The following is a 66,478-nucleotide window of genomic DNA, read 5'->3' on the forward strand; positions in this document are numbered from 1 at the left end:
GATATGAGAGCAAGCGAGTGAGCCAGATATGCGAGAGAGCGAGCCATATAAGAGAGCGAGCCAGACAAGAGAGCAAGCGAGCGAGCCAGATATGAGAGCGAGTGAGCCAGACATGAGAGCAAGCGAGCGAACCAGATATGAGAGCGAGCGAGCCAGACATGAGAGCGAGCGAGCTAGACATGAGAGCAAGCGAGCCAGATATGACAGCGAGGGAGCCAGACATGAGCGCAAGCGAGCGAGCCAGATATGAGAGCAAGCGAGTGAGCCAGATATGCGAGCGAGCCAGCCTAGAGCGCAAGCGAGCGAGCCAGATATGAGAACAAATGAGCAAGCTAGATATGAGAGCGAGCCAGATAAGAGAGTGAACCAGACAAGAGAGCAAGCGAGCGAGCCAGACATGAGAGCAAGCGAGCGAGCCAGATATGAGAGCGAGCGAGTCAGACATGAGAGCAAGCGAGCAAGCCAGATATGAGAGCGAGCCAGATAAGAGAGCGAACCAGACAAGAAAGCAAGCAAGCGAGCGAGATATGAAAGCGAGCGAGCCAGACATGAAAGGAAGCGAGCGAGCCAGATATGAGAGCAAGCGAGCGAGCCACATATGAGAGCAAGCGAGCAATCCAGATATGAGAGCGAGCGAGCCAGACATGAGAGCGAGCGAGCCAGCCAGATATGAGAGCAAGCGAGCGATCCAGATATGAGATCGAGCGAGCCTGACATGAGAGCAAGCGAGCGAGCCAGATATGAGAGCGAGCGATACATGAGAGCAAGCGAGCGAGCCAGATATGAGAGCGAGCTAGCCAGATATGCGAGCGAGCCAGATAAGAGAGCGAGCAAGACAAGAGAGAAAGCGAGCTAGCCAGATATGAGAGCAAGCGAGTGAGCCAGATTTGAGAGCGAGCGAGCAAGATATGCGAGTGAACCAGATAAGCGAGCGAGCCAGTTATGAGAGCAAGCGAGCGAGCCAGACATGAGAGCAAGCGAGCGAATCAGATATTAGAGCGAGTGAGCCAGACATGAGAGCAAGCAAGCGAGCCAGATATTAGAGCAAGCGAGCCAGACATGAGAGCAAGCGAGCGAGCCAGATATGAGAGCGAGCCAGACAAGAGAGTTAGCAAGCGAGCCAGATATTAGAGCAAGCGAGCGAGCCAGATATGAGAGCAAGCGAGCGAGCCAGATGTGAGAGCGAGCGAGCCAGATATGCGAGCGAGCCAGATAAGAGAGAGAGCCAGACAAGAGAGCAAGCGAGCGAGCCAGATATGATAGCAATCGAGCGAGCCAGATATGATAGCAAGCGAGCAAGCCAGATATGAGAGCGAGCCAGATAAGAGAGCGAGCCAGACTAGGGAGCAAGCGAGCGAGCTAGATATGCGAGCGAGCGAGCCAGATAGGAGAGCGAGCCAGACAAGAGAGCAAGCGAGCGAGCCAGATATGCGAGTGAGCCAGATAAGAGAGCGAGCCAGACAAGAGAGCTAGCGAGGGAGCCAGATATGAGAGCAAGAGAGTGAGCCAGATATGAGAGCAAGCGAGCAATCCAGATATGAGAGCGAGCCAGATAAGAGAGCGAACCAGACAAGAGAGCAAGCGAGCGAGACAGATATGAGAGCGAGCCAGACATGAGAGCAAGCGAGCGAGCCAGATATGAGAGCAAGCGAGCCAGACATGAGAGCAAGCGAGCGAGCCAGATATGAGAGCGAGCGAGCCAGACATGAGAGCAAGCGAGCGAGCAAGATATGAGAGCGACCGAGCCAGACATTAGAGCAAGCGAGCGAGCCAGATATGAGAGCGAGCCAGACAAGAGAGCAAGCAAGCGAGCCAGATATGCGAGCGAGCGAGCCAGATAAGAGAACGAGCCAGATAAGAGAGCGAGCCAGACAAGAGAGCAAGCGAGCGAGCCAGATAGAAGAGCAAGCGAGCCAGATGTGAGAGCGAGCCAGATAAGAGAGCGAGCCATACAAGAGAGCAAGCGAGCGAGCCATATATGAGAGCAAGCAAGCGAGCCAGATTTGAGAGCGAGCGAGCCAGACATGAGAGCAAGCGAGCGAGCCAGATATGAGAGCGAGCTAGCCAAATATGCGAGCGAGCCAGACAAGAGCGCAAGCGAGCGAGATAGATATGAGAGCAAGCGAGTGAGACAGATATGCGAGCGAGCCATATAAGAGAGCGAGCCAGACAAGAGAGCAATCGAGCGAGCCAGATATGAGAGCGAGTGAGCCAGACATGAGAGCAAGCGAGCGGACCAGATATGAGAGCGAGCGAGCCAGACATGAGAGCCAGCTAGCGAGCCAGATATGCGAGCGAGCGAGCCAGACATGAGAGCAAGCGAGCGAGCCAGATATGAGATCGAGAGAGCCAGACATGAGAGCAAGCGAGCCAGATATGACAGCGAGCGAGCCAGACATGAGCGCAAGTGAGAGAGCCAGATATGAGAGCAAGCGAGTGAGCCAGATATGCGAGCGAGCCAGATATGAGAGTAAGCGAGTGAGCCAGATATGCAAGCGAGCGAGGCATATAAAAGAGCGAGCCAGACATGAGCGCAAGCGAGCGAGCCAGATATGAAAGCGAGCGAGCCAGACATGAGAGCAAGCTAGCGTGCCAGATATGAGAGCGAGCAAGCCAGACATGAGAGCAAGCGAGCGAGCCAGATATGAGAGCAAGCGAGCCAGAAATGAGAGCAAGCGAGCGAGCCAGATATGAGAGCGAGACAGATAAGAGAGGGAACCAGACAAGAAAGCAAGCGAGCGAGCCAGATATGAGAGCGAGCCAGACATGAGAGCAAGCGAGCGAGCCAGATATGAGAGCGAGCGAGCCAGACATGAGAGCAAGCGAGCGAGCCAGATATGAGAGCGAGCGAGCCAGATATGAGAGCGAGCGAGCCAGACAAGAGAGCAAGCAAGCGAGCCAGATATGAGAGCAAGCGAGCAAGCCAGATATGAGAGCAAGCGAGCGATCCAGATATGAGAGCGAGCGATCCAGACATGAGAGCAAAAGAGCGAGCCAGATATGAGAGCGAGCGAGACATGAGAGCAAGCGAGCGAGCCAGATATGAGAGCGAGCTAGCCAGATATGCGAGCGAGCGAGCCAGATAAGAGAACGAGCAAGACAAGAGAGCAAGCGAGCTAGCCAGATATGAGAGCAAGCGAGCGAGCCAGATTTGAGAGCGAGCGAGCAAGATATGCGAGTGAACCAGATAAGAGAGCGAGCCAGACAAGAGAGCAAGCGAGCGAGCCAGATATGAGAGCAAGCGAGCCAGACATGAGAGCAAGCGAGCGAATCAGAAATTAGAGCGAGTGAGCCAGACATGAGAGCAAGCAAGCGAGCCAGATATTAGAGCGAGCGAGCCAGACATGAGAGCAAGCGAGAGAGCCAGATATGAGAGCGAGCCAGACAAGAGAGCTAGCGAGCGAGCCAGATATTAGAGCAAGCGAGCGAGCCAGATGTGAGAGCGAGCGAGCCAGATATTCGAGCGAGCCAGATAAGAGAGCGAGACAGAGAAGAGAGCAAGCGAGCCAGATATGAGAGCAAGCGAGCAAGCCAGATATGAGAGCAAGCGAGCAAGCCAGATATGAGAGCGAGCCAGATAAGAGAGAGAACCAGACAAGAGAGCAAGCGAGCGAGACAGATATGAGAGCGAGCAAGCCAGACATGAGAGCAAGCGAGCGAGCCAGATATGAGAGCGAGCGAGCCAGATATGAGAGCGAGCGAGCCAGACATGAGAGCAAGCAAGAGAGCCAGATATGAGAGCGAGCCAGACAAGAGCGCAAGCGAGCGAGATAGATATGAGAGCAAGCGAGTGAGCCAGATATGCGAGCGAGCGAGCCATATAAGAGAGCGAACCACACAAGAGAGCAAGGGAGCCAGATATGAGAGAGAGCGAGCCAGACATGAGAGCAAGCGAGCGAGCCAGATATGAGAGCGAGCGAGCCAGACATGAAAGCAAGCGAGCGAGCAAGATATAAAAGCGAGCGAGCCAGATATGCGAGTGAGCCAGATAAGAGAGCGAGCCAGACAAGAGAGCAAGCGAGCGAGCCAGATATGCGAGCGAGCGAGCCAGATAAGAGAGCGAGCCAGACAAGAGAGCAAGCGAGCGAGCCAGATATGCAAGCGAGCGAGCCAGATAAGAGAGCGAGCCAGACAAGAGAGCAAGAGAGCGAGCCAGAAATGAGAGCAAGCGAGCCAGATGTGAGAGCGAGCCAAATAAGAGAGCGAGCCAGATAATAGAGCGAGCCAGACAAGAGAGCAAGCAAGCTAGCCAGATATGAGAGCAAGCAAGCGAGCCAGATGTGAGAGCGAGCGAGCCAGATATGCGAGCAAGCCAGATAAGAGAGAGAGCCAGACAAGAGAGCAAGCGAGTGAGCCAGATATGAGAGCAAGCGAGCGAGCCAGATATGAGAGCAAGCGAGCGAGCCAGATATGAGAGCAAGCGAGCAAGCCAGATATGAGAGCAAGCCAGATAAGAGAGCGAACCAGACAAAAGAGCAAGCGAGCGAGACAGATATGAGAGCGAGCGAGCCAGACATGAGAGCAAGCGAGCGAGCCAGATATGAGTGCGAGCGAGGCAGATATGAGAGCGAGCGAGCCAGACATGAAAGCAAGTGAGTGAGCCAGATATGAGAGCGAGCTAGCCAGATATGTGAGCGAGCCAGATAAGAGAGCGAGCCAGACAAGAGAGCAAGCGAGCGAGCCAGATATGCGAGCGAGCCAGATATGCGAGCGAGCCAGATAAGAGAGCGAGCCAGACAAGAGAGCAAGAGAGTGAGCCAGATATGCGAGCGAGCATGCCATATAAGAGAGCGAACCACACAAGAGAGCAAGCAAGCCGGATATGAGAGAGAGCGAGCCAGACATGAGAGCAAGCGAGCGAGCCAGATATGAGAGCGAGCGAGCCAGACATGAAAGCAAGCGAGCGAGCAAGATATGAGAGTGGGCGAGCCAGATATGCGAGCGAGCCAGATTAGAGAGCGAGCCAGACAAGAGAGCAAGCGAGCGAGCCAGATATGCGAGCGAGCGAGCCAGATAAGAGAGCGAGCCAGACAAGAGAGCAAGCGAGCGAGCCAGATATGCAAGCGAGCGAGCCAGATAAGAAAGCGAGCCAGACAAGAGAGCAAGCGAGCGAGCCAGAAATGAGAGCAAGCGAGCGAGCCAGATGTGAAAGCGAGCCAGATAAGAGAGCGAGCCAGATAAGATAGCGAGCCAGACAAGAGAGCAAGCAAGCTAGCCAGATATGAGAGCAAGCGAGCGAGCCAGATATGAGAGCAAGCGAGCGAGCCAGATATGAGAGCAAGCGAGCAAGCCAGATATGAGAGCGAGCCAGATAAGAGAGCGAACGAGACAAGAGAGCAAGCGAGCGAGCCAGATATGAGAGCGAGCCAGACAAGAGAGCAAGCGAGCGAGACAGATATGAGAGCGAGCGAGCCAGACATGAGAGCAAGCGAGCGAGCCAGATATGAGTGCGAGCGAGGCAGATATGAGAGCGAGCGAGCCAGACATGAAAGCAAGTGAGCGAGCCAGATATGAGAGCGAGCTAGCCAGATATGCGTGCGAGCCAGATAAGAGAGCGAGCCAGACAAGAGTGCAAGCAAGCGAGCCAGATATGCGAGCTAGCGAGCCAGATAAGAGAGCGAGCCAGACAAGAGAGCAAGAGAGCGAGCCAGATATGCGAGCGAGCCAGATAAGAGAGCGAGCCAGACAAGAGAGCAAGCGAGCGAGCCAGATATGAAAGCAAGCAAGCGAGCCAGATGTGAGAGCGAGCGAGCCAGATATGCGAGCAAGCCAGATAAGAGAGAGAGCCAGACAAGAGAGCAAGCGAGCGAGCCAGATATGAGAGCAAGCGAGTGAGCCAGATATGAGAGCAAGCCAGATATGAGAGCGAACCAGATAAGAGAGCGAACCAGACAAGAGAGCAAGCGAGCGAGACAGATATGAGAGCGAGCGAGCCAGACATGAGAGCAAGTGAGCGAGCCAGATATGAGTGCGAGCGAGGCAGATATGAGAGCGAGCGAGCCAGACATGAAAGCAAGTGAGCGAGCCAGATATGAGAGCGAGCTAGCCAGATATGCGAGCGAGCCAGATAAGAGAGCGAGCCAGACAAGAGAGCAAGCAAGCGAGCCAGATATGCGAGCGAGCCAGATAAGAGAGCGAGCCAGACAAGAGAGCAAGCGAGCGAGCCAGATATGCGAGCGAGCCAGATAAGAGAGCGAGCCAGACAAGAGAGCAAGCGAGCGAGCCAGATATGAAAGCAAGCGAGCGAGCCAGATGTGAGAGCGAGCGAGTCAGATATGCGAGCGAGCCAGATTAGAAAGCGAGCCAGACAAGATAGCTAGGGAGCGAGCCAGATATTAGAGCAAGAGAGTGAGCCAGATATGAGAGCAAGCGAGCAAGCCAGATATGAGAGCGAGCCAGATAAGAGAGCGAACCAGACAAGAGAGCAAGCGAGCAAGCCAGATATGAGAGCAAGCGAGCCAGACATGAGATCAAGCGAGCGAGCCAGATATGAGAGCGAGCGAGCCAGACACGAGAGCAAGCGAGCGAGCCAGATATGAGAGCGAGCGAGCCCGACATGAGAGCAAGCGAGCGAGCCAGATATGAGAGCGAGCGAGCCAGACATGAAAGCAAGCGAGCGAGCCAGATATGAGAGCGAGCCAGACATGAGATTAAGCGAGCGAGCCAGATATGCGAGCGAGCCAGATAAGAGAGCGAGCCAGACAAGAGAGCAAGCGAGCGAGCCAGATATAAAAGCAAGCGAGCGAGCCAGATGTGAGAGCAAGCGAGCGAGCCAGATATGAGAGCAAGTAAGCGAGCCAGATATGAGAGCGAGCGAGCCATACATGAGAGCAAGCGAGTGAGCCAGATATGAGAGCAAGCTAGCCAGATATGCGAGCGAGCCAGACAAGAGCGCAAGCGAGCGAGATAGATATGAGAGCAAGCGAGTGAGCCAGATATGCGAGCGAGCTATATGAGAGCGAGCCAGACAAGAGAGCAAGCGAGCGAGCCAGATATGAGAGCGAGTGAGCCAGACATGAGAGCAAGCGAGCGAACCAGATATGAGAGCGAGCCAGATAAGAGAGCAAGCGAGCGAGCAAGACAAGAGATCAAGCGAGCGAGGCAGATATGAGAGCAAGGGAGCGAGCCAGCTAGCCAGCCCTGTGGGCCTTGCTGCTGCTGCAGCCGAAAATCAAAAGGTGCTGCTGCTGCTGCTGCTTGTGTCTGGCCGCTGTTGAAGCGTCCAGGCACAGGACTTTTGCTGCTGCTGAATAAATGGCCTCCTTAATTGGATCATCTGAGCAGCCAGCACACCTGTGCAGGTAGGGCATGACATGATAGGTAGCTGTCTTTTAGCGGGTGGGTGCTGAATGTTCCTAATTGACATAACATGGGGGGTCTCCTGGCTGTTCACACAGGTGTGTCAGTGCTGTAGATTGACCATGCATTGCTTCTGTGGTATTGCAAAGATAAAGACAAATGCTTCCAGCCATCCATTGCACTAATGGATTGGTCATCAGCTGGCTGTCTATGTCCCGCATCAATATAGACCAAAGTACAGAGGGTTAGGCTATGCTATTGTGCACCTACCTGATGTATGAAAAGGTGCAAGGAACTTGCTAAATTCTGTGCACAGACTTTGAGATCTATGCTTTAGACTGTATCTAAACCTGCTCCAACATGGACTGACATTCTGGCCTACTTTCAGCCGATGCGACTTGTCTGTCGCTGAACAGTCGCTTTTTATGTATTCAGCACCTATGTATAATGTTGTAAAAATGCTCTAGAAGCTAAAGTCGCAGAAATGTCACACATATTTGGCCTGCAACTTTCTGTGCGCCAAATTCAGACAGGAAAAATCAGTATAAATCCTTAGAAAATTATCCCCCAGTGTCTCCATCTGCTGGCGGTATTGAATAAGCATTGCTGCATTGATAGGGTATGCATTAGACGGAAAAAAAGAAGAAAAAGAAGAATAATACGCCGAGAAAAGAGGCGGAAAGGAGAAAAACGTGAAAAAACGTGAAAAAAAAGTGAGAGGAAGAGAAGGAAAAAAAAAGGTGGAAATGGGTTTAAAAGTGATTTCGGTGGAGAAATATATACACACACACACACACATATATAAACGTATTCTCCGTTGAGATATTGCAGCCGCTGCTGTGTCCAGGCCCAGGAGCCTTAGCACTGTGCTGTGATGTCACTCAATACCACTGACATCACTAGGTGTAAACAACATCTCACCTTTGCTGAGTATGTGACTATGGAGCTGGTTGGTGATGTCGTCTATTATGACCTTCATAGAAGCAACAGGAGATTGTTGCATCCATCTAGAACCCTTAGAACTACTGTGCTATGATGTCACTCACTTCCACAGGCCTTGCAAAGTGTAAACAACAACCCAGCTTTGTTGTGTATGTAACCATAGAGATTGTGATGTCGCCTAGAACCTTCACAGCAGGGACAGCTTTATGAGGAGCATCAGCACTGCTCTGCCTGAGCAGAACCATCACCGCCATAGGTTGTCAAATAACCCGGATTTAACCCACACAAGTAAGTCCAATAGGGTACAGGCATGTCCTCTATGCTTACAGCTTCCCGTGGGTGTTGGTTTGATACCGTTTGGGGACAGCCAAGGAGGCATCTGCAGGCAACAAAAGTAGGTGTGTGCTTGTGTGTGTGTTTCCTATGCAGATCCTAAGCCCAGTGTCACATGCAAGTAGGAGGAGTAAGAAGGGTTCCTGGCAAATCCGGGTTATGGATTGCATTTAAAAAGGCCCCATGGGAGTGCAATGCTTAGCAATAATGGTATGGGTTTAGGTTCTGCTGTGTGTACTGGTGTTTGACTGCCCCCCAGCCCAGAGTGTGCATGGGAAATTGTCTGGCAGCCTCCCTTCCAGCAAGCAGTGATAGTGCCCATGAAGGGGACCTTGTTGGGCCCGCCCCTTTCACGGTTATCGCTTCTCGGCCTTTTGGCTAAGATCAAGTGTAGTTTCGGCTCGCTTGGTCTGGCCAGAGGGTGTCTGGGGTACCCGGCTCCTTGGCCTTGGGGGATCGTCCTTCCTAACGGAGGGACTTCACCCCCTTGCTGCAATTGGGGAGCGATCCCCTTTCACTGCCCACATTCTGGCGTTCGCATCCTGCTGAAGGACTCTGCTAAGAGAGGAAGAGGACTTTCTTTTGTAGTGGAGGACATGCTGTTTGGACTTCTGCACGTATCCAAGGTACAGATTCTGTCTATGCTGGAATTCCCCAAGAGGGGGTGTTATGACATAATCTTTGTCTCTGATGAAGATTGTGATTCATTTTGTAAGAAAGTGGATGCCTCTAAGTCTCATGTAATCTGGGAAGGCGTGGAAGTTATTTCCCATTTTCCAGGGAAAGAAAAAATATTTACTGTAAGAATGTATAGTCCATATATCCCTGAGGAGGACATAGTTGTTTTTTTGGACCAGTTTTGTGAAGAGATTGTGCCTTTGGGTAAAGTCTTCAACCAGTATGGGGTTTGGACAACAAAATGGAAGTTTAAAGTAAAATTTAGAGAGGAGGCGGGAGGGGGAACAGTGTTTCCTCCTTCCCGTTTCAAGATAGGTTCCATAAATGGGGACCTGTTTTTTGCTGGAATGCAGAATTTCTGCTGTAAGTGCAGACAATATGGTCACCTGAAAGAGGAATGTACGTATCTATGGTGTTTTAAATGCCAGAAGGAAGGACATGCAACAGAGTCATGTACCCAGAGGGGTAAATGTAATTTGTGTAACCAAAGTGGACAGTTGTACGCAAATTGTCCAAAGAAGAAAAAGAAGAGAGAAGATGTGGGTTTGCTGCAAGATGAACGAGAAATTAATAAGAAGACTGGGCATTTCTTTAAAGACTGCCCGGAAAAATCTGTGGCTATGGAATTTGAAAGTGAAGTAAAGTTGAAGAGGAAGAAAAAAGAAGAAGAAAGTGGGAGTGAGGTTTCTGAAGGGGAGCCAACAGAGGAATTGAAGAAACGATTTCTTGGTGAATATTTTGTTGCTTTTTTGGGCGAGGTGCTGGACCAAGCCCCAAAGGAAGAAAGAGAAGTATTTGTGCAAGATTTACTAAAATTTAAAATAAAAGTGAACATCCGACTTGAAACTCGAGGGAAAAAGTATTACAGTCTTTGAAGCCTGATGTGGGGCGCTTCATGGCGACCTACCAAGTGTTGCCATGGTTGGCAGTTCCAGTTAAAAAAAGTTTTGAAGAGTGGAGCTCTTCAATTCGGATTAATTGATTATTTGGCAGTTTTCGCGTGGAGAAAGGGTTTGATTTTGGAATAAGGTTTATTTGAGTTTTTGTTGTTAGTTGTTTTGTTGTTTTAATTTTTTTATTCTGGAAATAAATAAAAAGTTACCTGATGATGAGCACAAAAATCTAGTTCACATAAGATCTTAGAACTATGATTTAGTTCTGAGGGAAACTTAAAAAAATCTGTTCTTATCAGTTTAATATCTAATACGTCCCCTATCTGGGGACCATATATTAAATGGATTTTTGAGAACGGGGCCGATTTCGAAGCTTGCTTCCGTCGCCCTATGCATTGACCCGATATGGCAGTATCTTCGGGTACAGTGCACCACCCCCTTACAGAATTAAAAAGAAAGATTCCTACTTTCATTCCTACCTGCTTGCTGGCTAGCCAGCTAGCCAGCCCTGTGGGCCTTGCTGCTGCTGCAGCCGAAAAACAAAAGGTGGTGGTGCTGCTGCTTGTGTCTGGCCGCTGTTGGAGCGTCCAGGCACAGGACTTCTGCTGCTGCTGAATAAATGGCCTCCTTAATTGGATCATCTGAGCAGCCAGCACACCTGTGCAGGTATGGCATGACATGATAGGTAGCTGTCTTTTAGCGGGTGGGTGCTGAATGTTCCCAATTGACATAACATGGGGGGTCTCCTGGCTGTTCACACAGGTGTGTCATTGCTGTAGATTGACCATGCATTGCTTCTGTGGTATTGCAAAGACAAATGCTTCCAGCCATCCATTGCACTAATGGATTGGTCATCAGCTGGCTGTCTATGTCTCGCATCAATATAGACCAAAGTACAGAGGGTTAGGCTATGCTATTGTGCACCTACCTGATGTATGAAAAGGTGCAAGGAACTTGCTAAATTCTGTGCACAGACTTTGAGATCTATGCTTTAGACTGTATCTAAACCTGCTCCAACATGGACTGACATTCTGGCCTACTTTCAGCCGATGCGAATTGTCTGTCGCTGAACAGTCGCTTTTTATGTATTCAGCACCTATGTATAAATGTTGTAAAAATGCTCTAGAAGCTAAAGTCGCAGAAATTTCACACATATTTGGCCTGCAACTTTCTGTGCGCCAAATTCAGACAGGAAAAATCAGTATAAATCCTTAGAAAATTATCCCCCAGTGTCTCCATCTGCTGGCGGTATTGAATAAGCAAGAAGAAAAAGAAGAATAATACGCCGAGAAAAGAGGCGGAAAGGAGAAAAACGTGAAAAAACGTGAAAAAAAAGTAAGAGGAAGAGAAGGGAAAAAAAGTGGAAATGGGTTTAAAAGTGATTTCGGAGGAGAAATATATACACACACACACATATATATAAACGTATTCTCCGTTGAGATATTGCAGCCGCTGCTGTGTCCAGGCCCAGGAGCCTTAGCACTGTGCTGTGATGTCACTCAATACCACTGACATCACTAGGTGTAAACAACATCTCACCTTTGCTGTGTATGTGACTATGGAGCTGGTTGGTGATGTCGTCTATTATGACCTTCATAGAAGCAACAGGAGATTGTTGCATCCATCTAGAACCCTTAGAACTACTGTGCTATCACTTCCACAGGCCTTGCAAAGTGTAAACAACAACCCAGCTTTGTTGTGTATGTAACCATAGGGATTGTGATGTCGCCTAGAACCTTCACAGCAGCGACAGCTTTATGAGGAGCATCAGCACTGCTCTGCCTGAGCAGAACCATCACCGCCATAGGTTGTCAAATAACCCGGATTTAACCCACACAAGTAAGTCCAATAGGGTGCAGGCATGTCCTCTATGCTTACAGCTTCCCGTGGGTGTTGGTTTGATACCGTTTGGGGACAGCCAAGGAGGCATCTGCAGGTAACAAAGGTAGGTGTGTGCTTGTGTGTGTGTTTCCTATGCAGATCCTAAGCCCAGTGTCACATGCAAGTAGGAGGAGTAAGAAGGGTTCCTGGCAAATCCGGGTTATGGATTGCATTTAAAAAGGCCCCATGGGAGTGCAATGGGCCCCTGTCTTGCTGCTTAGCAATAATGGTATGGGTTTAGGTTCTGCTGTGTGTACTGGTGGTTGACTGCCCCCCAGCCCAGAGTGTGCATGGGAAATTGTCTGGCAGCCTCCCTTCCAGCAAGCAGTGATAGTGCCCATGAAGGGGACCTTGTTGGGCCCGCCCCTTTCACGGTTATCGCTTCTCGGCCTTTTGGCTAAGATCAAGTGTCTTGCCCTAAGGTATTCTGGTACCCCTCTCCTCGGCCTTGTGGGATCGCCCAGGTTTATTGCCTGGGCTTCACCCACCTGCTGCTATTGGGGAGAGGGCTTAGTCCCAGGATAACGGGAAGGTGATCATTGGAGGACGGGTCTGCCGGAGAGGATGGCTAATGCGCCGAACGCTCCTAATACAGTACGGCTGTTTATCGAGGAGGAAAAGAGAAGTGCCTACGGGATTTTGCATGTCCAGCAGAAGGTCGTGGAGGGAGTGTTGAGGATGCCGCATGCTTCCATCTTCTGTGTCCAGGTCTTTCCCAGCCAAGGATTCTTTGATGTGACCTTCTACAACCTGGATGATTTCCGTACCTGTCTCTACCGGAGTAAGGAAGAATGCTTCTCACCCTGACCTACAAGGGATCTGATTCATTTCCTGCGAGGCTCGGCCTAAGAAAGTTCCAGTGGTAGTGCATATGTACAACCCTTTTGTGCGGGATGAGGATATCCAGACCTTTCTAAGAAGGTATTGTGTGTCTGTTTCTGGTGCGGAGAGGAAAAATAACATCCTGGGGACTTTCACAGGCATGAGACGTTTTTGGGTGGAGTTTAGGCCTGCCCCCGAGGGTGGTGCTGAAGGTTTTTGTCACCCCCCGCAGAACTTTGCGATAGGGAACAACAGGGGGTTTCTGCACTACCCGGGCATGCCAAGTTTTTGCCGGGACTGTTTTTGCTTTGGTCATACCAGAGAGAACTGTACAACCGGGCAAGTTTGCAGGAACTGCCACAAGCCTGATCACCGCACTGCAGACTGTCCCGAGAAATGCAAGTGTCATTTCTGTGGTTCTTCGGATCACCTGGCTAGGAGTTGCCCCACTTACCAGTCCGGGGCACCCCGATCATATGCAATGGCTCTTCGAGGTGGGACAGTTCCTGAGGACTCCAATGCTGCCAGGGCAGGCGGTGCAGAGGTTAGCGTGCTGACCAGTGAAGCAGAGTCTGCCCCTGTTTTTCCTTCCATTTCTAGGTCTGTTCCGGATGCTTTGGTGGCAGAGGGGGAGAAGGCGGAGTCTGTTTTGGGGGCCTCTGTTTCGGAGGCCTCTGATCCCCCAGAGGAGATTACTGTGGACAAAGAATCCTTGAAGAGAAAGATGCTGGTGGAAGAACCGGAGGATGACTGTCCGACTCCTCAGAGTCAAAGGATTGAGGACTTTCCTAGCCCGGGAAAGGAGGAGGCAGGTGGAGGGTCGTCATGTCAGATTGATTCTGACTCCTCTTTATCCTCCCTGGGCACAGATTATTTGGAGGACTGTTCAGTTAAAAAATTGACAAAGACTCTTCAGTTTAAGGAAGGGGAGGCAAAAAATAAGGGTAGAGGTCGGGGGAAGGCTAGGCCTCCTTTTGATAATGCTTGATTTTGTATTTCCTTTTTTTCCTTCAAATGTTTGAATGAGTTTAACAATTGGTTCCCTAAATGTCCGCAGTATTAGATCCTTAGAAGGAGATCCGCCATTTTTGATTTACTTTCTGGATATTCTTTTGATGTTTTAGGTCTCCAGGAGTGCTGCTTGGATGGGGAGCCAAATATCTCCTGGCCTTATGGGCAAATCGGTATGGTCTGGTTCAATGGAACGTAATTCGGGGGTGGGGATTTTGTTCAAAAGTAATGAGTTTGTTGTTAAAAAAGTTGTCCATATTGTTCCGGGTAGGGTATTATTAGTTCATTTTATTTTCAGGGGTTTCATGTATAAAGTTATTAATGTTTATGCTCCAACTGGGAGGAAGGAAAGAGGGGAGGTGTTTGAGAAATTATATTTCTTTTTGAGTGGGAGGGATGATGTGTTCCTTATAGGGGATTTCAATTGTATAATAACAGAGGGGGATAGGAGTAGTACTACGGTAGGTCTGGTTTAGACAGTACTAGTAAGCAGCTTAAAGAGATTGTAAATTTATTTGGGTTAAAGGATTCCTTTGTTGCCCATAATGATGGTACTATCGGTTATACATATTTTTCTAACAATACAAGTTCGCGTATTGATTTCATTTTTGTCTCAAAACTAATGTCTGTTTCTAATTTCAGACGGAGGAGGTTACCGTTCACGGATCATGCCTGGATTGAATGTGTGGTAAAAGGTTGTGGTCTGAGTGAGTATGGGAAGGGTGTTTGGAAGTTGAATATGTCTTTATTGGATAATGAATGTGTATTACAAGAATATAGGGAGCGTTTTGATGGATGGGTGTTGAGGAAGGATGCATTTTATAGTGTGGTTGAGTGGTGGGAGTGGGTGAATTTAGAGACTAAAAGGTTTTTTATAAAAAAATGGTGTGAGAAAGGGAGGAAAGATAGTGAAGAGTATGAGAGATGGCAAAGAAGGTTAGAGTATTTGTATGAATTGAGGCGTTTGGGGATGAGTGTTGAGAAGGAGATTGAGGAAGCTCGTGGAAGTGTGAATGAGTGTCTGGAGAGGAATGGAAGGAAGATTATTGCACAGGCTAGGGTTGAAGTGAAAGAGAAGGATGAGAAATGTACCAAATTTTTCTTTAAAAAGGCATTCAGTAAAAAAACTGAGATGATGAGTGTTTTTAAGAATGATGGGGTAGAGGTCTTTGGTAAGGATGAGGTGTTAGAGGAAGTGTGGAAGTTTTATTATGATTTATTAACGGAGAAGGAGCGGGACGTGACTCTAGAGGAGGAATGTTTGGAATATGTGGATAAGCGTTTGGATGAAATTGATGGGTTCTTTATGGAAGAGGATGTGAGGAAGAGTGAGGTGGAGGATGCTGTGAATGGGATGAAGAAAGGAAAGGTGGCAGGGAGTGATGGTTTGCCTGTGGAATTTTATCTTGTGTTTTGGGATATGTTAGGGGATTATGTATGGAAGGTGTGTAAGGAAGTACTTAGGAGAGGGAAGTTATCCAAAAGTATGAGTGAGAGTGTGACTGTGTTATTGTTTAAAAAAGGGGATAAGAGGGATCTTAACCTCTTAAGGACGCAGGGCGTATGGATACGCCCTGCATTCCGAGTCCTTAAGGACGCAGGGCGTATCCATACGCCCGTGGGAATTCCGGTCCCCACCGCTAGCCGGTTGGGGACCGGAGCCGGATGCCTGCTGAAATCGTTCAGCAGGCATCTCGGCATATTGCCCAGGGGGGTCATTATGCCCCCCCCATGTCGGCGATCGCCGCAGATCGCTGGACAATTCAGTCCAGCGATCTGCGGCGATTCCGGGTCAATCAGGTCTCCAGTGACCCGGTGACCCGGAATTACTGGCTGTTCGGGGCCGTCTCTGACGGCCCCGAACAGCCAGAGCCTGCAGGGGTGAGGTGGCACTGGTGCCACCTCACGATCGCCCTGATTCGTCGGCCGGATTACCGGCCGACCAATCAGGGCGCCTGCTGCGGGTTTCACTCCCGCACCCGCTCCGCCCCTCTTCCGGCGGGCGTGAGCGGGTGCGGGAAGACGACCCCGGGTGCTGGGGACCCCGATCCCCGGCGTCCATGTTGGGATCGGGGCCCCAGGAGCGACGGCGGCGGCGAGGGACAGTCCAGCGATGAAGCAACAGCAGGAGGTGAGTTACAGCCTCCTGCTGTTGCTTAGCAACAGCTCCCAGCATGCAAAAAGGGCATGCTGGGAGCTGTAGTTATGCAACAGCAGGAGGCAGACCACCACAACTCCCAGCATTCCCTTATGGGCATGCTGCGACTTATGGTTTTGCAACAGCTGGAGGCACATTTTTTCTATGGAAAAGTGTATCTTCAGCAGTTGTATAACTACAACTCCCAGCTTGCACAAACAGCTAAAGTGCATGCTGGGAGTTGTAGTGGTGCATCTGCTGGTTGCATAACTACAACTCCCAGCATGCCCGTTGGCTGTCGGTGACTGCTGAGAGTTGTAGTTTTGCAACAGCTGAAGGCACACTGGTTGTGAAACTTAGAGTTTTTTTTTTTTTACCTAACTCAGTGTTTCACGACCGGTGTGCCTCCAGCTGTTGCAAACTACAACTCCCAGCAGTCACCTTACACCATGCACCGTACATGCTGGGAGTTGTAGTTTTGCAACAGCTGGAGGCACACTGGTTTTGAAACACTGAGTAAGGTCACAAACTCCGTGATACATAACCAGTGTACCTACAGCTGTTGCAAAACTAAAACTCTCAGCATGTACAGTCTGTCAGCGCATGCTGGGAGTTGTAGTTTTGCAACAGCTGGATGTCCCCCCCAATGTGAATGTACAGGGTACACTCACATGGGCAGAGGCTTACAGTAAGTATCGGGCTGCAAGTTTGAGCTGCAGCAAATTTTCTGCAACAGCTCAAACTTCCAGCGAGAAACTACTGTGAACCCCCGCCCGTGCGACTGTACCCTAAAAACACTACACTACACCACCACAAAAAAAAAATAAAAAGTAAAAAACACTACATATAGACATACCCCTACACAGCCCCGCTCCCCTCCCCAATAAAAATGAAAAACGTCTGGTACGCCACGGTTTCCAAAACGGAGCCTCCAGCTGTTGCAAAACAACAACTCCCAGTATTGTCGGACAGCCGTTGACTGTCCAGGCATGCTGGGAGTTTTACAACAGCTGGAGGCACCCTGTTTGGGAATCACTGGCGTAGAATACCCCTATGTCCACCCCTATGCAATTCCTAATTTAGGCCTCAAATGCGCATGGCGCTCTCACTTTGGAGCCCTGTCGTATTTCAAGGCAACAGTTAAGCATCACATATGGGGTATCGCCGTACTCGGGAGAAATTGGGCTTCAAATTTTGGGGGGTATTTTCTGCTTTTACCCTTTTTAAAAATGTAAAGTTTTTGGGAAAAGAAGCATTTTAGGTAAAAATTTTTTTTTTTTTTTTTTTTTACATATGCAATAGTCGTGAAACGCCTGTGGGGTATTAAGGTTCACTTAACCCCTTGTTACATTCCCCGAGGGCTCTAGTTTCCAAAATGGTATGCCATGTGTTTTTTTTTTGCGGTCCTGGCACCATAGGGGCTTCCTAAATGCGGCATGCCCCCAGAGCAAAATTTGCTTTCAAAAAGCCAAATGTGACTCCTTCTCTTCTGAGACCTGTAGTGCGCCAACAGAGCACTTTTCACCCCCATATGGGGTGTTTTCTGAATCGGGAGAAATTGGGCTTCAAATTTTGGGGGGTATTTTCTGCTTTAACCCTTTGTATAAATGTAAATTTTTTGGGAAACCAAGCATTTTAGGTAAATTTTTTTTATTTTTTTATTTACATATGCAAAAGTCGTGAAACACCTGTAGAGTATTAAGGTTCACTTTACCCCTTGTTACGTTCCCCGAGGGGTCTAGTTTCCAAAATGGTAAGCCATGTGTTTTTTTTTTTGCTGTCCTGGCACCATAGGGGCTTCCTAAATGCGGCATGCCCCCAGAGCAAAATTTCCTTCAAAAAAGCCAAATGTGACTCCTTCCCTTCTGAGACCTGTAGTGCGCCAGCAGAGCAATTTTCACCCCCATTTGGGGTGTTTTCTGAATCGTGAGAAATTGGGTAAAAATTGTTTTTTTTTTTTTACATATGCAAAAATCGTGAATCACCTGTGGGGTATTAAGGTTCACATTACCCCTTGTTACGTTCCCCGAGGGGTCTAGTTTCCAAAATGGTATGCCATGTGTTTTTTTTTTGCTGTTCTGGCACCATAGGGGCTTCCTAAAGCTGACATGCCCCCCAAAAACCATTTGACGCTCCTTCCCTTCTGAGCCCTCTACTGCGCCCGCTGAACACTTTACATAGACATATGAGGTATGTGCTTACTCGAGAGAAATTGGGTTTCAAATACAAGTAAAAATTTTCTCCTTTTTACCCCTTGCAAAAATTCAAAATTGGGTCTACAAGAACATGCGAGTGTAAAAAATAAAGATTGTGAATTTTCTCCTTCACTTTGCTGCTATTCCTGTGAAACCCGTAAAGGGTTAAAACGCTTACTGAATGTCATTTTGAATACTTTCGGGGGTGCAGTTTTTATAATGGGGTCATTTATGGGGTATTTCTAATATGAAGACCCTTCAAATCCACTTCAAACCTGAACTGGTCCCTGAAAAAAAGCGAGTTTCAAAATTTTGTGAAAAATTGGAAAATTGCTGCAAAACTTTGAAGCCCTCTGGTGTCTTCCAAAAGTAAAAACTCATCAATTTTATGATGCAAATATAAAGTAGACATATTGTATATGTGAATAAAAATTTTTTATTTTGAATATCCATTTTCCTTACAAGCAGAGAGCTTCAAAGTTAGAAAAATGCAAAATTTTCTAATTTTTCATCAAATTTGGGGATTTTTCACCAAGAAAGGATGCAAGTTACCAAAAAATGTTACCACTAAGTTAAAGTACAATATGTCACGAAAAAACAATCTCGGAATCAGAATGATAACTAAAAGCATTCCAGAGTTATTAATGTTTAAAGTGACAGTGGTCAGATTTGCAAAAAATGGCCGAGTCCTTAAGGTGAAAAAGGGCTCAGTCCTTAAGGGGTTAAAAATTGGGGGCCTATAGCGCTCTTAAATTGTGATTACAAAATTATTGCTAAAGTTATTGCGAATAGGTTAAAGGATGTGATTGATTGTATGGTAGGTGAGGAGCAAATGTGTGCAGTGCCTGATCATAGGATTTCTGAATGTCTGTTAGGTCTGAGGGATGTATTGTGGGACTGTAAAACTAGGAAGCAAGGTGTGGCTGTTGTTACGGTGGATTTTGAAAAAGCGTATGATAGGGTGGTGCATGATTTATTGTTTAGGGTTTTGAGGAGGATGAATGTGCCGGACAGAATGGTGAAGTGGATTGAATGTTTGTATAGGGACATTTATAGTAAGATTTAGGTCAATGGTTTTCTGAGTAGGGAGGTGAGTATAAAATCGGGAGTGCGGCAGGGGTGTCCCCTGTCGCCAATTCTTTTTATTTGTATGATTGAGCCTTTGTTGGGGATGATTAGGAAAGATAAGGTGATGCGGGGTATAGAAATACCTGGTAGTCATGGGAAGGATATGCGAGTGATTGGTTACATGGATGATGTTACTGTTGTTTGTAAGTCAATGGCAGGGGTAAGGCGTGCTAAGTTATTAATTGAGTGTTTCTGTTTAACCCCTTAACGACGCAGGACGTATATTTACGTCCTGCGCCGGCTCCCGCGATATGAAGCGGGATCGCGCAGCGATCCCGCATCATATCGCGTCGGTCCCGGCACTAATCAACGGCCGGGACCCGCGGCTAATACCACACATCGCCGATCGCGGCGATGTGCGGTATTAACCCTTTAGAAGCGGCGGTCAAAGCTGACCGCCGCTTCTAAAGTGAAACTGAAAGTATCCTGGCTGCTCAGTCGGGCTGTTCGGGACCGCCGCGGTGAAATCGCGGCGTCCCGAACAGCTGATCGGACACCAGGAGGGCTCTTACCTGCCTCCTCGGTGTCCGATCGACGAATGACTGCTCCGTGCCTGAGATCCAGGCAGGAGCAGTCATGCGACGATAACACTGATCACAGGCGTGTTAATACACGCCTGTGATCAGCATGAGAGATCAGTGTGTGCAGTGTTATAGGTCCCTATGGGACCTATAACACTGCAAAAAAAAGTTAAAAAAAAGTGTTAATAAAGGTCATTTAACCCCTTCCCTAATAAAAGTTTGAATCACCCCCCTTTTCCCATAAAAAAAATAAAACAGTGTAAAAAAAAAAAAAATAAACATATGTGGTATCGCCGCGTGCGTAAATGTCCGAACTATAAAAATATATAATTAATTAAGCTGTACGGTCAATGGCGTACGCGCAAAAAAATTCCAAAGTCCAAAAAAGCGTATTTTGGTAGATTTTTATAACATTAAAAAATGAATAAAAAGTGATCAAAAAGTCCGATCAAAACTAAAATCATACCGATAAAAACTTTAGATCACAGCGCAAAAAATGAGTCCTCATACCGCCCCGTACGTGGAAAAATAAAAAAGTTATAGGGGTCAGAAGATGACATTTTTAAACGTATAAATTTTCCTGCATGTAGTTATGATTTTTTCCAGAAGTGCGACAAAATCAAACCTATATAAGTAGGGTATCATTTTAACCGTATGGACCTAAAGAATAATGATAAGGTGTAATTTTTACCGAAATATGCACTGCGTAGAAACGGAAGCCCCCAAAAGTAACAAAATGGCGTTTTTTTTTCGATTTTGTCGCACAATGATTTTTTTTACCGTTTCGCCGTGCATTTTTGGGTAAAATGACTAATGTCACTGCAAAGTAGAATTGGCGACGCAAAAAATATGCCATAATATGGATTTTTAGGTGGAAAATTGAAAGGGTTATGATTTTTAAAAGGTAAGGAGGAAAAAACGAAAGTGCAAAAACGGAAAAACCCTGAGTCCTTAAGGGGTTAATGAGTGGGTTTAAGCTTAATGTTGGGAAGAGTGGTTGTAAATTATTTGAGGGGTGGGGAGAGAGTGGGTTGTGCGAGTGGCCTGTGAGAGAGGGGTGTGTGGAAGTGCTTGGGGTGGTGTTTGATAATGATTTGTATGGGAAAGAAAGTTGGGAGAGGGTTTTGGGGAGGGTGGGGAATAAAATAAACTTCTGGTCTTTAAGGACTTTATCGATTGAGGGAAGGATTCTGGTTATTAAAGCTGTTATAATTCCTATTTTGCTTTATGTTAATTATGTGTTTCCTCCACCGGATAGGTGTCTGGCAAGAATTATCAGGCCGATCTTTGTTTTCTTATGGAATTCAAGGATGGAGAAATTGAGTCGTGGGAAGGTGGTGAAAAGCAGAATGCATGGTGGGAAAGGAATGATGAATGTGGAAGTGTTCCTGGCTGTGAAGTATGTCAGTTTTTGTCTCGCTGTAAGTAAGAAGGAATGTGTGTTTGGGTGCATGGTAAGGTATTTGGCTGGTAATGTGTTGTTGAAATATAAGCTAATGCAAAGGGACTTCTCTACCTTTTTTGCTAAGATCGCCCCCTCCCCACATAGTCGCCGATCACAGATTGTATTGTTTTGTTGTTCTATCTCTTGTGCTTTTTATTACAGGATTGAGTGGAGTGTTAGAGTAGCATGGTGTGCGATGTATAGCTTAGGGAACCTTTGCTATGTATTGTACTGTCATGCTTTGTGTGACTGTAATTTATTGTATGACTTGTAATGACTGAACGGACAATAAAGCTCTTTCAATCCCCCTTTTTGCTAAGATCAAGTTACTTACCTGGCAGGGGAGATACCATGATCGCTACGGTCTGAAGAACTCCAAGCATTGTGGTAGAGATTTTGCGTAGTACGATTGCAGTACTTTTCGTTCTTATTAGAACCGCATTTCTCAAGAGCATACCACCTGAAGATCGTCTCCTGCCTGCCTCGGAACATCTGAAGAAGGAGAAGATCTTGAAGACTGCAGCTCCGGAAGAAGCCGACGAAGAACCTGAAAGAAGGGAATCGGCGGTGAATTCCGGAACAGCGGCGAAGACGAAGGCGGCGCAGAAACTTTTCGAAGAAACTCTCTGCCTCTGGAGAAGGATTTGTATAGCTCCTCCCACCGGGACCGGATCTGCATAGCTCCTCCCACGCGGGAAAGAAGACTTTGCAAAGCCTGTCTCCACAAGCAAGCAAGGAAGCGGAAAAGAGCCTGCTGGAAGAAGCCATGGCCTCAACTAGCAAGTCCACCCAGGAGGCTGCAGGGCAAGGCCTGGAGGTCCAACCCCAACCACAGCAAGGCAGAAGGGCGGCAGAATTCCCAACCTGGAAGCGCGAGCCCTGGATGAGGCAGACTGTTGCCTTGAAGCTCAAGCCCGTGGACGGAAGGGTGCCGGACATGTCCCACGACGTGTTCTGCAAGAAGATGCTGGCGGATCAAGGCTTCCCCACGACTGACACCCTGGGAATAGCAACCTTCTTTTCGGGAATCTTCTACATCACCTTTGCCACCATTGGGACCTGTAGAAGATACTGGGAGGCGGTGAAAGCGGCGAGTCCCGAATCCCCTTTCTCTCGCTTTGTGGGCAGCTGCCTTATTCAAAGAGAGCAGAGGCGGGTGACGGTCTCAATGCGGAACCCACACACCCCAGGCACGGACATCTCGACCTTCCTGAAGCGCTTCTGCACCGTGGTGAGGGAGCCCACCCGCATCCTGAACTCACTCGGATACTGGACCTGCAAGTGGTCTGTGGTCGTCAGACTGAACAAGAACCTTGCTTCTCCAGACGGACTACAGCACCTGCCAACGACAATTTCCTTGGGCAACTCCACAGGACTTATCTTCTACTGTGAGAGAACCGTGATGTACAAGGAACCCCGCAAGGGTGGGAAGGGAATACCCGACATCCCCACTCTGCTGAGGGCCTCCTTTGCATGTGTCACCATGCAGCGGACTCTTGTTGAAAAGACTGGCTCAGCGGGCAGGTCCATGTCTCGCTTGCTTCTCATGCCCCTCTGGAGACAGCTGGGCTGGGACAAGTGGGACAGTTCCATCCCTTACAACTGGAACACTCCCTGGTTCTATGGGGATGTTGTCCGGTTTGTGAGGGAGCACCAGCTGGAAGGACTGAAACCAGACCTATGGAAGCCGAAGACAATCCACAAGCTCATCCGAGCTAAGGACTTGATGGAGCTGGTTCCGGGACACCCCGCAGCCACTGCAGAGACAGTTTGGAATAATGTGGCCTCAAAGCGGCTTACCAATGGACACAAGGACTTGTCGTGGATGGCCGTCATGGGAGGTCTCTCTCTCAGGTCATTCATGCATGCCTGCGACCTGTGCAAGACCCGGTACTGCCCCCGGTGCCCCTACGTGGAGGAAACATCTTTCCATGTGTTTTGGTAGTGCCCCTTTGCACAGGGTCTGTTGGACGCCCTAGAACATGAACTCAGAGACTCAGTGCCCAGGAGCTGCCTATCGTACCATTCGGTGCTTTACGGTCTGTTCCCTGGGACCCACGACGTGGAGGCCATCCAGGAGGCCTGGCGCCTTATGAACTGTTTTAAGGACGCAGTGTGGCTTGCCAGGAACCGCCTCGTGATCAACAGGGAAAACATGTCCGTCCGGGACTGCCGCAGGTTCATCAAGAACCTGCTTAGAGACTATTCCATCTTGGACAGCTCGGCCGTTGATGAGGAAGAAGAGGAGTGAAGACCCCTCTCCTTCTCCCATGTCTCCCTGAATATACAGCCCAGCAGTTTGGCCCTGTGATCCGCCCCCTCCCCACCCCCACATAGTCACCCACACCCCTACCCCGATCACAGATTGTATTGTGTTGCTTTTTCGATCTCTTGTGCCTCTCTATTACAGGATTGAGCTGAGTGTGAGAGTAGCATGGTGTGCGATGTATAGCTTAGGGAACCTTTGCTGTGTATTGTACTATCATGCTTTGTGTGACTGTAATTTATTGTATGACTTGTAATGACTGAACGGAAAATAAAGCTCTTTCAATAAAAAAAAAAAAAAAGGGTACCTGTAAGTTTTGAGGTTCCTTGGTTCTATCAGAGAATAGGGCGGTGTGTCAGGAAAAATAATCTGGAATGTGTGACTGAATGGAATGATAGTAAAAAGGTGATGAAAGTGTTGGAACAGAGAGAAACAGTGGAATGTGTGGGAGGTCTGTCTGAGAAGGATTGTAAGGTAGTGTGGAAAAATGTCAGTCACAAGGAACTGACAAATAAACAAAACGACTTGTCTTGGATGTTAGCTCATGGGTGTCTGCCAATAAGGGAATTTCAGAGGAGAAGGAGATTGGTAGACAGTGAAGTGTGTCCCAGGGATGGTTGCGGTGGATGTGAGAATTATGTATATGTGTTTTGGGAGTGTGGTTATGCGAAGTCTGTGTGGAGAAGAATGTCTGGTCTAATTAAAAATCTTACTGGAATTGAGAACTTATCCTTTAATATGATGATGTTTGGTTTGTGTGCAGTGGAGAGAGAGAACGCAAGAGTGTTATGGTTCATAGTAAATTGTGTAAAAGAGGTTCTGTGGGATGTAAGGATTATTAGGATTTTCAATCAAACTGAAGTAAGTGTGAAGGAGAGTCTGGGCATGATCCGTGGTAAAATCTACCTTTACGTATTATGTGATAGGAAAAATTATGGTTCTGATGATGCAGAGGGGATCTGGAAACACAAAAAATGGAAGCACTGGTTATGATTGTATTCTTATTTGTCTTTCTTTTTCTTTTCTTACAGATTATATCCTGATTTGAAGGGACAGTTGGAGGGACAGAATCCGCTGCAATTTATTTTTTCTGAGGGAAAGTCATGAAGGGTAAGCTTTTTGTTATATGTACATGTAAAGACATGCTTCCTGTATATATTGTATATGTCAAATATGTGTTATTCATGTGTTTTCAGATGAATATGTAATTTTTTGAATGATTTACTTGGTTATGTATTGTATATTTCCTTTTCAATAAAAAAAAAAAAATCTGTTCTTATCAGTTTAATATCTGATATGTTCCCTATCTGGGGACCATATATTAAATGGATTTTTGAGAACGGGGGCCGATTTCAAAGCTTGCTTCCGTCGCCCTATGCATTGACCCGATATGGCAGTATCTTCGGGTACAGTGCACCACCCCCTTTCAGGGTTAAAAAGAAAGATTCCTACTTTCATTGCTACCTGCTTGCTGGCTAGCCAGCTAGCCAGTCCTGTGGGCCTTGCTGCTGCAGCCGAAAAACAAAAGGTGGGGGTGCTGCTGCTTGTGTCTGGCCGCTGTTGGAGCGTCCAGGCACAGGACTTCTGCTGCTGCTGAATAAATGGCCTCCTTAATTGGATCATCTGAGCAGCCAGCACACCTGTGCAGGTAGGGCATGACATGATAGGTAGCTGTCTTTTAGCGGGTGGGTGCTGAATGTTCCTAATTGACATAACATGGGGGGTCTCCTGGCTGTTCACACAGGTGTGTCATTGCTGTAGATTGACCATGCAATGCTTCTGTGGTATTGCAAAGACAAATGCTTCCAGCCATCCATTGCACTAATGAATTGGTCATCAGCTGGCTGTCTATGTCCCGCATCAATATAGACCAAAGTACAGAGGGTTAGGCTATGCTATTGTGCACCTACCTGATGTATGAAAAGGTGCAAGGAACTTGCTAAATTCTGTGCACAGACTTTGAGATCTATGCTTTAGATTGTATCTAAACCTGCTCCAACATGGACTGACATTCTGGCCTACTTTCAGCCGATGCGACTTGTCTGTCGCTGAACAGTCGCTTTTTATGAATTCAGCACCTATGTATAATGTTGTAAAATTGCTCTAGAAGCTAAAGTCGCAGAAATGTCACACATATTTGGCCTGCAACTTTCTGTGCGACAAATTCAGACAGGAAAAATCTGTATAAATCCTTAGAAAATTATCCCCCAGTGTCTCCATCTGCTGGCAGTATTGAATAAGCATTGCTGCATTGATAGGGTATGCATTAGACGAAAAAAAAGAAGAAAAAGAAGAATAATATGCCGAGAAAAGAGGCGGAAAGGAGAAAAACGTGAAAAAAAAGTAAAAGGAAGAGAAGGGAAAAAAAGGTGGAAATGGGTTTAAAAGTGATTTCGGCGGAGAAATATATATATATATATATATATATATATATATATATATATATATATATATATATATATATATATATATATATATACACACACACACACATATATATAAATGTATTCTCCGTTGAGATATTGCAGCCGCTGCTGTGTCCAGGCCCAGGAGCCTTAGCACTGTGCTGTGATGTCACTCAATACCACTGACATCACTAGGTGTAAACAACATCTCACCTTTGCTGAGTATGTGACTATGGAGCTGGTTGGTGATGTCGTCTATTATGACCTTCATAGAAGCAACAGGAGATTGTTGCATCCATCTAGAACCCTTAGAACTACTGTGCTATGATGTCACTCACTTCCACAGGCCTTGCAAAGTGTAAACAACAACCCAGCTTTGTTGTGTATGTAACCATAGGGATTGTGATGTTGCCTAGAACCTTCACAGCAGCGACAGCTTTATGAGGAGCATCAGCACTGCTCTGCCTGAGCAGAACCATCACCGCCATAGGTTGTCAAATAACCCGGATTTAACCCACACAAGTAAGTCCAATAGGGTGCAGGCATGTCCTCTATGCTTACAGCTTCCCGTGGGTGTTGGTTTGATACCGTTTGGGGACAGCCAAGGAGGCATCTGCAGGCTACAAAGGTAGGTGTGTGCTTGTGTGTGTGTTTCCTATGCAGATCCTAAGCCCAGTGTCACATGCAAGTAGGAGGAGTAAGAAGGGTTCCTGGCAAATCCGGGTTATGGATTGCATTTAAAAAGGGCCCATCGGAGTGCAATGGGCCCCTGTCTTGCTGCTTAGCAATATTGGTATGGGTTTAGGTTCTGCTGTGTGTACTGATGGTTGACTGCCCCCCAGCCCAGAGTGTGCATGGGAAATTGTCTGGCAGCCTCCCTTCCAGCAAGCAGTGATAGTGCCCATGAAGGGGGCCTTGTTGGGCCCGCCCCTTTCACGGTTATCGCTTCTCGGCCTTTTGGCTAAGATCTTGTATCTTGTCAGGGGGCTCTGAGTTCGTCGAACCTTCGGCCTTGAGGCATCGGCCGTTTTTTTAGCCGTCTTAAGCCTCATGCTGCTATAGGAGGAGGACTTACAAAGAACGGGAAGGCGATCCCCCATGGCGACCCTTAGGTTTGCTGCGCATACTAAAACTCGGATTAAGAACACCTTCCGTATTGAAGTGGATGAGGAGAAAAAGGAGAAGATGACTTTGGAATTTTTTGTCAAGACAATTATGCTGGATTTATTGCACATTCAGAGAGAAGATGTGTTTTGCCTAAAAGATCCAGGTAAATGACTTTTCATTCTTACCTTGACTTCCGCATCTGCATGTGACCATATGTTTGAGAAAGTTCGGGAGCTTGCCAATGAGGAGGATATGAAAGGACTTGTTTTCATTGCTCTATATTCTAATGGTGATGTTCCACTGGTGGTTACTATGCACGATCCATACGTGGATATAAGAGACATTGTCTTATTTTTAAACCAATATTGTGCGGAAGTCAAATACTCTCATAAAATAATGAATGCAATGGACTTTTGGACTGGAAAGCATAAGTTTGCTGTTAAGTTCAGAGAAGATGTGAGAGGAATTGGAGGACTGTGTCGCCCACCTGCAAATTTTTTAATTGGGCGTAAACGTGGCTATTTATTCTACCCTGGGATGCCGTATTATTGCAGGAAATGCCATGAATATGGTCATACACAAGAATCTTGCAAAGAGGAAGTGGTTATTTGCAAAAGATGTGGCCAAAAAGGCCACACCACTTTGGACTGTCAAAATGAGATTCTGTGTAATGTGTGTAAGCAGAAAGGACACGCTTTTAAGGATTGTCCTCAACGCTTCTGGGCCAATATTGTGGCTACGTCGGCTGGTCCCTCAATGAGGAAGAGCTCCATGGATGCTGTGCCTGTGCCTAAGACCCACACCCTGAAAGTGATGCCTGAGTCTTCTGCTACCGGAATTCCTGTGATACCTGCTGTGGCTCATGTCTCCAAAAGCATTGTGTCCCCGGGGAAGGTCGTGGGACCTGAGACAGAAGTGAGGGGTTCTCCTCTCATGGAAGTTGAGGGTCCTGGACCGCCCAGAAGGGATACAGAGGAGATGGATGTAGAAGAACGGCGAAAGAGGAAAAGCAGAGACCGGAAAGGAGAAAAGGGCCTTAACATCAAAAGGAGTGGTCGAGTTAGTGCGGACGAGGGGAACATGGAGATTGTCTGCCAAAAGGTTATAACAGCATCCGACCCTGTTAATATTGAGGAATTTGTGTCACCACCTTCAGATTGGGGTTCTTTGTCTGAGGATAATGAATGACCCAGGAGCTACCAAGTGTTAATATCTCCTCCTTCAATGTGAGGAGTTTGAAGAGCCCAGAGAGGAGGGCTGCTTTATTTTCTTTCTTGTCTTCTTTGCCTACAGACATTTTATTTTTACAGGAATGTGCCATTGATTATGATATCAATTATTCATCTTTGAGATCTTAATGGACTCTTGGCCCGTCTGTGTGGTCAGGGGATAATGAGAGGAAAGTTACTGGTGTTGGCATACTGTTCAAGAGCAGTGAGTATAAAGTTACCTCCTTCACAGACATTGTACCCGGTAGAGCCCTGCTCATTCATATTATTTATAATGACATGAATATGAGACTTTTAAATGTATATGCCTCTCCAGATAAGGATGAAAGATCTAATTTATTAGAGAAAATTCAGTTTTATTTACCGGGTTCATCCCCGCTTATCATCGCTGGTGATTTTAATTGTATAATGGCAGGAGAGGAGCGGGCTGGAGGATCTGAACAAAGGAAAGATAAGACTGAAAAACAACTAAAGGATTTTATAGTTGATTTTAATTTAAAAGATTTGTGGAGAACCTCTTTCCCTAATGACCCTGGGTATACCTGGGGGAATAGCCTTTATATGTCAAGGATTGATTATATTTTTGCTTCTGGATTTGCACTTTATGGGAATATGCAATTGACTTCTACCTTTTTTTCAGATCATAAGATTTTATCTGCTACATGTAAGTTTGATGGGGTTTGCAGAGCCAAAGGAGTCTGGCGTCTGAATGTCTCTTTGCTCGAAGATGAAGAAATTAAATTTAATTTTATCTATCTTTTTAAAAAATTGCAGAACTCAAGGACTAATTTTAATTCTCTTTTAGCATGGTGGGAATTCTGCAAGGTAAAATTTAAAGAGTATTTTATTAAGATGGGTGTTAAAAAAACTAAAGAGAAATTGAAATGGTATAGAGATCTTAACACAAAACTACAAACCCATTATCAACTCAAAGAGTTGGTTGTATATGTAGACGATCTGATTTTAAGTGTTAAAAGTGATATTCAGAAGGCTATAACTAACAAAGGGAAAGAAATAATTTTTAACTCCAAAGTTGAATGTAAAGAGAAGGATGAAAAGTGTACAAGATTATTTTTTAAAAAGGTAATGGAAGCAAAAAAGTTAATGATTAACATTGAGGATGAAACTACTAATGTCGGAATGTTATCCTTAATAAGGAATGATAAAATAATAAAAGGAGTATCAGTTCCTGGAGGTAATAGTGCCACCCTTAAAGTGTGTGGCTATATGGATTATATTAATGTTTTTTGTGAAAGTGCCTTCTCTTTACAAAGAGTTGTTGATATCACTGATTTCTTTTGTAAAGCTTCTGCTTTTAAACTTAATTTATCTAAATGTGACTGTTTTTATATAGGTAAATGGGAAAACGTGCAAATACCAAACCTAAAATTACAGTCAGAAATATTAAAAATCCTTGGAGTCATCTTTGATAAAAATAACAATGGTGAGGAAAGTTGGCTAATGGTAAAAGAAAAGGTAAATAAAAAGGTAGACTTTTGGTCCCTTAGGAAATTATCTTTAGAATGTAACATTTTGGTGATTAAGGCTATGCTAATACCCATTATGCTCTATTTAAATATGATTTATCCTCCTAATGAACTAATGTCTAGGCAACTTCAGAGGATTCTCTTTGAGTTTCTCTGGAGTTCTAAAGCAGAAATATTAAAAAGAGATATTATGTATAAGTCACAAAAAATGGAGGAAAACAGGTTCCCTGTATTAGAAAATGTTTATACTTAAGGTTTTTTAGTTGGTGTTTTAGGGGACTTTTTATGAAAAGTGTATGGTCCTTGTTTTTAAAGTACTCTGCGGGACATATTTTTAGAAGAAGAAAATGGGTGTTTTTATCATTATCTTCTCCTGTACTTTTAACTCCGCCTAAACATTATGCCATCTTAGAAAAAATTATACGTATGTATAACCTTAAAGACTTTGACTTGTTAACCTTGAGGGATGCTCGCAAGATAGAAGTACAGTTAAATTTGCAAGAAGAAATATGTATGGTCTCTAATTTTTCTTATAATAGGTGTGTACAAATATGGAAAAAGGTAAATGAGCCATATCTTTTTAATGAGCACAAGGATTTAGCATGGATGATTATCCATGAGTGTCTTCCGGTAAGATTTTTCCAATATAGAAGAGGTCTAAATGCTGTATGTGTCTGTCCCCGGGATAATTGCAATATAGATGAAACTGTTTTGCACCTTTTCTGGAATTGTTATTTTGCACAAAAGGTTTTTAGACTAATTGGTTCTTTATTGAAATTCCTAACAGGTCTAAAAGTTTTAAATCATGAAGTTGTTTTATATGGCAAAAGTGATGGAGTTACGAAAAGAAAAAGAGAGAATTTTGTGGATTTTTATCAACTGTACAAAAAATGTATTATGGAAAGTTCGTAATATCCTTGTCTTCAAAAGAGATTTTATTTGTGAAAAAGAATGTTTGAAGATGATATACAGTGAAGTTTACTTGTACTATTAAATTGATAAAAGCATTAGCTATGTGGAATTTACATTTATGGAAAACAGTATTTGATGTATTGTAAAAATTTCTTGTGATGTATTTAAGTTTTTGAGTTTTTTCAATAAAAATGTAAATAAAAAATCTGTTCTTATCAGTTTAATATCTGATACGTCCCCTATCTGGGGACCATATATTAAATGGATTTTTGAGAACGGGGGCCGATTTCGAAGCTTGCTTCCGTCGCCCTATGCATTGACCCGATATGGCAGTATCTTCGGGTACAGTGCACCACCCCCTTACAGGGTTAAAAAGAAAGATTCCGGGGGGGCGGAGCCTGACCGTGGAGTTGGATGGACGCATAGTCGCGTCGCTCTCCACAGCCTGACCCTGCATCCTACTTATTAAGCACCACGGGACCACCGAAATGGGCAAGGCGGACAAGAACCAAACGGGGGAAACTCCTGGCCCCACTAAGCAGCCGAAAACCCAGGCAGACATGGCTAAATTTCTTAAAAAGAAGCCGTCCAACAGCCCGGCCCGCCAACCCAAGATGGCGCCGGCACCTCCGAACACCAGCGACATGGATGGGGAGGAGGACTCTGAGGCGGAATCCACACTGGGAGGCCAAATGGACTCTGGAGGGGAAGATGCCAGGCTCTCTTTGACCAGGAACTTAATCCGGAAGGTAGTCCAACAAGCCATTGCTAAATCTCTGCAGTCCGCCATGACTCCGGTACTGCAAGAACTGGCCGAGATCAAGGCGGACGTGAGACATGTGGGACACCGCACGGAACAACTCGAATCTGCGCTAACGGAGACTGTATCCTTCTGCGATGCCGCTTCCCACCAACTTAGAGCCCAGGAATCGCAACTAAACAGGGCCTTCCTGCTACTGGAAGATCAGGAGAACAGGAGCAGGCGCAAAAATATTAGGCTGAAGGGGGTACCTGAGTCCTATGCGCCCGAAGCCCTGCGCGCAGTGACATCACAGATCTTCGCCATACTTCTAGGTGAGGAGCGGGCAGGGAAGGTGGTGGTTGAGAGGGTACACAGAGCAATCCGTCCCAAACCGCGGGCATCTGACGCACCCAGGGACATTATATGTGGACTTCTCAGCTTTCTCGACACCGAGGCCATCCTCAGAGCTAACAGAGAGACCCCTGCCCTGACATTTGAGGGCCATCCTGTCATGATATTCCAGGACATTGCCCCGTCCACCCTGGCTAAGCGCAGGATCCTGAATCCCCTCCTCCAGAAACTACGGGAATTGAAGCTGCCTTACACCTGGCTGTACCCCTTCGGTGTCTCCATTCAGAAGGAGGGTCGCCGCTTCGCTATCCACGACCTGGGCGACCTAGATAAAGTTTGGCACTTCCTGGACATACCTCCTATGGATATCCCTTCTTGGCTGCCGGTACAGCTAAGCCATCTCATGCCGGATCTTCCTGCTACCACACCGTGGACCAGGGTGGAGAAACCCAAATCTCCCAAACAGCAGAAGAAAAAGTCTGCCCAGAAGTCGCTAACTCGTGAGGACTTTACACCTGATTGAATGCTGACCTGATCTCTGTGCATTTTCACTGATCCACGTTATGGCCTACTACTACCTTGGCACGACCTCTTCGCCATCGACATACCTGGGATGTCTTGCGAGACACTTGCTCTGACCTTCTTGCCCTTTCCAGCTGGATCCGCGGAGACCCCTCTTGCACCTGATGTAGTCACGTGTGAGAGGACCCCCGAGACTTGCTTACCCAACCTTGGACACCCCACCTACATTGTTCCCTTCGCCCCCCCTTGCACCTCTCCTTGCCCTTAGCTGCCCTCTCTGCCCCCTTTAGTCTGATCCCCCCTCTCCCCCTCCCTACCCCCTCATCTCCCCTCCCCTCTCCCCCCTCTCATTTACAGGTGCGTCGGCCATTTTGGAACTTTGAGGCATCCTTCACCTGCGATGGCCCATGATGTCTGGATGACTGCAGCCCACCGTGACGATGTTGATCCCTGGCCCTGCCTGACGGAGCCTAATGGTATCTCGCACTGGACTTTTACCTTAGTTTCACCTCACCTGTGCCTACGAGAGACGATGAGTATTTACAATGTTGTCCTATGCTTACACTTTACATGATCATTATGGCTAACGGTCCTCACTGGGAGGCCGCTTAGGTCTAGGTATTTTGTTCACTGCATCATGCACCTTGTCCTGCCTGCGCTGTCCTATATACCATGTAGTTTTAGAAAAAAAAAAATTATATTTATATTTGGGAAAATTATTGTGAACGGGCACTGGAGGCCCCTTGGGACTATCTCTGTCTAGTCGGGACAAGGTGTTGTCATATTTTAGCCCATGGTTTGCTCATCCCCTGCAGGCTTCTATCCTAACCATATCTACTCATCCCCCCCCCTTTTTTCTCTCTCCTTCCTCCCCTCTTCCCTCCCCCTCTACTTCTTCCACGTTCCCCCTGCTCTCCCTACTTCTTCCTCTCCCTGCCCGATCCCCACCTTAGGTGAGGTCTGACGAGGTCTGGGGAGGGACAGCTGGGTAGGAATTGTCTTCGTCTACGCTGACCCACTACGTCAGCTCCCAGGTTTATTGCGAGACGTTACATGATATCCGTGTTTAAATCGTTGTGCCTCTGATCTGTTGCACTTGCTCCCAATGATATGATCATCTGCTTGTATTGCTTTTAATGTAATTGTTTTGCCTGTCCTGAATAGGTGGTCCCACCAGTGCTTTAACATATGGTTTTTTGTTAGCTCCTCTCAGTCTGTTTAGGATGCAGGGGGGCTGTCGGTTCGGGTAAATCCCCCCCCCCCAACCCGCAGACTCGGAACTCCGCTCCTGGAGTGACACTCTCTCATCGCTACCTCTCAGCCCCTGCTTTGGGCTACGTTTCAGTACTACTTCCTCTTCTTTCTACTTGCTAATACCTCTTTGTTCTTTATACTCCCCTTTGCCTCTGACTCATCTTTCTCTTCCTTCATCTTTCTCAACCGCAGTTCTTCCTACCCCCTACCCACCCTCTCCCTACTTGAGACTTTACCCTTCTCTGATAACTTGACTCTACCCTCGCTTCCTTTACTATCCTCCAATACCTGCACCCTCTCACTGGTCCACCCCCCCCCTCCCCTAGTTTCCAATGGCCACTTTGAAATTTCTAACTTACAATGTTAAGGGGTTTAACTCACCAAATAAGAGGCACAACCTGATTTCACTGTTGAAAAGGGAAAATACATCTGTGTTGTTTTTACAAGAAACACACTTTAAGACTGGCAGGATCCCATCCCTCCCTACTAATCATTTTTCCCATTGGTTTCACAGTGGCAGCACAAACTCCTCGTCCAGGGGCGTTTCCATCGCGCTACACAGAGATGTCCCCTTCACTTTTGAATCCAGTTACGTGAGTAGTGACGGCAGGGCCTTATTTGTGCGGGGCAAGATTGGGGTTGTGTCATACACTGGCGAGTCTCTATGCTCCTAACAAGAGGCAGGTCCTGTGGCTTCTCGATACTCTTGAGAGGCTGCGCTCCTTTGCGGAGGGCCCCATTATTCTAGGGGCGGATATGAATCTAGTATTACATCCCACTTTAGATTCCTCCACCAACAGGTCCACAACCCCGCCCCTCCTGCTCCGCACCTTACGGAACAAACTACACGAATTGGGTCTAGTAGATGTGTGGCGCACCTTTCACCTGGGTGACAGATCGTACACATTCTTCTCAACCCCACATCGCACTCATCACAGAATAGACTAATCTGTTTTGTCACGACAGCGTTCTGCAGTCGGTCAGCAATACTGATTTAGGCCCCAGGACACTCTCAGACCACTCACCTGTACACGCTGACTTGGCACTGACGCACTTACCACGTAGAGACTGGACGTGGCGTCTTAATGAGTCGCTATTGACGGACCCTCTTCACTTGCAGTCTCTCACCACACACCTGACTTCCTACTTTGACGCCAATACAACCCCTGACGTCTCCATGCCGACTATCTGGGAGGCTCATAAGGCAACAGGCAGTCGCGGGCTCCAGTTTTGATGACGGGGAACTCACGTCCCTTAGCGACAAATTGAAAGACCACCACAATAAAAAATATGCTGAAAACGTAATGAGGTTCCAACAGAAGCTCTTTCTCCATGGGGATAAGGGGGGTAGACTCATGACGGCAATGATCAAAAAGAGGAAGGAGAGGGCATTCATTCATCGGATAGTGGACGGCCGGGGGCGCGTATGTACCTCCACTGCCGACATCACAGAGGCATTCAACGCCTTTTATCGGTCCCTTTATAATCTTGATCCTGCGGACCCGCCCCTGGGCACCCGAGACCAGGCCATCAAAGAATTCCTATCGACCCTGAAGCTGCCCTCAATTACTGAGGAAGAGGGCCTGGCACTGTTCAGACCGTGCACTGTAGATGAACTGGCCTCGGTCATTAAGTCCTTTCCCCTGGGGAAGAGTCCAGGCCCTGATGGCCTCGGCCTCTTTTATTACAAAAAACTGGGTGATGTTCTCCTTTCCCAGTTTACAAAGTGGTGTAACTCCCTTATGTCTGGGGAACTCCTCCCGCCTCAAGCCCTGGGTGCACATATCACTATTTTGCCTAAAGAGGAAAAGGATCCTGCACTTTGCCCGAGCTATAGGCCCATCTCTCTCTTGAATTTAGATGTTAAAATCTGGGCTAAACTTCTTTCCCTACGAATGGGTGACCTCTTGCCTTCCATTATACACCCGGATCAGACGGGCTTTGTCAAAGGGAGGGAGGGACGTCATAATGCCCTGCGGGTCATGCATGCTGTTCACTATGCACGGGCTCACGGAAAACCATTACTCCTTCTCGGCACCGATGCCGAGAAGGCGTTTGATAGGGTTGCGTGGGACCATATGCAACTAACACTTGGGAAGTTTGGCTTCCCTCAACCCTTCGTATCGGCTATCATGTCTCTGTACCGGGGCCCTAGTGCACAGCTGAAAATCAATGGCACCTTATCACCCAGTTTTTCCATACACAACGGCACCCGACAGGGCTGCCCCTTGTCACCCTCCCTGTACATAGTCGTCATGGAGACGCTCCTACAGGCACTGCGACAGAATAACGCTATTAAGAGGCTCACGATTGGGGGCCACACTCACCTCACGGCTGCGTTTGCAGATGACCTCCTCTTACTGGTATCTAATCCCATTGACTCCCTACCCACCATCTTAGCTTCAATAGATCATTATGGATTACTGTCTAACTTCAAAGTCAATTACGCCAAGTCGGAAATACTGAACATTTCTATTCCTCCCGGCCAGGTGAGACGCCTGCAGGCGACATCACAGTTTCGGTGGCCCTCTGGGTGCATCACCTACCTGGGTATAGCCATCCCTCCCTCCTTGTCGGACTTGTATAGATTGAACTACGTCCCTCTCTTGGCGAAAATTAAGACACAGCTATCTAGCTACAAGCTTCCTTATCTGTCATGGCTAGGCAGGCGCAATTTGCTCCAAACTTATATCATCCCTTCAATTGTTTATGTTCTATGGATGGTTCCACTGAAACTGCCTGCTTCCTTCCTGTCCCAGTGGAGGCGAATGTTTTCTGCCTTCCTGTGGGCTGGTCGGAAACCTAGACTCTCTCATGCGCTTCTGAGAAGGAGGAAGGGAGACGGGGGCATAGGTATTCCGAATGTTGACCACCTCTACATGGCCACCCACTTGCAGAGATGGACTGAGATAGCCTCTAAGACGAGTCTGTTGCAGGGACACTCACTTGAGGGTGATCAACTGGGCTCTTCTCGGTCTATGGCCATGAGGAACATCTGGCTTCCCACTCTTGGGAGCTTATCTGTAGTCTCCAACCCCATTCTTAAAGGCACATTGTTAACCAAGATGAAATATGACCAATCTCATGCTGGAAGTGGTCTGGATGGGAAGGTGTAACCGATTTCGTTGCCCTCCTCACTAGCCCCGTACGTAGTGTCTCCCACGCTGGAGTGCCATGCAGACATTTGGGACAGATTGACAGACACGCCTCTTCTATCCCTCTGCACTGACAGACGACCCCCCACACCTGAACACATCAAGACCCTACTCCCGGACGTTCCGATTAACTTTCTCCAGATACGCCTTGTTAGGAGCACATGCATGGAGGTTCTCAGAGTGTGGGACATAGCGGGTGATCATACCTGGCTGGAGAGGTTGCTCCTGACCGCCCAATCCTCGAAGCATAGGCTCTCTGTGTTCCGCTCACGCCTCCTTGACTCAGGCGCTGCACACACCCCCACGTATCTGGATTTGTGGGAGAGGGAGCTGGGTATTCATCTAACCGACTCAGACAAGAACACCATTCTACGCAACTCACACGGCTTCTCAAGGTGCATTAAACTCCAAGAGAACCATTTTAAAATACTTTCACACTGGTATAAGACCCCGGAACTCCTCCACAGGTGGGGACTGTCGCCCTCCGCCCCGTGTTGGAGATGCAATTCTGAGTGCGGCTCCCTCTCTCACATTTGGTGGTATTGTGTGAACATACAGCCTTTTTGGAGTGAGGTAGAGAGACTGACCTCTACCATCCTGGGCCGCGAGGTTTCTCTTACGCCAACCCTGGTCCTTTTAGGTCTCCCAGATAAAGAGAATCCCTTACATAAACGATCCCTCCTCGCACACCTGGTCTCGGCGGCTAAAAGCTTAATTCCCCTCCATTGGAAGAAGACGGAGCCACCCACAGCCTCACACTGGCTACTTAGAGTAGCACAAATATGTAGGATGGAAGAATTATCTAGCTGGAGCATGCGCTCATATGACACATATTATGCAACCTGGCAACCATGGCTTGCATATAAATCCAACAGCCCTGCTTTTCTTTGAACTCCGCTTAGCACTTATATACGCCTCTTCATCCATCCCCCTCCCCTTAGTCCTGCTTCCCTTCCCTCACCTCTCTCACCTCTCCTTCCTACTCCCTTCCCCCCCTCCCCAATACCTTACCTCCTCACATCCCCACCGGAGAACTGCGGCCACTCACTGTACCTTCTCCCTCATCCCTACTCTCTACCCTCCCCTCTCTTCTACCCCGCTCCTCCCCATTCTCCTCTTACCTACCCTCCTCTTCTCTAGTCTACTTCCCTACTTGATCTCTTTTCTTTCCTTTATTCTGTTTCTGTATCTTCACGACAACCTGATATACCGTATTCCTTACCGCCTTGGTTTTCTATCCTCCTCCACCTACCCCAGGGCCCTACCCTTGGACCTCCCATGAAGGGCCCACCTCTATTGAAACATTTGCTTATAAAGACTCTCCCCTTTTCTTCTTTCTCTACACATAACTGCTTTTACTCTCTTCTGCTCATTTGTTCACATCACCGTATTAAGCCCTATGGGACCACCCGCACACCCTAATACGCACGCCTCTGCGTTGAACTCTCTCCTGATCGCTATATTTTGATCTTACATAGTGTAGTGATCCTGTTATTTTGACTGCACCCTGATGTGACACACTTGAATGTACTGTTGTTCTTGTTAATTTGTTTCTATGTTCATGCTTATGCCCCACGGCTTAGGCTGCGACCTGAATCCGGGGGCTATTTGTTAACTTTGCTTCTAAAAAACACAAAATAAAGATTTGAAAAAAAAAAAAAAAAGAAAGATTCCTACTTTCATTCCTACCTGCTTGCTGGCTAGCCAGCTAGCCAGCCCTGTGGGCCTTGCTGCTGCTGCAGCCGAAAAACAAAAGGTGGTGGTGGTGCTGCTGCTTGTGTCTGGCCGCTGTTGGAGCATCCAGGCACAAGACTTTTGCTGCTGCTGAATAAATGGCCTCCTTAATTGGATTATCTGAGCAGCCAGCACACCTGTGCAGGTAGGGCATGACATGATAGGTAGCTGTCTTTTAGCGGGTGGGTGCTGAATGTTCCTAATTGACATAACATGGGGGGTCTCCTGGCTGTTCACACAGGTGTGTCATTGCTGTAGATTGACCATGCATTGCTTCTGTGGTATTGCAAAGACAAAGACAAATGCTTCCAGCCATCCATTGCACTAATGGATTGGTCATCAGCTGGCTGTCTATGTCCCGCATCAATATAGACCAAAGTACAGAGGGTTAGGCTATGCTATTGTGCACCTACCTGATGTATGAAAAGGTGCAAGGAACTTGCTAAATTCTGTGCACAGACTTTGAGATCTATGCTTTAGACTGTATCTAAACCTGCTCCAACATGGACTGACATTCTGGCCTACTTTCAGCCGATGCGACTTGTCTGTCGCTGAACAGTCGCTTTTAATGTATTCAGCACCTATGTATAATGTTGTAAAAATGCTCTAGAAGCTAAAGTCGCAGAAATGTCACACATATTTGGCCTGCAACTTTCTGTGCGACAAACTCAGACAGGAAAAATCTGTAAAAATCCTTAGAAAATTAACCCCCAGTGTCTCCATCTGCTGGCGGTATTGAATAAGCATTGCTGCATTGATAGGGTATGCATTAGACGAAAAAAAAAGAAGAAAAAGAAGAATAATACGCCGAGAAAAGAGGCGGAAAGGAGAAAAAAGTGAAAAAACTTGAAAAAAGAGTAAGAGGAAGAGAAGGGAAAAAAAGGTGGAAATGGGTTTAAAAGTGATTTTATATATATATATATATACACACACACACACACACATATATATAAACGTATTCTCCGTTGAGATATTGCTGCTGCAGCTGTGTCCAGGCCCAGGAGCCTTAGCACTGTGCTGTGATGTCACTCAATACCACTGACATCACTAGGTGTAAACAACATCTCACCTTTGCTGTGTATGTGACTATGGAGCTGGTTGGTGATGTCGTCTATTATGACCTTCATAGAAGCAACAGGAGATTGTTGCATCCATCTAGAACCCTTAGAACTACTGTGCTATGATGTCACTCACTTCCACAGGCCTTGCAAAGTGTAAACAACAACCCAGCTTTGTTGTGTATGTAACCATAGGGATTGTGATGTCGCCTAGAACCTTCACAGCAGCGACAGCTTTATGAGGAGTATCAGCACTACTCTGCCTGAGCAGAACCATCACCGCCATAGGTTGTCAAATAACCCGGATTTAACCCACACAAGTAAGTCCAATAGGGTGCAGGCATGTCCTCTATGCTTACAGCTTCCCGTGGGTGTTGGTTTGATACCGTTTGGGGACAGCCAAGGAGGCATCTGCAGGCAACAAAGGTAGGTGTGTGCTTGTGTGTGTGTTTCCTATGCAGATCCTAAGCCCAGTGTCACATGCAAGTAGGAGGAGTAAGAAGCGTTCCTGGCAAATCCGGGTTATGGATTGCATTTAAAAAGGCTCCATGGGAGTGCAATGGGCCCCTGTCTTGCTGCTTAGCAATAATGGTATGGGTTTAGGTTCTGGCAGCCTCCCTTCCAGCAAGCAGTGATAGTGCCCATGAAGGGGACCTTGTTGGGCCCGCCCCTTTCACGGTTATCGCTTCTCGGCCTTTTGGCTAAGATCAAGAGGTGCGAGTTGGATTGCAGGAGCTATCCCTTGCGGGGGCTACTGTGAATTGTGCGATAATGGCTTTCCAGAGCCGAATTAATTACCTGAAAGATGGAGAGACAAGGATAAAGAATGGATTTCGTGTGGATATCCTTGAAAGTGCATTGGACAAGTTCAGCTTGGAACATCTTGTGAAGAACAGACCTTGCTGGTGAAAAAGCAGGATATTCTATGTCTGCAGCAGCATGGGAGAGCTTCATATGTCCTTGTGTTTGAATCTCACAGCGCCTGTCAGAATCTGCACTACCAATTAAAGTCCAAGCTGAATTCAACTGAGCTGGATGGACTTACCTTCACTGTGTTACACACTGCAGGAGAGACAAACCTGGTGGTGTTCATGTACAATCCGTATGTGAATCTGGCTGACATTGGGCGCTTTCTCCAGAGATATTGCTCTGAGGTGAAAGGAGGAGAGAAAATCTTCAATACAGAGGATCTCTGGACTGGTAAATACAAGTTCCGTGTGAAGTTTAGAGCTGATCCTGATGGAATTGAGGGCATGCAACATCCGCCCTCCAGCTTTACAATTGGCAGAGACAGAGGCTACCTGTTCTATAACAACATGCCAGAATTTTGCCGAAAATGCAGGAGCTTTGGCCACAGACAGGATGCTTGCACTTCACCATCTGTGCAGTTCTGTGGTCGCTGCGGCAAAGCTGGACATACCTCAGGAGGTTGCACGGAGGAGGTGGTGTGCAATCTCTGCGGGCAACATGGACATGTGTTCAAAGACTGTACAGGTCCAGAACTTGGGCGGAGGTCGCTGCATCATCTTGGGACCAGGCTGCTGCTGCTGCTAATGCTTATGCTGCCACACCCGAGGCTGGATCCAAACCTGTGGACACTGTTCAGACTGCGGTTCCTGTTGCTGTTGGGTCTGTTCAGACTGCAGTCCCTGCAGTTAAAAAGAGACTGTAAAACCTGCTGCTGTAAAGCCAGATGTTATCCAGCGGAAAGTTGGTGGCAGTGAACCGTGTGCTGTCCCTGCTGTCACCATGGGGGCAGTGGAGTCGGTGGTCGCTGTCACTGAGTCGGACTTTGCTGAGTCGGATATGGAGCAGGGATCATCTGTGGCTACACTTGCAAGAGACTGGTCAGAGGAGATGGAGGTTGAAGAAGCGAAAAAAAAAGAGAAAGAAAGATCCTGTTGTCTCAGATGTGAACGGTGGCCAAACAAAATGGTCACTGGTTGCACCATCTCAAGTAATCCAGGAATTTACATCTCCTGAGTCTGAGGCAGCAACTCCTGAAAAGGGTTAAATGGCTACCATCAGCATTGCCTCGCTTAATGCGAGAGGAATAAAGAGTCCTGCAAGGAGGGCTGCTTTTTTTGCATTTTTGTCAACTTTGAATGCTAGAATTTTTCTAAATCAAGAATGTGGAATTGATCATCACATGAATTATGAATACCTGAGAACTGACTGGATGTATGGCCCATCTATCTGGTCAGGTGACAACTCAAACAAGAACTCTGGAGTTGGAATACTTTTTAAGGGCCAGGACTTTAACATCATGTCCTTTGTGGAAATTGTGCCTGGGAGGGCATTGCTTGTGAATGTACAATATAATGGAGTGGAGTTGAGGATTATTAACATCTATGCCTCCCCTGTTAAAGAAGAAAGATCCTCCCTCCTAGAGATTGTGCAGTTGTATTTGCATGGAGCTACCTATCTTGTCTTGGGAGGAGATTTTAACTGTGTGTTGCCTGATGAGAGGAGAGTCTCTGGGTCTGTGAGAAAAGACAAGACTGAAGTGCAGCTGAAGAATCTAATTCAGGACAACAGATTGCAAGATGCCTGGAAAAGTCAAAACCCATCTGATCCTGGATACACCTGGGAAAGTAACATTTATAAATCCAGAATTGACTTTGTCCTTATTTCTGAAAATATAAAAATAAAAAATGCTAAACTCACAGATAATGTCTTGTCTGACCACAAACTTCTCTCTGTGGAAATTTACTTACCTGATGTCATCAAAGGGAAAGGTGTTTGGAGACTGAACTCACAGCTCCGAGAAGATGAAGTCATAAAGAGAGACTTTGTTATTTATTATAAAAAACAAAAAAATCTCCAACAGTGGTTTGCATCAATGCTGGTGGGAGCATGCAAAGGCCAAAATAAAATAATTTTTTATGCGTGCTGGTGTGAACAAAGCCAAGGAGAAGCAAAGGTGGTTTAAAAGGCTAAACACAAAACTGCAAACCTGTTACCAGCTGAGGAGCATTGGTGTGAACATGGATGAAACAATTGTAAAGATGAAAGAGGAGATAAAGAAAGCTGTGGAAGGAAAAGGTAAAGAAATTATTTATAATGCAAAAGTGGAACATATGGAAAAAAATGAGACTTGCTCACGCTTCTTTTTAAAGAAACTTGTTGAAAAGAAAGAATTAATAAAAAATCTTGATGGTGAGACTACTAAAGATGGACTTTTAAATAAAGCACACAGTTTTTATCATGATCTTTTTTTTTTTTTTTTCTAAAGGCGACGGAAGCAAGCTTCGAAATCGGCCCCCGTTCTCAAAAATTCATTTAATATATGGTCCCCAGATAGGGGACGTATCAGATATTAAACTGATTAGAACAGTTTTTTTTTTTTTTTTATTGAAAGAGCTTTATTTTCCGTTCAGTCATTACAAGTCATACAATAAATTACAGTCACACAAAGCATGATAGTACAATACACAACAAAGGTTCCCATGCTACACCATGCTACTCTAACACTCAGCTCAATCCTGCAATAGAAAGGCACAAGAGATCGAACAACAAAACAATACAATCTGTGATCGGGGTAGGGGTGTGGGTGACTATGTGGGGGTGGGGAGGGAGCGGATCACAGGGCCAAACTGCTGGGCTGTATCTTCAGGGAGACATGGGAGAAGGAGAGGGGTCTTCACTCCTCTTCTTCCTCATCAACGGCCGAGCTGTCCAAGATGGAATAGTCTCTAAGCAGGTTCTTGATGAACCTGCGGCAGTCCCGTACGGACATGTTTTCCCTGTTGATCACAAGGCGGTTCCTGGCAAGCCACACTGCGTCCTTAAAACAGTTCATAAGGCGCAAGGCCTCCTGGGTGGCCTCCACGTCGTGGGTCCCAGGGAACAGACCGTAAAGCACCGAATGGTACGATAGGCAGCTCCTGGGCACTGAGTCTCTGAGTTCATGTTCTAGAGCGTCCAACAGACCCTGTGCAAAGGAGCACTGCCAAAACACGTGGAAAGATGTTTCCTCCACGTAGGGGCACTGGGGGCAGTACCGGGTCTTGCACAGGTCGCGGGCATGCATAAATGACCTGAGAGAGAGACCTCCCATGACGGCCATCCACGACAAGTCCTTGTGTCCATTGGTAAGCCGCTTTGAGGCCACATTAATCCAAACTGTCTCTGCAGTGGCTGCGGGGAGTCCCGGAACCAGCTCCGTCAAGTCCTTAGCTCGGATGAGCTTGTGGATTGTCTTCGGCTTCCATAGGTCTGGTTTCAGTCCTTCCAGCTGGTGCTCCCTCACAAACCGGACAACATCCCCATAGAACCAGGGAGTGTTCCAGTTGTAAGGGATGGAGCTGTCCCACTTGTCCCAGCCCAGCTGTCTCCAGAGGGGCATGAGAAGCAAGCGAGACATGGACCTGCCCGCTGAGCCAGTCTTTTCAACAATAGTCCGATGCACGGTGACACATGCAAAGGAGGCCCTCAGCAGAGTGGGGATGTCGGGTATTTCCTTCCCACCCTTGCGGGGTTCCTTGTACATCACGGTCCTCTTGACTCTGTCCATTTTGCCCCAGACGAAGCCAAACACTGTCCGGGTGATGGCCTTGCAAACGGTGGTATGGGGAGGCCAGGCCTGTGCGGTATATTGGAGCACAGGCAAAACTTCACTCCGCAGGACAAGTGCCTTGCCTTCCATCGAGAGCTTTCTGGAGCTCCACAGTCCGATCTTTGAGTTTATCCTTCCTAGTCGGTCTTGCCAAGACTTAAGGGCCGCTCCCTCCTTCAGAACCAGACTCCAAGAATTTGGATGAAGTCCGGCTTAACAGTGAAGGGGAAGGGGGCGGAAGAAGCCAGGTGCCACTCCCCGAAGAGCATGGCTGATAAGAACAGATTTTTTTTTTTTTTTCCTCAGTTGCAGACTATTGTTTGGACGATCATCAGGTCACCTACCAAGACTCGTCACTTAAAACAATATCTGAAAAAACATCATACGGAAAAACCAAGTAAGGGAACCGAGTGCCAAGAAAAAGTGACCAAACAACAAAACAAAAAAACATGTCAAAAACAATCACAGAAATTGGTCAAAAACTTACAGCTTTCTCCTTTACGTACTTCTTATAAATTCTTCCATCGTGTATGCATCCAGATTTTCTCCGCTTCTTCTTCACCAATTCTCTTTTTGTCCAGTAGAAAGATAGTAAAAATCCTTCCTAAAAACAATCTTTTCAATTCCCTCGGAGAAATAACAAAATTTTTAAAAACAAGCAAATTGCGTGAGTCCCATAAAACCTCTTTAAAAACAGAAAAAAGAATCCAATTAGTACATTTATCTTCCTTTTTACTAAGATCTTGACCAATAAAAACTTTCTCAAAAGAAAAACTGTTATATCCAGTGAGTTGGATTAAAAACCTCTTTAAAAACATAAAAAATTATTTTGCATAAAAACAGTCCCAATAAAGGTGCACTAAGTCTTCTCTACCTCCACAACCCTATCTTGGGCATCTGTCACTTATTCTCAAACCTCTTCCATTTAAAAAAGATCGTGTTGGGAGGCAGCCATGAAAGGACATCCAACTAACGTCTTTTTGTCTGTTTGATAGTCCAATAACTTTAAAAAACTTCCAAATCTTCACAGACTGAGCATTAGTGCAGAATGGTACTTCATATAATCTCTCATTTTTCCTTATTTCTTGTTCTATTTTCTTTTTATCAGGTTCACCTAAAGAGCTCAAACCAAATTGATCATTGAAAGACCTGAGGAGCACATATGTTACGCCTAGCGCTCCGGGTCCCCGCTCCTCCCCGGAGCGCTCACGGCGTCTTTCTCCCTGCAGCGCCCCGGTCAGTCCCGCTGACCGGGAGCGCCGCACTGTCATGGCCGTTGGGGACGCGATTCGCACAGCGGGACGCGCCCGCTCGCGAATCGCATCCCAGGTCACTTATCCGTCCCGGTCCCCTGCTGTCATGTGCTGGCGCGCGCGGCTCCGCTCTCTAGGGCGCGCGCGCGCCAGCTCTCTGAGACTTAAAGGGCCAGTGCACCAATGATTGGTGCCTGGCCCAATTAGCTTAATTGGCTTCCACCTGGTCCCTGACTATATCTATCCTCTTCCCCTGCACTCCCTTGCCGGATCTTGTTGCACTTGTGCCTAGAGAAAGCGTTTTGTGTGTTTACAGCCTGTGTACCAGAACTTCTGCTATCTCCCCTGACTACGAACCTTGCCGCCTGCCCCCGACCTTCTGCTACGTCCGACTCTGCTTCTGCCTACTCCTTTGTACCTCGCCTATCTTCAGCAGCCAGAGAGGTTGAGCCGTTGCTAGGGGATACGACCTGGTCACTACCGCCGCAGCAAGACCATCCCGCTTTGCGGCGGGCTCTGGTGAAAACCAATAGTGTCTTAGAACCGGTCCACTAGCACGGTCCTCGCTATCCCTCTCTGGCACAGAGGATCCACCTCCTGCCTGCCGGCATCGTGACAGTAGATCCGGCCATGGATCCCGCTGAGGTTCCCCTGCCAGTTGTCTCTGATATCGCCCGACAGATCGCCCATCTAACCCACCAGCTGTCGGAAGTGTCCACCATTGTGCACCAACATTCGCAACTTCTTCAGCAATCATCTCCTTCGCCAGCTCCTGCACCTCCTCCGCTGCGAGTGGCCACTCCTAGCCTCCACCTGTCCTTGCCGGACAAATTTAATGGGGACTCTAAGTTTTGCCGTGGCTTTCTTTCGCAATGTTCATTGCACCTGGAGATGATGTCGGACCTGTTTCCCACTGAAAGGTCTAAGGTGGCTTTCGTAGTCAGCCTTCTGTCTGGAAAAGCTCTGTCTTGGGCCACACCGCTCTGGGACCGCAATGACCCCGTCACTGCCTCCGTACACTCCTTCTTCTCGGAAATCCGAAGTGTCTTTGAGGAACCTGCCCGAGCCTCTTCTGCTGAGACTGCCCTGTTGAACCTGGTCCAGGGTAATTCTTCCGTTGGCGAGTATGCCGTACAATTCCGTACTCTTGCTTCAGAATTATCCTGGAACAATGAGGCCCTCTGCGCGACCTTCAAAAAAGGCCTATCCAGCAACATTAAAGATGTTCTGGCCGCACGAGAAATGCCTGCTAATCTTCATGAACTTATTCATCTAGCCACTCGCATTGACATGCGTTTTTCTGAGAGGCATCAAGAGCTCCGCCAGGAAAAAGACTTTGATCTCTGGACACCTCTCCCACAGTCTCCACTGCAATCTGCGCCTAGGCCTCCCGCCGAGGAGGCCATGCAAGTGGATCGGTCTCGCCTGACCCTGGAAGAGAGGAATCGCCGTAAGGAAGAGAATCTTTGCCTGTACTGTGCCAGTACTGAACATTTTTTGGTGGAGTGCCCAATCCGTCCTCCACGTCTGGGAAACGCACGCTCGCACCCAGCTCTCGTGGGTGTGGCGTCTCTTGATGCTAAGTCGGCTTCTCCACGTCTCACGGTGCCTGTTCGGATTTCTGCTTCAGCCAGCTCTTCTCTCTCAGCCGTGGCCTGCCTGGACTCTGGAGCTTCTGGAAATTTTATTCGGGAGTCCCTAGTGAATAAATTCCGCATTCCGGTGACCCGTCTTGTCAAGCCACTCCACGTTTCCGCGGTCAACGGAGCCAAGTTGGATTGCACCATACGTTTCCGCACGGAGCCCCTTCTTATGAGCATCGGATCTCATCATGAGAGGATTGAACTTTTGGTCCTCCCCAATTGCACCTCGGAAATTCTCCTTGGACTTCCCTGGCTTCAACTTCATTCCCCTACCCTGGATTGGTCCACTGGGGAGATCAGGAGTTGGGGGTCCTCTTGTTCCAAGAACTGTCTAAAACCGGTTCCCAGTACTCCCTGCCGTGACCCTGTGGTTCCTCCTGTATCCGGTCCCCCTAAGGTCATTAAGGACTCTGCCTGCCACAGGAAATGCTCCTCCCCCCCTCCCAGTCCCGTCAGGCAAGCCTCTGTGCCACCCCATGGCCCCCGTCCTGGTGTCACACTGCCCCATGCCAGGCCTCGCCCTCTGCCCTCCCTCCCCCTTCCCACTCCTGCTGTACTGCCTGCCGTTGAGGAAACCCTCCATTCTTTCCAGGTGTCCTCATCCCAGGGGAGGCAGTTACCGGGCAAAGAGAAGGGGAGACCTAAGGGGGGGGGTACTGTTACGCCTAGCGCTCCGGGTCCCCGCTCCTCCCCGGAGCGCTCACGGCGTCTTTCTCCCTGCAGCGCCCCGGTCAGTCCCGCTGACCGGGAGCGCCGCACTGTCATGGCCGTTGGGGACGCGATTCGCACAGCGGGACGCGCCCGCTCGCGAATCGCATCCCAGGTCACTTATCCGTCCCGGTCCCCTGCTGTCATGTGCTGGCGCGCGCGGCTCCGCTCTCTAGGGCGCGCGCGCGCCAGCTCTCTGAGACTTAAAGGGCCAGTGCACCAATGATTGGTGCCTGGCCCAATTAGCTTAATTGGCTTCCACCTGGTCCCTGACTATATCTATCCTCTTCCCCTGCACTCCCTTGCCGGATCTTGTTGCACTTGTGCCTAGAGAAAGCGTTTTGTGTGTTTACAGCCTGTGTACCAGAACTTCTGCTATCTCCCCTGACTACGAACCTTGCCGCCTGCCCCCGACCTTCTGCTACGTCCGACTCTGCTTCTGCCTACTCCTTTGTACCTCGCCTATCTTCAGCAGCCAGAGAGGTTGAGCCGTTGCTAGGGGATACGACCTGGTCACTACCGCCGCAGCAAGACCATCCCGCATTGCGGCGGGCTCTGGTGAAAACCAGTAGTGTCTTAGAACCGGTCCACTAGCACGGTCCTCGCTATCCCTCTCTGGCACAGAGGATCCACCTCCTGCCTGCCGGCATCGTGACAACATAGAAGGTAGGTATCACATGTGCTATGGGTCTCCTCAAATCCCTCTCACACCAGCCCCATTTGGAAAACAACCATCCTGCAAGGTATTTACTCGTGTCTGCCGCCTTATTATTGCACTGTATCAATTTAAAAATTAAAAGAAAATAGTGCACCTTTAAAAACAGATCAATGTTTGGAAAGTTATATCCGCCCAAATTCATACTCTTCATCACTTCTTCTCTTCTCATTTTCTCCATCTTAGACCCCCAGAAGAACACAAAAAGCTTCCTTGTGACTCTTCTAGTCCATAACTTCCCTGGAGGAAGCACCATAGCCGTATACAAGAGAAGCGGTAGGATTACAGACAATGATAAGAACTTTCCCTTTAAGTGACAAGTTCCTTAACCTCCAGAAGGATAGCTTCTTCTCAATTTTACTGTCCAAAGTCTCATAACTTTTCTTTCCTTTGAGGTCTTTGTCAAATATCACTCCTAGCACTTCAATGTCTTCTTTTTCCTTAACACCATCCACTACTATATTCTCTTGGTTCCCAAAACTGCATAATTGGCACTTCCCCCAGTTCACATTCATCCCAGCCACACAACAAAAAATCCTCACATGCAAATTTACTCTGTTGAGATCTGCTTGGGATGTACAAGTAAAAACCACATCGTCCATATAACTTAAAACCTTTAACTTACTTTTTCTTTTATCTAAAGCCGAGGAACATGCTCTCGATTCACCCAAAGTGCAAGAAAAAGTGCAAACGTGTTACACTAAAAAAAACGTGCACAAAGGATGCGGTCTATCGCAAGCCCTTCTCCGATAGGAGAGAGGCCCCCCAACAAACCTTACCCTTCGCCTCCGGACCAAAAGGTACCTGCGAGGTTCCAGGTTCGATGTCCCTTTTCGCTGAAGCTACTAGGGGACCTCAAATGCTCCCGGCATCCCCCTTGGCGTTAGCCAAGGTATCTGCCCGCAGAGCCGATTACGGTAGGTGCCCTGCCAAAGCAGGAGTACCCGGGGTGTTTGCAGGGAGGTGCGGAACCTAATGGCCACACACACCTCCCCTAGACCGCCAGGAGGGACACCCAGAAGGGCTACCGCATCCTGACAAATCCTGTGAACACACAACACGCAAAAAGTGACACAAAAAGAAATAAATAAGTGAATGTGTGCAGATATACTGCCCAGACATCCGGCCGGATCTATAAAAATTTCTCTGATCCTAGCCAGAAGGCCAGGAATCAAGAGGTGAGTGCCACAAGGTGAAGAGATTATGGTGCCCGTGCTTCAACTCAGTGAGCCCATCCTCCCAGTGAGTTTCGGCACCTCGGGGTCACCACTCCCCGAGGCACAAAAGTACCTCGGCTCTAGACCCTCTCAGCCTCATGGCGAGACCCGGAGGGAACAGGTCACATCAGGGCGGCCGTCGAGCTGATTCCTCAGATCCAGCCCCGGAAAGCCCTGGTACACCTGCATCCTCCGTGCAGCACCCATCCCCACCAGAATGAAAACTGATAAGAACAGATACTACACTTGATCTTAGCCAAAAGGCCGAGAAGCGATCAGAGACCAGGATGTAATCGATCCGGGATTTACAGCGGCCACTATCTGATATGTACGTATATCTTCCATCAGTGCTAACCATCAGTCCAACATCAGTAAAATGCAAGTCTTGAATAATTTGATTTAAAACATTGGAAGTAATATCAGTTCTAACCTCAGCAGAGCTCTCACGATGATTGACGGATCTAATGCAGTTAAAATCGCCAACAATAATAGTATCTTCACGACCAGGGATAAAAAACTTAAGGGACTCTAAAAAAGACAAACGTGCTTGTTTTTCTGCTGGAGCATACACATTAAAAATTCTCATCCTCTGGCCCAAAACCTCAAAAATTAAAACCATACAACGACCAGGTACTAAAATTTGGCAATTTAAAACTATAATGTCCCTGTTTCGCAATAAAATCCCCACACCTTCATTTTTGTTTTCTGCACATGTGGACCAGAAGGACTGCACACACTTCCACTCATTTGCATAAGGTGCTGACTTTATTGCACACTCCTGTAAACATATCACATCACTTCTAACATTCTCAAGAATATCAAAAATTGCAGCTCTCCTAATTTCAGACTCAATACTTCTTACATTAATAGTTGTTACAACCAAAGTCATAATAACTAGGAAAAGAAAACCAAATGCTTTAAAATCCATCTTAACTTAGAAATTAACATTTTGGCCTTCAACTTTCCTATGTAAACTTGCAAAACAATCAGGCGACCCTATGTTAGAGTCCCTGTCTATTTCATTATCACTTCCAAGAACAAGGGCTTCCTGATCCTCAGACCAACTCCCTGTCTTACACCTTTTATTCACAACCTGCACATCCTCATCTTCCTCCTCCTCTTCTTCCTTACTGCGAGAAACTCTCTGACCAGGTGTTAGAGATCTCTGAGATGACCCAACAACTTCCATTCCCTCCTCCTCCCCCACAATTGGGTTTGGACATTCAATATCATCCATAGCCTCTTCACTAGAAAGAACATCACCATACACTGTCTCAATTTTCTCCACCACTTTCACTTTTTTTGCTTTTTTCTTTTTCACCAAGGTAAATTCACCTCCCACACCTGTCTCCTCACCAGTCACAGCAGTGGAAACACCCTTCTCCCCTGACCTCTCCTGAGTGCTAATGTGCTCCACTATCACAGAACTTTCCTCAGCCACCTGTGCCACATTAACACTCACAATTACACTCTCACCAACTCCAGGAACAAACCTCCCTCCCCCTTTTTCTCTTTGTTCTCCTCTATTCCCAGCTGCATCAGCATAACGTCTCTTCTTTTTATACCACATATCACAGCCTCTTGCCAAATGTTCCTCACTTCCACAGATATCACATGTCTTCTTCTCTGTACAGATACTTGCTTCATGACCAGTTTTCCCACAATTTCTGCAACATTCTCCTTTCTCAGGGCAATAATCCTGCACATGGCCATAGGCATGGCACTTTCTACAATATTGCAACTGGCCTTCATAAAAGCAGAAACCTCTCTCTCCTCCGATAGAAAACACCTGTGGTATGCTCTTCCTTCCATCTTGCATTCCTTCATCTTTTTTAAATTTTACAATAAACTTTCTCTTACAATTAAAGTACCCAAACTTGTTCTTAAGTCTTCCTATAAATTTCACTTCCTCGCAATACCGGAACAAAAAGTTTGTAACCATTTCATCAGAAACCTTAGGATTATACATGTGGATTACTACCTTTGTTGTATTCATAAATAACGGTTCCACTTTAATCTTCTTCATTATAGCAGGCTCACTTTTCCTCTTCATTTCTTCAAGATCCATATAGACTCTCTGGCAAATCTCAGAACCCCATAAAGTAATATCATAAATTCCTTGCCTAGGAAAATCCTGTATAGCCAATACATTCCATACCTGTAGGTAATCAAGCTTGCGAAGAATCTCCAAAACGATTTGGTCAAGTCCGATCGTCCCACGGTGCTCGCCAGGAACGTAGATCCGCACCGTGTCCTCAAGTCCATGCGCCTTCTCACTCATTTTTGCAGGTAAAACCCACGATCGCAGCTCAGCAACAATCCAGGGCCCCCCGTAAAGAGGGCCCTGATCACCACTCCTTTCAAGCCAAACCACGCACAGAAATCCACACGTGATCTTAGCCAAAAGGCCGAGAAGCGATAACCGTGAAAGGGGCGGGCCCAACAAGGTCCCCTTCATGGGCACTATCACTGCTTGCTGGAAGGGAGGCTGCCAGACAATTTCCCATGCACACTCTGGGCTGGGGGGCAGTCAACCACCAGTACACACAGCAGAACCTAAACCCATACCATTATTGCTAAGCAGCAAGACAGGGGCCCATTGCACTCCAATGGGGCCTTTTAAAATGCAATCCATAACCCGGATTTGCCAGGAAACCTTCTTACTCCTCCTACTTGCATGTGACACTGGGCTTAGGATCTGCATAGGAAACACACACACAAGCACACACCTACCTTTGTTGCCTGCAGATGCCTCCTTGGCTGTCCTCAAACGGTATCAAACCAACACCCACGGGAAGCTGTAAGCATAGAGGACATGCCTGCACCCTATTGGACTTACTTGTGTGGGTTAAATCCGGGTTATTTGACAACCTATGGCGGTGATGGTTCTGCTCAGGCAGAGCAGTGCTGATGCTCCTCATAAAGCTGTCGCTGCTGTGAAGGTTCTAGGCGACATCACAATCCCTATGGTTACATACACAACAAAGCTGGGTTGTTGTTTACACTTTGCAAGCCCTGTGGAAGTGAGTGACATCATAGCACTGTAGTTCTAAGGGTTCTAGATGGATGCAACAATCTCCTGTTGCTTCTATGAAGGTCATAATAGACGACATCACCAACCAGCTCCATAGTCACATACACAGCAAAGGTGAGATGTTGTTTACACCTAGTGATGTCAGTGGTATTGAATGACATCACAGCACAGTGCTAAGGCTCCTGGGCCTGGACACAGCAGCGGCTGCAATATCTCAACGGAGAATACGTTTATATATATGTGTGTGTGTGTGTGTGCGTATATATATATATATATATATATATATATATATATATATATATATATATATTTCTCCGCCGAAATCACTTTTAACCCCTTCCCGCAGAATGGCAAATATAAACGCCGGGTTGTGCAGTGCGTTCGCGCATCCCGGCGTTTATAAATGACATTCAGTTAACCCGGCGATGCGCAGCATCGCACGGGTTAACTGGCAGAAGTCCCGCTGTTTCCAGCAGGGGACAACTTCTGCTTCACCCCCAGGACCATCCATTGATGGTCCTGGTCAGCGATCACTGTGATTGGTCACTGTGCTCTGGGGTGAAAGTTCAGATCCCCCGCACTGCCCGCCCCTGGAAGTCGGGCAGAACGGGGGACGATGGCTGCGGGGGGTCGCTCGGGACCTGCAGCATAGGGGGGGGAACATCAGGGGACCGGCGGACTTACCAGATCCAGCGGCGGGACCGAGGAGCAGCGCGGGATCGGCCACGAGGACGAGGAGCGACGGGACCAGCAGGTGAGTATATGGTCCTCAGAAGCAGCAGTGAAGATCTTCACTGCTGCTTCTAGGAGTCTGAAAACTACAACTCCCAGCATGCCTAGACAGCCTTTGGCTGTCTGGGCATGCTGGGAGTTGTAGTTTTGCAACATCTGGAGGGCCCCAGTTTGGAGACCATTGTATAATGGTCTCCAATCTGTGCTCTTCCAGCTGTTGCAACACTACAACTCCCAGTATGCACTGACTGTCCAGGCATGCTTAGAGTTTTAGTTCAGCAACATCTGGCCCTTCAGATGTTGCCGAACTACAACTCCCAGCATGCCCTTCAGCTGTCTGGGCATGCTGGGAGTTGTAGTTTTGCAACAACTGGAGACACACTGGTTGGGAAACATTGTCTGTTTCTAACTCAGTGTTCCCTAACCTGTGTGCCTCCAGCTGTTGCAAAACTATAACTCCCAGCATGCACTAACAGACCATGCATGCTGGGAGTTGTGGTTTTGCAACAGCTGGTGCACCCCCCCCCCCCCCCCTGTGAATGTACAGGGTACATTCACATGGGCGAGGCTTTTACAGTGGGTTTCTCGCATCTTGAGATGCAGCAAATTTTGCGCCGGGAAACTCGCTGTAATCCCCCGCCCATGTGACTGTACCCTAAAAACACTACACTACACTACACTAACACAAGATAAAATAAAAAGTTAAAAACACTACATATACACATACCCTTACACAGCCCCCCTCCCCCAATAAGAACGTCCGGTACACCACTGTTTCCAAAGCAGAGCCTCCAGCTGTTGAAAAACAACTCCCAATATTGCCGGACAGCCGTTGACTGTCCACGCATGCTGGTAGTTTTGCAACAGCTGGAGGCACCCTGTTTGGGAATTACTGGCGTAGAATACCCCTATGTCCACCCCTATGCAAATCCCTAATTTAGGCCTCAAATGCGCACAGCGCTCTCACTTTGGAGCCCTGTCGTATTTCAAGGCAACAGTTTAGGGTCACATATGGGGTATCGCTGTACTCGGGAGAAATTGCGTTACAAGGTTTGGGGGGCTTTTTCTTCTTTAACCCTTCATGAAAAGGAAATGTTGGGGTCTACACCAGAATGTTAGTGTTAAAAATTTAAATTTTTTACACTAACATGCTGATGTTGCCCTATAATTTACATTTTCACAAGAGGTAAAAGGGAAAAAAGCCCCCCAAAATTTTTTACGCAATTTCTCCCGAGTATGGAGATACCCCATATGTGAGTGCAAAGTGCTCTGGGGGCGCACAACAAGGCCCAGAAGGGAGAGTGCACCATGTACATTTGAGGTGATTTGCACAGGGGTGGCTGATTGTTATAGCGGTTTTGACAAACGCAAAAAAAAAAACACATGTGACCCCATTTCGGAAACTACACCCCTCACGGAATGTAATGAGGGGTGCAGTGAGAATTTACCCCCCACAGGTGTCTGACGGATCTTTGGAACAGTGGTCCGTGAAAATGAAAACTTGTACAGCCCACTGTTCCAAAGATCTGTCAGACACCAGTGGGGGGCAAATGCTCACTGTATCCCATGGGCTGTCAGACACCAGTGGGGGGCAAATGCTCACTGTATCCCATGGTATGCCATGTGGTTTTTTTTTGCAGTTCTGGCACCATAGGGGCTTCCTAAATGCGATATGCCCCCCGAGCAAAATTTGCTCTCAAAAAGCCAAATATGACTCCTTCTCTTCTGAGCATTGTAGTTCGCCCATAGTGCACTTCAGGTCAACTTATGGGGTACCTCCATACTCAGAAGAGAAGGGGTTACAAATATTGGGGGGTATTTCCTGCTATTAACCCTTGCAAAAATGTGAAATTTGGGGGGAAACACACATTTTAGTGGATTTTTTTTTTTTTTTTTTTTTGTTACATATGCAAAAGTCGTGAAACACCTGTGGGGTAATAAGGCTCACTTTATTCCTTGTTACATTCCTCAAGGGGTCTAGTTTCCAAAATGGTATGCCATGTGTTTTTTTTTTGCTGTTCTGGCACCATAGGGGCTTCCTAAATGCGACATGCCCCCCGAGCAATATTTGCTCTCAAAAAGCCAAATATGACTCCTTCTCTTCTGAGCATTGTAGTTCGCCCATAGTGCACTTCAGGTCAACTTATGGGGTACCTCCATACTCAGAAGAGAAGGGGTTACAAATATTGGGCGGTATTTCCTGCTATTAACCCTTGAAAAAATGTGAAATTTGGGGGGAAACACACATTTTAGTGAAAAAAAATATTTTTTTTTTTACATATGCAAAAGTCGTGAAACACCTGTGGGGTATTAAGGCTCACTTTATTCCTTGTTATGTTCCTCAAGGGGTCTAGTTTCCAAAATGGTATGCCATGTGAGGGTTTTTTGCTGTTCAGGCACCATAGGGGCTTCCTAAATGCAACATGCCCCCCAAAAACCATTTCAGAAAAACGTACTCTCCAAAATCCCCTTGTCGCTCTTTCCCTTCTGAGCCCTCTACTGCGCCCGCCGAACAATTTACATAGACATATGAGGTATGTGCTTACTCAAGAGAAATTGGGCTACAAATAGAAGTATACATTTTCTCCTTTTACCCCTTGTAAAAATTCAAAAATTGGGTCTACAAGAACATGGGAGTGTAAAAAATGAAGATTGTGAATTTTCTCCTTCACTTTGCTTCTATTCCTGTGAAACACCTAAAGGGTTAAAATGATGACTGAATGTCATTTTGAATACTTTGGGGGATGCAGTTTTTATAATGGGGTCTTTTGTGGGGTATTTCTAATATGAAGACCCTTCAAATCCACTTCAAACCTGAACTGGTCCCTGAAAAATAGTGAGTTTGAAAATTTTGTGAAAAATTGGAAAATTGCTGCTGAACTTTGAAGCCCTCTGGTGTCTTCCAAAAGTAAAAACTCGTCACTTTTATGATGCAAACATAAAGTAGACATATTGTATATGTGAATACATTTTTTTTTTTTGTAATATACATTTTCCTTACAAGCAGAGAGCTTCAAAGTTAGAAAAATGCAAAATTTTCAAATTTTTCATCAAATTTTAGGATTTTTCACATGGAAAGGATGCAAGTTACCACAAAAACTTACCACCATGTTAAAGTAGAATATGTCACGAAAAAACAATCTCGGAATCAGAATGATAACTAAAAGCATTCCAGAGTTATTAATGTTTAAAGTGACAGTGGTAAGATGTGCAAAAAACGCTCTGGTCCTTAAGGCCAAAATGGGCTTGGTCCTGAAGGGGTTAAACCCATTTCCACCTTTTTTTCCCTTCTCTTCCTCTTACTTTTTTTTCCCGTTTTTTCACGTTTTTCTCCTTTTCGCCTCTTTTCTGGGCGTATTATTCTTCTTTTTCTTCTTTTTTTTCGTCTAATGCACACCCTATCAATGCAGCAATGCTTATTCAATACTGCCAGCAGATGGAGACACTGGGGGATAATTTTCTAAGGATTTATACTGATTTTTCCTGTCTGAATTTGTCGCACAGAAAGTTGCAGGACAAATATGTGTGACATTTCTGCGACTTTAGCTTCTAGAGCATTTTTACAACATTATACATAGGTGCTGAATACATAAAAAGCGACTGTTCAGCGACAGACAAGTCGCATCGGCTGAAAGTAGGCCAGAATGTCAGTCCATGTTGGAGCAGGTTTAGATACAGTCTAAAGCATAGATCTCAAAGTCTGTGCACAGAAATTAGCAAGGGCCTCGCACCTTCTGATGCATTAGGTAGGTGCACAATAGCATAGCCTAACCCTCTGTACTTTGGTCTATATTGATGCGGGACATAGACAGCCAGCTGATGACCAATCCATTAGTGCAATGGATGGCTGGAAGAATTTGTCTTTGTCTTTGCAATACCACAGAAGCAATGCATGGTCAATCTACAGCAATGACACACCTGTGTGAACAGCCAGGAGACCCCCCATGTTATGTCAATTAGGGACATTCAGCACCCACCCGCTATAAGACAGCTGCCTATCATGTCATGCCCTACCTGCACAGGTGTGCTGGCTGCTCAGATAATCCAATTAAGGAGGCCATTTATTCAGCAGCAGCAGAAGTCCTGTGCCTGGACACTCCAACAGTGGCCAGACACAAGCAGCAGCAGCAGCAGCAGCAGCAGCACCTTTTGTTTTTCGGCTGCAGCAGCAGCAGCAGCAGCAGCAAGGCCCACAGGGCATGCTAGCTGGCTAGCCAGCAAGCAGGTAGCAATGAAAGTAGGAATCTTTCTTTTTAACCCTGTAAGGGGGTGGTGCACTGTACCCAAAGATACTGCCATATCGGGTCAATGCATAGGGCGACGGAAGCAAGCTTCGAAATCGGCCCCCGTTCTCAAAAATCCATTTAATATATAGTCCCCAGATAGGGGACGTATCAGATATTAAACTGATAAGAACAGATTTTTTTTTATTGAAAAGGAAATATACAATACATAACCAAGTAAATCATTCAAAAAATTACATATTCATCTGAAAACACATGAATAACACATATTTGACATATACAATATATACAGGAAGCATGTCTTTACATGTACATATAACAAAAAGCTTACCCTTCATGACTTTCCCTCAGAAAAAATAAATTGCAGCGGATTCTGTCCCTCCAACTGTCCCTTCAAATCAGGATATAATCTGTAAGAAAAGAAAAAGAAAGACAAATAAGAATACAATCATAACCAGTGCTTCCATTTTTTGTGTTTCCAGATCCCCTCTGCATCATCAGAACCATAATTTTTCCTATCACATAATACGTAAAGGTAGATTTTACCACGGATCATGCCCAGACTCTCCTTCACACTTACTTCAGTTTGATTGAAAATCCTAATAATCCTTACATCCCACAGAACCTCTTTTACACAATTTACTATGAACCATAACACTCTTGCGTTCTCTCTCTCCACTGCACACAAACCAAACATCATCATATTAAAGGATAAGTTCTCAATTCCAGTAAGATTTTTAATTAGACCAGACATTCTTCTCCACACAGACTTCGCATAACCACACTCCCAAAACACATGTACATAATTCTCTCATCCACCGCAACCATCCCTGGGACACACTTCACTGTCTACCAATCTCCTTCTCCTCTGAAATTCCCTTGTTGGCAGACACCCATGAGCTAACATCCAAGACAAGTCCTTTTGTTTATTTGTCAGTTCCTTGTGACTGACATTTTTCCACACTACCTTACAATCCTTCTCAGACAGACCTCCCACACATTCCACTGTTTCTCTCTGCTCCAACACTTTCATCACCTTTTTACTATCATTCCATTCAGTCACACATTCCAGATTATTTTTCCTGACACACCACCCTATTCTCTGATAGAAGCAAGGAACCTCAAAACTTACAGGTTTTTTTTTTTTTTTTTAAAGCCGAGGAACGTGCTTTCGATTCACCCAAAGTGCAAGAAAAAGTGCAAACGTGTTACACTAAAAAAACGTGCACAAAGGATGCGGTCTATTGCTAGCCCTTCTCCGATAGGAGAGAGGCCCCCCAACAAACCTTACCCTTCGCCTCCGGACCAAAAGGTACCTGCGAGGTTCCAGGTTCGATGTCCCTTTTCGCCGAAGCTACTAGGGGACCACAAATGCTCCCGGCATCCCCCTTGGCGTTAGCAAAGGTATCTGCCCGCAGAGCCGATTACGGTAGGTACCCTGCCAAGCAGGAGTACCCGGGGTGTTTGCAGGGAGGTGCGGAACCTAATGGCCACACACACCTCCCCTAGACCGCCAGGAGGGACACCCAGAAGGGCTACCGCATCCTGACAAATCCTGTGAACACACAACACGCAAAAAGTGACACAGTGAGACAAAAAAAATAAATAAATAAGTGAATGTGTGCAGATATACTGCCCGGACATCCGGCCGGATCTATAAAAATTTCTCTGATCCTAGCCAGAAGGCCGGGAATCAAGAGGTGAGTGCCACAAGGTGAAGAGATTATGGTGCCCGTGCCTCAACTCAGTGAGTCTATTCTCCCAGTGAGTTTCGGCACCTCGGGGTCACCACTCCCCGAGGCACAAAAGTACCTCGGCTCTAGACCCTCTCAGCCTCATGGCGAGACCCGGAGGGAACAGGTCACATCGGGGCAGCCGTCGAGCTGATTCCTCAGAACCAGCCCCGGAAAGCCCTGGTACACCTGCATCCTCCATGCAGCACCCATCCCCACCAGCCCCATACCAGCGTTACGGTACACCGGCATGAAAAACTGATAAGAACAGATACTACACTTGATCTTAGCCAAAAGGCCGAGAACCTCAAAACTTACAGGTACCCTTAAGTCCCTTTCCATTAGCTTATATTTCAACAACACATTACCAGCCAAATACCTTACCATGCACCCAAACACACATTCCTTCTTACTTACAGCGAGACAAAAACTGACATACTTCACAGCCAGGAACACTTCCACATTCATCATTCCTTTCCCACCATGCATTCTGCTTTTCACCACCTTCCCACGACTCAATTTCTCCATCCTTGAATTCCATAAGAAAACAAAGATCTGCCTGATAATTCTTGCCAGACACCTATCCGGTGGAGGAAACACATAATTAACATAAAGCAAAATAGGAATTATAACAGCTTTAATAACCAGAATCCTTCCCTCAATCGATAAAGTCCTTAAAAACCAGAAGTTTATTTTATTCCCCACCCTCCCCAAAACCCTCTCCCAACTTTCTTTCCCATACAAATCATTATCAAACACCACCCCAAGCACTTCCACACCCCCCTCTCTCACAGGCCACTCGCACAACCCACTCTCTCCCCACCCCTCAAAAAATTTACAACCACTCTTCCCAACATTAAGCTTAAACCCACTCATTAAACAGAAACACTCAAACAATAACTTAGCACGCCTTACCCCTGCCATTGACTTACATACAACAGTAACATCATCCATGTAACCAATCACTCGCATATCCTTCCCATGACTACCAGGTATTTCTATACCCCGCATCACCTTATCTCTCCTAATCATCCCCAACAAAGGCTCAATCATACAAATAAAAAGAATTGGCGACAGGGGACACCCCTGCCGCGCTCCCGATTTTATACTCACCTCCCTACTCAGAAAACCATTGACCTGAATCTTACTATAAATGTCCCTATACAAACATTCAATCCACTTCACCATTCTGTCCGGCACATTCATCCTCCTCAAAACCCTAAACAATATATCATGCACCACCCTATCATACGCTTTTTCAAAATCCACCGTAACAACAGCCACACCTTGCTTCCTAGTTTTACAGTCCCACAATACATCCCTCAGACCTAACAGACATTCAGAAATCCTACGATCAGGCACTGCACACATTTGCTCCTCACCTACCATACAATCAATCACATCCTTTAACCTATTCGCAATAACTTTAGCAATAATTTTGTAATCTAAATTCAAGAGCGCTATAGGCCTCCAATTTTTAAGATCCCTCTTATCCCCTTTTTTAAACAATAACACAGTCACACTCTCACTCATACATTTAGATAACTTCCCTCTCCTAAGTACCTACTTACACACCTCCCATACATAATCCCCTAACATATCCCAAAACACAAGATAAAATTCCACAGGCAAACCATCACTCCCTGCCACCTTTCCTTTCTTCATCCCATTCACAGCATCCTCCACCTCACTCTTCCTCACATCCTCTTCCATAAAGAACCCATCAATTGCATCCAAACGCTTATCCACATATCCCAAACATTCCTCCTCTAGAGTCACGTCCCGCTCCTTCTCCGTGAATAAATCAGAATAAAACTTCCACACTTCCTCTAATACCTCATCCTTACCAAAGACCTCTACCCCATCATTCTTAAAAACACTCATCATCTCAGTTTTTTTACTGAATGCCTTTTTAAAGAAAAATTTGGTACATTTCTCATCCTTCTCTTTCACTTCAACCCTAGCCTGTGCAATAATCTTCCTTCCATTCCTCTCCAGACACTCATTCACACTTCCACGAGCTTCCTCAATCTCCTTCTCAACACTCATCCCCAAATGCCTCAATTCATACAAATACTCTAACCATCTTTGCCATCTCTCATACTCTTCTCTATCTTTCCTCCCTTTCTCACACCCTTTTTTAATAAAAAACCTTTTAGTCTCTAACTTCACCCACTCCCACCACTCAACCACACTATAAAATGCATCCTTCCTCAACACCCATCCATCAAAACGCTCCCTATATTCTTGTAATACACATTCATTATCCAATAAAGACACATTAAACTTCCAAACACCCTTCCCATACTCACTCAGACCACCACCTTTTACCACACATTCAATCCAGGCATGATCCGTGAACGGTAACCTCCTCCGTCTGAAATTAGAAACAGACATTAGTTTTGAGACAAAAATGAAATCAATACGCGAACTTGTATTGTTAGAAAAATATGTATAACCGATAGTACCATCATTATGGGCAATAAAGGAATCCTTTAACCCAAATAAATTTACAATCTCTTTAAGCTGCTTACTAGTACTGTCTAAACCAGACCCACCACCCACCGTAGTACTACTCCTATCCCCCTCTGTTATTATACAATTGAAATCCCCTATAAGGAACACATCATCCCTCCCACTCAAAAAGAAATATAATTTCTCAAACACCTCCCCTCTTTCCTTCCTCCCAGTTGGAGCATAAACATTAATTACTTTATACATGAAACCCCTGAAAATAAAATGAACTAATAATACCCTACCCGGAACAATATGGACAACTTTTTTAACAACAAACTCATTACTTTTGAACAAAATCCCCACCCCCGAATTACGTTCCATTGAACCAGACCATACCGATTTGCCCATAAGGCCAGGAGATATTTGGCTCCCCATCCAAGCAGCACTCCTGGAGACCTAAAACATCAAAAGAATATCCAGAAAGTAAATCAAAAATGGCGGATCTCCTTTCTAAAGATCTAATACTGCGGACATTTAGGGAACCAATTGTTAAACTCATTCAAACAATTGAAGGAAAAAAAGGAAATACAAAATCAAGCATTATCAAAAGGAGGCCTAGCCTTCCCCCGACCTCTACCCTTGTTTTTTGCCTCCCCTTCCTTAAACTGAAGAGTCTTTGTCAATTTTTTAACTGAACAGTCCTCCAAATAACCTGTGCCCAGGGAGGATAAAGAGGAGTCAGAATCAATCTGACATGATGACCCTCCACCTGCCTCCTCCCTTCCCGGGCTAGGAAAGTCCTCAATCCTTTGACTCTGAGGAGTCGGACAGTCATCCTCCGGTTCTTCCACCGGCATCTTTCTCTTCAAGGATTCTTTGTCCACAGTCATCTTCTCTGGGGGATCAGAGGCCCCCGAAACAGAGGCCCCCGAAACAGACTCCGCCTTCTCCCCCTCTGCCACCAAAGCATCCGGAACAGACCTAGAAATGGAAGGAAAAACAGGGGCAGACTCTGCTTCACTGGTCAGCACGCTAACCTCTGCATCGCCTGCCCTGGCAGCATTGGAGTCCTCAGGAACTGTCCAACCTCGAAGAGCCATTGCATATGATCAGGGGTGCCCCGGACTGGTAAGTGGGGCAACTCCTAGCCAGGTGATCCGAAGAACCACAGAAATGACACTTGCGTTTCTCAGGACAGTCTGCAGTGCTGTGATCAGGCTTGTGGCAGTTCCTGCAAACTTGCCCGGTTGTACAGTTCTCTCTGGTATGACCAAAGCAAAAACAGTCCCGGCAAAAACTTGACATCCCAGGGTAGTGCAGAAACCCCCTGTTGTTCCCTATCTAAAGTTCTGCGGGGGGTGACAAAAACCTTCAGCACCACCCTCGGGGGCAGGCCTAAACTCCACCCAAAAACGTCTCATGCCTGTGAAAGTCCCCAGGATGTTATTTTTCCTCTCCGCACCAGAAACAGACACACAATACCTTCTTAGAAAGGTCTGGATATCCTCATCCCGCACAAAAGGGTTGTACATATGCACTACCACTGGAACTTTCTTAAGCCGAGCCTCGCAGGAAATGAATCGGATCCCGTGTAGGTCAGGGTGAGAAGCATTCTCCTTATTCCGATAGAGACAGGTACGGATATCATCCAGGTTGTAGAAGGTCACGTCAAAGAATCCTTGGCTGGGAAAGACCTGGACACAGAAGATGGAAGCACGCTGCATTCTCAGCACTCCCTCCACGACCTTCTGCTGGACATGCAAAATCCCGTAGGCACTCCTCTTTTCCTCCTCCATAAACAGCAGTACTGTATTAGGAGCGTTCGGCGCATTAGCCAACCTCTCCGGCAGACCCGTCCTCCGATGATCTCCTTCCCGTTATCCTGGGACTAAGCCCTCTCCCCCAATAGCAGCAGGTGGGTGGGTGAAGCCCAGACAATAAACCTGGGCGATGCCACAAGGCCGAGGAGAGGGGTACCCGAATACCTTAGGGCAAGACACTTGATCTTAGCCAAAAGGCCGAGAAGCGATAACCGTGAAAGGGGCGGGCCCAACAAGGTCCCCTTCATGGGCACTATCACTGCTTGCTGGAAGGGAGGCTGCCAGACAATTTCCCATGCACACTCTGGGCTGGGGGGCAGTCAACCACCAGTACACACAGCAGAACCTAAACCCATACCATTATTGCTAAGCAGCAAGACAGGGGCCCATTGCACTCCCACTGGGCCTTTTTAAATGCAATCCATAACCCGGATTTGCCAGGAACCCTTCTTACTCCTCCTACTTGCATGTGACACTGGGCTTAGGATCTGCATAGGAAACACACACACAAGCACACACCTACCTTTGTTGCCTGCAGATGCCTCCTTGGCTGTCCCCAAACGGTATCAAACCAACACCCACGGGAGGCTGTAAGCATTGAGGACATGCCTGCACCCTATTGGACTTACTTGTGTGGGTTAAATCCGGGTTATTTGACAACCTATGGCGGTGATGGTTCTGCTCAGGCAGAGCAGTGCTGATGCTCCTCATAAAGCTGTCGCTGCTGTGAAGGTTCTAGGCGACATCACAATCCCTATGGTTACATACACAACAAAGCTGGGTTGTTGTTGTTTACACTCTGCAAGGCCTGTGGAAGTGAGTGACATCATAGCACTGTAGTTCTAAGGCTTCTAGATGGATGCAACAATCTCCTGTTGCTTCTATGAAGGCCATAATAGACGACATCACCAACCAGCTCCATAGTCACATACACAGCAAAGGTGAGATGTTGTTTACACCTAGTGATGTCAGTGGTATTGAGTGACATCACAGCAGAGTGCTAAGGCTCCTGGGCCTGGACACAGCAGCGGCTGCAATATCTCAACGGAGAATACGTTTATATATATGTGTGTGTGTGTGTGTGTGTGCGTATATATATATATATATATATATATATATATATATATATATATATTTCTCCGCCGAAATCACTTTTAAACCCATTTCCACCTTTTTTTCCCTTCTCTTCCTCTTACTTTTTTTTCAAGTTTTTTCACGTTTTTCTCCTTTTCGCCTCTTTTCTGGGCGTATTATTCTTCTTTTTCTTCTTTTTTTTCGTCTAATGCATACCCTATCAGTGCAGCAATGCTTATTCAATACCGCCAGCAGATGGAGACACTGGGGGATAATTTTCTAAGGATTTATACTGATTTTTCCTGTCTGAATTTGTCGCACAGAAAGTTGCAGGCCAAATATGTGTGACATTTCTGCGACTTTAGCTTCTAGAGCATTTTTACAACATTATACATAGGTGCTGAATACATAAAAAGCGACTGTTCAGCGACAGACAAGTCGCATCGGCTGAAAGTAGGCCAGAATGTCAGTCCATGTTGGAGCAGGTTTAGATACAGTCTAAAGCATAGATCTCAAAGTCTGTGCACAGAAATTAGCAAGGGCCTCGCACCTTCTGATGCATTAGGTAGGGGCACAATAACATAGCCTAACCCTCTGTACTTTGGTCTATATTGATGCGGGACATAGACAGCCAGCTGATGACCAATCCATTAGTGCAATGGATGGCTGGAAGCATTTGTCTTTGCCTTTGCAATACCAGAGAAGCAATGCATGGTCAATGTACAGCAATGACACACATGTGTGAACAGCCAGGAGACCCCCCATGTTATGTTACATAGTTACATAGTTACATAGTTAGTACGCTCGAAAAAAGACATATGTCCATCAAGTTCAACCAGGGAATTAAGGGGTAGGGGTGTGGCGCGATATTGGGGAAGGGATGAGATTTTATATTTCTTCATAAGCATTAATCTTATTTTGTCAATTAGGAACATTCAGCACCCACCCGCTATAAGGCAGCTGCCTATCATGTCATGCCCTACCTGCACAGGTGTGCTGGCTGCTCAGATGATCCAATTAAGGAGGCCATTTAGTCAGCAGCAGCAGAAGTCCTGTGCCTGGACGCTCCAACAGCGGCCAGACACAAGCAGCAGCAGCAGCAGCAGCACCACCTTTTGTTTTTTGGCCGCAGCAGCAAGGCCCACAGGGCTGGCTAGCTGGCTAGCCAGCAAGCAGGTAGCAATGAAAGTAGGAATCTTTCTTTTTAACCCTGTAAGGGGGTGGTGCAGTGTACCCGAAGATACTGCCATATCGGGTCAATGCATAGGGCGACGGAAGCAAGCTTCGAAATCGGCCCCCGTTCTCAAAAATCCATTTAATATATGGTCCCCATATAGGGGACGTATCAGATATTAAACTGATAAGAACAGATTTATTTTTTTTTTTTAATAAACCTTCAGGTTTAGACTAAACACCACTTAGATAACGCGTCATTTTTGACTCATGGTGAAGTCTAACTCATCATTAGGCCATTCTTTATTTGTTCAAAGCAAATTCATAACAAATTCAAATACCATCACCATTACACCCTTACAACATGTCTCCACTTCAAAAATTTCCATATCCCCTCTGCATCTATTTCACCTAATTTCTTTTTATCACGTAAATAAACGGTGTACAACCTATCCAGAATCATTCTTAAACTTCCTTCCACAGTCACATCTTTTCTCTTAACCCCTTAAGGACACATGACGTACTGGAACGTCATGTGTCCACTCCCGATCTATAACGCGGGGCCACGGCATTGATCGCTGTGCCGCGCGCTATTAACCCTTTAGACGCGG

At 46.8% G+C, this 66,478-nt stretch overlaps 3 non-coding genes and 5 pseudogenes across 3 annotated transcripts; 3 read left to right on the plus strand and 5 right to left on the minus strand.

Moving 5' to 3' along the window:
* Positions 1 to 10,399: 10,399 nt before the first annotated feature.
* Positions 10,400 to 10,582, plus strand: LOC130292236 (U2 spliceosomal RNA). Its single transcript, XR_008848142.1, has one exon. It is a non-coding gene; the product is annotated as a U2 spliceosomal RNA (small nuclear RNA).
* Positions 10,583 to 24,793: 14,211 nt separating this feature from the next.
* Positions 24,794 to 24,972, plus strand: LOC130292131 (U2 spliceosomal RNA; annotated as a pseudogene).
* A 5,880-nt stretch (positions 24,973 to 30,852) lies between these two features.
* LOC130292075 (U2 spliceosomal RNA) lies at positions 30,853 to 31,048 on the plus strand. The gene has a single exon (XR_008848076.1). It is a non-coding gene; the product is annotated as a U2 spliceosomal RNA (small nuclear RNA).
* An 11,680-nt stretch (positions 31,049 to 42,728) lies between these two features.
* LOC130292113 (U2 spliceosomal RNA) lies at positions 42,729 to 42,873 on the minus strand (annotated as a pseudogene).
* A 6,843-nt stretch (positions 42,874 to 49,716) lies between these two features.
* On the minus strand, positions 49,717 to 49,876 carry LOC130292255 (U2 spliceosomal RNA; annotated as a pseudogene).
* Positions 49,877 to 57,633: 7,757 nt separating this feature from the next.
* Positions 57,634 to 57,808, minus strand: LOC130292109 (U2 spliceosomal RNA; annotated as a pseudogene).
* A 1,657-nt stretch (positions 57,809 to 59,465) lies between these two features.
* On the minus strand, positions 59,466 to 59,653 carry LOC130292128 (U2 spliceosomal RNA). Its single transcript, XR_008848086.1, has one exon. It is a non-coding gene; the product is annotated as a U2 spliceosomal RNA (small nuclear RNA).
* Positions 59,654 to 65,912: 6,259 nt separating this feature from the next.
* LOC130292233 (U2 spliceosomal RNA) lies at positions 65,913 to 66,091 on the minus strand (annotated as a pseudogene).
* Between the last annotated feature and the right edge of the window lie 387 nt (positions 66,092 to 66,478).

Source organism: Hyla sarda, chromosome 9 (assembly GCF_029499605.1).
Source record: "Hyla sarda isolate aHylSar1 chromosome 9, aHylSar1.hap1, whole genome shotgun sequence".
Taxonomy (NCBI): domain Eukaryota; kingdom Metazoa; phylum Chordata; class Amphibia; order Anura; family Hylidae; genus Hyla; species Hyla sarda.